The following is a 72,089-nucleotide window of genomic DNA, read 5'->3' as shown; positions in this document are numbered from 1 at the left end:
CATCCATAAATTAGCACTGGTAGAACGCATATATACTGTATTTGGCATCAATTACTTTACTTCAATTGTAACTCTAAATATTGTATTGTGGAATCTATTTTTTAAACAGTTGACAATTTTTGCAAATTATAAAGATGTTTCATAGAAACTAAAATGTAACCAAAAAAAACCCTAAACATTAACAGTACGAAAAATCACAGCACCCTCACCCCCAAACTCCTTTGTGCTGTGATTGTTTTGCACTGTTTGCCAACTTAGTAGTGAAGGCTAATGCCCAGCCTACAAGTGTGTTGTTCTCTTGTTTAAACCTTTTGTTGCTCGTGCTGTTTTGTTTGTTCCTGTTTGTTTTGGTTAATAAGGTGTTAATAAGGTGTGCAAAAGTGCTTTAAAACTGCAGCTTTCTGTCTCTGGGTCTAATTCCTGCAGGTAACCAGCCTGACCTTTGTGACCCAGAGCCTTTCATAATAATAAAAAAACAGAAAAGAAAAGAAAAAAGATCACAGCACAAACACCCCAACCCCCAATCTCCTCCCACAAACAGAATTTCTGCTTCCTTTTGTACTCACTCTCCAATTAGCAACAATTACCTAATTGGGGGATGGCCACGACTGTGATTGCTGGCAGAGAAAGATTTAACCCCATCCCTGCCAACCTTACTTTCCCACACATGCCCTATTTATAGCAGCAGGGCTTCAGCCCTGCCACTGGACCCTATTCACAAAGCTCAAGAGTTAATATAAATGGATGGATACAATCAGCTGATAAGGATCCCCTTTGTCTGAATGAGGTCCCTAAAACAGTCTTTAAAAATCTGAAATCTTTAAATAACACATGAACTTTAAATAACAAAGAATTATGAATAAGACCCAATGGGGTTGGTTTTAAACGTTTTTGGCTTCTATGCAGAAAAGTCCCTTTTTTTATCAATTTGTTTTTGGATTTTTCCTGTTTATCATCCTTTTGAGTCTTTAGGTTCTGGCATTGTTTGATGTTTGCGTAAGATGGCTGATCATTATCACTTCGACTTAAGAAGATTATTGTAGAATTTTTAAAGCAGCTTCATTTGCATCCTCTTATCTTCATAGATAGTTATCAAAATATTCATGGAAGAAAATAACTATTATTTTGTTTAATTTTTTTAGAACAACAGAGAAACATCGGAAGTCATCACAGAGGTTGTTATAAGATTGTGTTTAAAGAGCAACAGATCTGAAATATTATAGGTATATTAACACATGCATTATTTTTGTTTATAATTAATCACTTTCTTAACTCATCAATAGTTTATCTCTAAGCATGGGGGCGACCAGGAATTTCGTCCTGGACTCAGGCATGAATATGTCCCTCCTGTAGCACTCTGTCCTTAGTTTAGTAAGAAGCAGCACATCGATGTATTTCGTATATCCTCTGGGTTAAGGGCTACACTGTGGTGTACCAGCTGTACCTATGGAGTTTGAGAGCCCTGCTGAAGCCACAAGAGTTATAAAAAGTTACCAGAATCTGATTACTGAGGCAGAAAATGTTACATAAAGTGAATCGAAACAAGAAGACGACATCTCTGATGGTTCATACTCATATTAGTGAGTCTGTCTAAAAACCATCAAAAAGTGTTTAACCAAAAACTCCCACTGATTATTTCCCTCATGTAAAGGACTGCCTCATCATCTGTCTCCTAAGGAACTGTATCCTCTGTTTCCATTCTCTTCAGAATTCAGCCACAATTGAATACAAATACACGAAACTGATTTAGAGACTATCTGCTTTCACATCTGCAATGTCTGGTGTTTGAAGTTAATAAATTAGATTTGATTAGCCATGCAGTAATTCTACACAAATCAGTGCTTGTGTAGTCCACTGAACATCAATAGTTTTGTCATAGAAGCACCTACACTGTATTTATTGAATACCAGACATCGTAAATATCTATACTTTCATTGACTTAAACATATCTTTAAAAAGACTTAATGTTATCCATACAGTGTTATGTAATGTTTCTTTAATATTCTTATAACCAAAATTTAGAGCAAATGAGATCATTGTAAATTTAAATTGCTTCCATGCTGTAAAGTATTTAATTTTAAGTTTATTGATAGTTGCACAACGTGTTATAAAATCCCACCCCCCCACCCCACCAAAAAAAAAAAACCTAAATTTTGTATTTTATTAAATGTTAAATGTTTAAAGCATTATGTATTCAGTGATAACAGACCACAGTTAAACAATGATATGATGTCTAGGGTCTATTTCAATAGCTTGTTTTAAAAATATCCCTTCATTTAAGTTATACGTCCGCAATTAAAATGAAAATAAATGTAATTTAAGATTTTACTTGATAGAGCCAATACAGAAAAAAAAGATAATTCTGGATGACATGAAACTGAAAAAAGATTTTTATATATATATATATATATATATATATATATATATATATATATATATATATATATATATATATAGTTAGCGTCTTTATCCTAGACTATAATTTAAACTATGTTAAAGAACAGAGACTCTGACAGACTGCATTGCTCAGATGTCACTTATGATATAAAAAATAATACTGATAGCGTGCGCTGTCCTAAAAATATGCAATATACATGTGAGCACTGTGATCTTAGTGACCTCAGTGACACTGCTCACGGCTGACCTGACTGGCAGTGATCACTACAATGGCACACTAGTGTACACACAACCACGTTCTGTGGACAGCTCTGTATATCAGTATTTCCAAAGGTTCCCACAAGACCTTTGTTCTTCGGGCACAAAGAAGACCCTGAGACAGATGGGAGGAGTATGGGGGGGAGAGCCCTGAAGTGGGTAATTGAAAAGGAAAAACAAAGCAAGCTGCCTCAAAGTGCAGAGCTTGTTTCAGAAACAAAACAACCGAAAGGTGTCCGCCGAGATAGAACCTGATCCATCCGAGCACTGAGGTTGTGAGAGTCTCAGGGTGCTCCTAGGCTTGCAGGCTAACATTACCAGCCCGGATGGAGGGGAGGTTGCTAACTTTGGACCAGCTTTTTGTTTATTGAGCTATTCCACTAACATTCAGTTACATAATACATGCAGAATATAATTTACTGTAAAAATCGTTGTATAGGTCTCACTGGAATAAAAGTCACCCCCCCCCCCCCCCCCCCCCCCCCCCCTTTTTGAGACTTCAATTTTAGGAAAACCTTTTTTGTGTTTAAAATACTTGATTTACAATTGATTTTGTTCGTACATGTTCAATAATGATAAATAAAGAAAGATACACAGGGTTAGTTTTGAAATATCCCTTACTTGCAACATTTCATTACATTAATAATTACAGTGTTGCTTTTCATTTTTAGTTCAAGTAAATTTAAATGTAATTTTGAAATACATCAAAATATAGAGATATACAGTAGTAACAGTGTAAACCACTGACAAACGGTACTTGAATGGATTTAAAAAGTAATAAATAACAGAGCATAAAATCAAGCTATAGATCCCACATTGCATCTGTATTAACTTATTTTATTTTATCTTATCAAGTACCCAAACAAGTTGAAGAACATTTCTTTGCTTTAAACATTTTAGAGCCAGGAGGCGATAGAAACACAATGGCTATGGAAGCAATACTGCTCATGTTATGGAGGTACTGATACGGTATCATTGTTGACAATGGATTTCCAGTGTGTCCTGGTTCCTTGTACCACAGCTGTCCTCTTTTGACCATTGCAACCTAGTGCAGCAGATAGATTCGGTAAGGGCCGGGAGAGAGAAAGGGCAAAAGAGTGTGTCTCATTGTTTCTCATGTTGCTCATAAATATTGGCTAAGACTGCCATGTCTGTTCATATATCCCATTCACACTTTGGTTGCCTGGGACACCTGGGTTGAGCTTGAACCAGGCCCACTAACTTCTCTGCTCTGTGTATCCCACAGCTCTGCCCACTGTGTTGCCCCGTCCCCCCTTTTATAGTTGGATAGTCAGCCTGAAAGAATCAATCCAGTCGAAACAGTCGCTATGGAAAACGCCTGATTAAGACCCAGCCACACTTCACCTTTCTTTACAGTGCGAGAATACTACAGTCAGTTTAACAAAGCATTGCTGACATGTGCCACTGCCCAGTTTGTGATGTATATTCACTTCAGAGATATTCATCAGGCATTGCTCCATTAAAACCAGTCATACATAATTTCTTTTGCAATGTTTAAGTAATTCATTTCAGTAACTGAGAAGAGTTCTAGCCTGTGGCGTTTGCATAGGCAAGTCTCCATTTGGCTCAGTGATATTTACAAAAAATAAATAAGCAAATATGTAAGATACATAAATACTGCAAGACCCACCAGAATAGAAAAAAAACAAAGGAAAGGTCTTGTTTGTCTTCAAATAGCTGAACTTTTTAGAGGTTAAACTTTATTTATTTAATAATAATAGTAGTCATGATTCTTAATTTAATAGAACTCTAGACACCAGGCATTTGTTTCATCACAAGTTTTTGTTTCCTGGTTCCTGTGATATTGAGTCTTTTTAACTGTTTTGGCTCCACCTACTACCCTATACAACAAAGCAGTCCGTGGATGTCTCTAAACCCTGTAATTACCAATAACTAGTTGTTACAGCGTAATTTGCATCCTTTCACACTGAGTGCTGTTTTTTTGCTTCTGCTGTCATTTAAAATATGCAGATATTTCAGGGGCTAAAAGTAACTGCTTCCAGGTATGATATCATTTCTTGTGCTCTAGCTTAGATTCACTTCAATGATCCACAGTATCATGGTGACCACAGCTCCACAGTATCATGGTGAGCACAGCTCCACAGTATCATGGTGAGCACAGCCATCCACTAAGCTTTGCTAAAAGGAGTCATTTATCCAGTCCAGGACCCTGACAGTATTTAAAGCATTGCTGTTATTTACAAGGAAGGTGCTTAGAATGTAGCACTCTTCTGTGTTATTTTATGGTTTGTGTCAATACTTTGTAGCCTGAAAACAAACCCATATATCTTGTTTAAAAATTAAACAGACTATCTTAGACATTTGTACGGTCACAGTGACACGATCAACGGCTATTTGATAGCTTCAGTTATAGGAGGCTCTCTGTCTTTAATGTGGAGGTCATAGGAATATAAATGCACATAAATCTTGATAAAAATATTTACCATACACTATATAATGATGAAGGCTTTAAAGGCTTAATTCACCCATGTTTGACAAGCCAATGTCTGTTTTTGTTTTCTTTTTTTGCCCCCCTTTGAAGCAGTAGTGGTTCCTCTTCTGAATATTTGTACCCCCTTATTTTTTTTTATAACAATCCAATCTTTCTTTGCACATAAGTCTATATCCATGCATTTTCAACTAAAACATACATTAAGACTACTTTCTCTAACCCTAATCCTAACCCTAAACTTGTACCACCCAGACCCTCTGACAGGTCCAATCTCACCTACAATAAGATAACAGCCTGCCTTCATTGCTCACATTTACTGCGCCATATATACTGTAAATACTGTAAAGTATATCAATAATTCTTGCTGGAATCATGTATGGCTTGATCATCCTATAAGAAAAGTCGATTATTTCAACATGTTTTTATTTTGTTTGTTTTTATCTAGTTAGGGATATTCTTTATAGAAATTAGAGTCAAAGATATGGGGTATAAAGCTATTAAAAGTGGCACCAGGACACCTCTGTAGATGATCTTTAAGTTTGTTTTGTCACGGCCATTTGTATATTGATTATAAAAAAGGGGTCAACAGTAAAAGGTCTCTTGATGTGACTGAAAACAATTAAGAGTCAGTTCATTTGACCGTCTGCGCATTCACTGCCAATATAGCAACTGCACACAACAGGCAAGCAAGAATGCAGAATGATGGCAGTCGCCATTAGTAATGCGACAAGCTGCTATCATTGGTGTCATCACAGCATGTACCGATATGACAGCAGACGAGACCACACAACATATCGTGCACACATACATACAGACCATTCAAAAGAATTGGCTCAAAAACTAGGCGCCGAGTTTTCAGTTAATGAGCTGATAACGCCACTGTTTTATTGAATATGGGCAGTATTGTATCACGAGGAAATACTATCCGACATAGCTGTATGTTTTTGAAGTAAAATTTTAAAAAAGCCTTTGGATACTGACTTTTTTTTTTGAATTATTAATATATACGAGCATTTTTATATACACAATACATAGAAATGCGTTATGTTATTCATTCTACTCACCCTTTTGAACATCATGATTAAGCTCAGTTTGTAAGGTTTTGAGAGTCGCCGGAATGGATTTTTTTCGTTATGCCATTTTTTTTGTAAGAATAATAATTCATTCTAAGTACGCTCCTGAAATGTTAAGAAATGTTTGTCCCGCCTCAGCTAACTTATGATTGGACTGTTGCAGAGAAAATACAGGTCTTTGATTGGTTGATCATATCCCCGGTCTGGCTTTAGGAAAACGCTTTTGCCTTTCTGAGCAAGAGTGCCCTGATGGTGTTTGGCTCTCCGAACAGCATCTGCACCCGTAATGTGGAGCAACCTATGGAATAGCCAAATAAAGCAATGGGCCACAAGATGGGTGTGTGACATATTTATACAATTAATTTACAGATGTGTGACAACATACAGCAAAGATAACAGGCAGGACCCCCCCCCCTCTTCATCCTTACATGTTGGATACCGATATGCCTGTGGAGCCGTGCAGAACACATATAACTGTATATGTAAACACATTACCACTGTCCATCATATCAATACAGTGATAAAACACATAACTAATCTGCCTATCCGGTGTGTGCGGATGGGGGTGGGTAGGGGGGTTCTGTACTATTGTACATTTGTACTATTGTAACCAACTCCAGAGTGGACTGTTACTCTGACACTATTTGAGCCAGCGGTGCACAGTTATTGGAACTAGCGCATCGCAATTATCGCACAGATATTGGTATATTCAGACTTAATTAGGGCTTTCACCCAATTCAAATTTGATTGCATTATGTGCATATTGAATGTCCAGCTAGAATACATTTGCATCACATGTTTCTAATTACTGATGCATTACCATATGCTAATAGGGCTGAATTAAATGAACAGAAGGAAAGCAGTGTGCTGGACAGAGGTGAGGTTTCCACACTCAGCTGTTGGACATGGGAATACGTTATAAACATCACTATTATATGAACATGTTATATGTTATTATGGAAACAAGAAGAGGCTTATTTCTTGTATGTTTTTGCCGCAAATTGACTATGATGACTATGATGTTTGCAACTTTAGGTAAACTGAACTCGCTATATCATGCAGCATTGAGGTACAATACAAATACAAGATTTAATACTCATCATTGTATATTATACGATTTGGTAGGCTGGACTTCTTTGGCTTTACATAGGTTGAAGCACTGGTATATTCTGGTATATAAGGCTATTCAGTGTAAATTATATGAATATACTTATTTAATTGAAAACCTTATAGCTTCCCATAGTAAACATATCTCATTCCTTTTTTTGCATTTTAAAATCCCAAATGTGCGTACTGAAGCTGGTAAAGGATCCTTTGCTTATTATGCCCCATGGTCCTGGAATGAGTTCCAGTCCAAACTAAAGTTGCAGACCCAGATGTCTTTATTGCAATTTAAGAGTAAACTGCATGATTTCGTGACTGAATTGTTTTAAGTAGTTGACTACTTTTGTGTATTTTGTTTAAATGTGATATATTGTTTTAAATGTGATTTGCCTGTGTCTTAATTGTATTTTATTGTGTATTTCTTCTTGTTGTCCAATTGACTTGCTGCTACCTGCTTAGCTAGGTCTCACTCATAAAAGATGTTTTAATCTCAATGTGACTACCTAGTTAAATAAAGGATAATAAATAATTATATATATTTATATACAGCTCTGGAAAAAATTAAGAGACCACTGCAAAATTATCAGTTTCTCTGGTTTTATTATTTATAGGTATGTGTTTGGGTAAAATGAACATTTTTGTTTTATTCTATAAAATACTAACAACATTTCTCCCAAATTCGAAATAAAAATATTGTCATTTAGAGCATTCATTTGCAGAAAATGACAACTGATCAAAATAACAAAAAAGATGCAGTGTTGTCAGACCTCGAATAATGCAAAGAAAATAAGTTCAGATTCATTTTTAAACAACGCAATACTAATGTTTTAACTTAGGAAGAGTTCAGAAATCAATATTTGGTGGAATAACACTGATTTTAACAATCACAGCTTTCATGCGTCTTGGCATGCTCTCCACCAGTCTTTCACATTGATGTTGGGTGACTTTATGCCACTCCTGGAGCAAAAATTCAAGCAGCTCGGCTTTGTTTGATGGCTTATGACCATCCATCTTCCTCTTGATCACATTCCAGAGGTTTTCAATGGGGTTCAGGTCTGGAGATTGGTCTGGCCATGACAGGGTCTTGATCTGGTGGTCCTCCATCCACACCTTGATTGACCTGGCTGTGTGGCATGGAGCATTGTCCTGCAGGAAAAACCAATCCTCAGAGTTGGGGAACATTGTCAGAGCAGAAGGAAGCAAGTTTTCTTCCAGGACAACCTTGTACTTGGACAACCTTGATTCATGCGTCCTTCACAAAGACAAATCTGCCCGATTCCAGCCTTGCTGAAGCACCCCCAGATCATCACTGATCCTCCACCACATTTCACAGTAGGTGTGAGACATTGTGGCTTGTAGGCCTCTCCAGTTATACAATTAAACCAAACAGTTGCTAATGATCATCAGTTCAATATGTAGGTTGAAACACAATCATTAACTGAAACAAAAACAGCTATGAAGGAGGAATAAAACTGGGTGAGGAACAGCTAAATTCAGCTAACAAGGTGAGGTTGCTGAAGACAGTTTACTGTCAAAAGTCATACACCATGGCAAGACTGAGCACAGTATGGCTTTTTGGCTGAAAGTCTTCCATGAAGGCCACTTCTGACCAGACTTCTCCGGACAGTAGATGGGTGTACCAGGGTCCCACTGTTTTCTGCCAATTCTGAGCTGATTGCATTGCTGGACATCTTCCGATTGTGAAGGGAAGTAAGCATGATGTATCTTTCATCTGCTGCAGTAAGTTTCCTTGCCCGACCACTGCGTCTATGGTCCTCAACATTGCCTGTTTCTTTGTGCTTCTTCAAAAGCGCTTGGACAGCACATTTGGAAACCCCTGTCTGCCTTGAAATTTCTGCCTGGGAGAGACCTTGCTGATGCAGTATAACTACCTTGTGTCTTGTTGCTGTGCTCAGTCTTGCCATGGTGTATGACTTTTGACAGTAAACTGTCTTCAGCAACCTCACCTTGTTAGCTGAGTTTAACTGTTCCTCACCCAGTTTTATTCCTCCTTCACAGCTGTTTTTGTTTCAGTTAATGATTGTGTTTCAACCTACATATTGAACTGATGATCATTAGCACCTGTTTGGTATAATTGTTTAATCATACACCTGACTATATGCCTACAAAATCCTTGACTTTATGCAAGTGTACATAGAAGAATTGATGCTGTTTTGAAGGCAAAGGGTGGTCACACCAAATATGGATCTGATTTAGATTTTAATTCTGGTCACTTACTTTGCATTTTGTTAATTGATAAATATAATCTATTAACATGTCTATTTTTGAAAGCATTCTTACTTTACAGCATTTTTTCACACCTGCCTAAAACTTTTGCACAGTACTGTACTTTATATATATATATATATATATATATATATATATATATATATATATATATATATATATATATCTCCTGGTATTGACTGTTGATCTACTAAAAAACTTAAAAATGTTTCGTACCACATTTTCGGAATACTGGTATCCAGAATACGGATGGATTCATTCGGAATACCCTGTTTACATGGCAGGGAATAGCTATTCAAATTTCCCACTATTCTGAACACAACTGGAATCCTGATAGAACAGGAAAACAGGAACAGGTGTCAGGATAACAACATGGGTGCAGTCGATTGCACCTACCACGTTATGAACCTGTCCAGGTGGCGGGACACCGCTGACTGGATGATCCCCATTGTATCACCTGCTACCTTCTGGAAGGTCCTGGTAGCCAGGATACACATACAGACAGACACTATCAATTGCTCAGACAAGGCATGAATGTGCAGGTTTGTTTTGTTATAGATGAGTCAGCATGTCTCGGTCGAGATGATACCTGGACACGACTTGCTCATTGCTGAGCTCCTCATATGGGTGCTGAGGCCGGTACACCCTTTCAGCATATCTTCGCCTATGTCGGGGTTGCTGTTGCTGAGTGTGTCTTGCATCATTCACATCCACATGTCGACGGACACGCTGCATGCTACCCACGTTTCCCATTGTTGCCTGTTTGTAGTCAGTGCTGGAATGGTAGTGTGTGCGGAGTTAACGCAGTCCTTTTACAATCCTTATTCTGCACGTCACAAACCTGGTTTTGTGCTTGGCGCATACCTTCGAATATACCAGGATCACTCATGTTGTCGGCCACTCCGACCATATTGCATGATGCATACATTTTATTTCTGCACAGCACAGAATGGATTGTGACGCACAAAAGGACGTGTGGAATAGGGCAACTTGGCACAATTTCGGCACAACGACCATTTGTGACGCGCATACCCCTCTGCGCGGTGCGCAAACCTTTTGAATATCCAGCCCATGGTGTTCAACTACAATTCAATCACATTTGTTTTAAATATTACTGTATTATTATTATTATTATTATTATTATTATTATTATTATTATTATTATTATTATTATTATTATTTATTATTTTTTTGTTGTTGTTGTTGTTGTTGTTGTTGTTGTGTTGTTAATGTTTTTATCAGCTTATAAAAGTATTACTACATATCAAATAACTATTAACTGACAATGAGCAGCATTGCTTAACATATGAACAGTTATTGTTTAACAATTAATAAACTAAAAAAGGGCCAATTAAAAAAAAAAAAACTGCCCTAAAGATCTGAACCACATAAATAGTGTGTTCTAGACACAGTGCAACATGAGGTTAGACCACGTTTAATAAAGAAGGTTTTGAAGATCATTCGGTAAATAAAGCCAGATTGTTGAGTTAACCCACTTAACAGAGTCACTGTGCTGCAGTGAAGTCTTGAGCAATGTGTTTATACTCCAGTTAACCAGGACTTGAAAGTCAGTGGGTGGAATACACTGTACAGTGTATCAGATTAATGAGCATTCCTTGGCAATAAAACAACATGCAAATGTTATTGTCTTCATTACTCTTCCCTGTTTTGAAAAAGTCATTGTTATACATTGCAGTATTATGTGTGGTGTTGGAGAAATTATTTCTGCTTTCAAAAAGAGACCTTGTTTTTTTTATTTTTGCGTTTTTTTTGGAAATTTTCAGAAGTGGGTTGAAAAAACACATTTAAAAGATTATTAAACAAGATGCTGTTACTATATTTAGACAGAATGCAGAAATCAAGCAGAATGAACAGCGGAGGAAGTGGCTGTGACACTTTGCTACAAGCGCTTGTACATCGGATTAGGAAGACGGGTAAAGGAGTGTGATGCATCATGAATTGATCATGACTTCATTCGAATTGATGACATCTCTATATTTCAGAGCAGGTAGATTATACCTACATTCCCAGCACTTGTTGTACCTTTTCCTTTAAATGTTTTGGCTCAGCTACGAAACAATATCTGCATGTATTCCCAGTCATTGTGCAGCAATATATATATATATATATATATATATATATATATATATATATATATATATATATATATATATATATATATATATATATCCCTGGCGAAAAGAAATAGAGCAGAGGGAGATTCTTAATTGAGTGGAGCAGCCTCTCTCAGTTCCATCAGCACTAAACAGAGGAAGGCTGGTAAGCACTATTGCAGCAAAAGAGCAAGCAGCCTCCTTTCTTCAGATCCAGGTGTCTGACATAGATAATGTACCTGTAACTTAGACAGGATCAGCCCATGTCTTTAGAAAAGTAAAAACAAGCGCCATCTAGTGATCTGACTCTTTGGCTCAAGTTTCCTTTTGCTTTGCTGGTAATATATTTAGCTGTGCTCTAGATGGTGCTGGCACTTACTAATATAAAGATACTGGCTGATAAAACATATGTTATATGTGTCTAAGGCAGGCAACTAGGACTGAATAGCTGATTCAGAACTCGGGCACCCCAACACAGACTTTATGATGCCTGTAAGAACTCATTGGAATTATTGCATACATGTCATTTAAAACTACTTGCTCTTTCACTTAAAGCACATACATAAAAAGTTTAGCTTCTCAAGATGAGTAAAACAATTACAAATATGCTTTAAATGTACACCACTTTTTTTCATTACGCACCAGTGCAGTTATTCCTCTTTTTGGTTATTTCCCCAGTTTCTTGGAAACAAAGGGTTAACCAGCTTTTCTTTCAACAGAACCTTGGTGCTGAAATGTTGTTGAAAGAAAAACATGAAGAACACTTAAAAGCATTTAAATCCAGTTGAGAAAGTGCAGAAGTAGTGAAATTACAAGCATGGCATTTTAGTAATCCCACAACATGAAAGGCGGCTGGTATCCTGTTCTACAGGGTATGGGATTTTGACAGCTTAGCCTTGATTCAGTCGTAATGCATTTTTTGAATTGTACACCTTCAGCAGAGAGTGAGTGAGCATTAATTAGTGTATTAATGATGACATGCACGATCATTAATTGGATATCTATGAAAACATGTCTAGCAAGGCTAGTTTTTGCAGAGCCCACCCCTTAGCATCCTCTTCACTAAAGAAATGATGTGATCAAGTCATTCAGTTTGATTCAGAGGTGCTGCATGATTAAGGTGGCTGTTGCCTAACTGGCCACAGTGGAATGCTGCTTTATCTGAAGAGATAGTTGCAGATGTACAGGGTGTGGCACGTCCATCAAGAACTATTAGGAAATAATGTAAGAACGTCTTGGATTATCTTGTATATTAGACATGGAGAACTGTTAGTTAGTTGTCTATTAAATGCTTACAATGAAATACATTATGTCCTAGTTTTGAGCTTTGAGTTCTAGACTGGTCTGACCATCTGTATCCTAAATTGTAGTTTAACTAGGAAAGTTTAAGTGTCTTTAATTGGTCTATGAGCACTGACATAGGGTAAGCTATCCAGAATTGGAACATCAGTCAGCAGACAGTGAGGGTTTGTTCTACACTATAATGGGTAAATGTTCCATAACGCTAATGCCCTTTTTTTTTAACAAGCTTTCATTCACACGTGCTTTAATTATGCAGAGAACCATGATTAGAAGGCATTATCGTCTGCTAATCTGCTACCATACAAACCAGGTCAACTACCAAGGTAGTAAGGGTTTTATTATAATTGAAAACCTCCAAAAGGGCATTTATTGATATTATAAAGAATTATAATTTATAATTTATGTAGCTATTTACCTTTTCCATGGTTTGCTTGTCTTCTGTTTTTTAAAGGCAACAAGACAAGTAAATTAATCAGTACCAAACAGCTGCAATGATCAGATCTGGACCATCAAGCAGTTAAAAGGAAATTCATACAGATCTTTAATGATAGTACACATCCTCTCAATTCTTCATTTCAATTATTGCCATCAGGTCGACGAATCAAAGTTCCTCTTACACTTAAAAACTGTTACAGAAAAAGAATTTATTCCATCTGCAATTTCAATCCTTAATGAGGAAAAGATGTGGCAGACCTGAGAAGTGTGTGTACACTTTGTGTGTGCATGTGTGTAGGTGTGTGCATGTGTGTGGGTGTGTGCATGTGTGTGGGTGTGTTGCTGGTCAACAATGAGCTCCTGCTGTGGTATTTATGCGAGCATGGATTATTGTTTTATTATTGCTGGTTACTTATTGATGCTGTGTGTACATTATTGTATGTTTCTTTTGTACTGAGCCACAGTGTGAGCTGAAGACAAATTTCCATTTTATGCTCTTTTTAATGGACAATAAAGCTTTTTTGAATTTTGTATTTGAATTTGAATTTGAAAAGCTGTCATTCTTTCTATCAGAATGGTCATCTACTATGTGGAAGTGTCCTGTGAAAGAGCTTTCTGATTGATGGATGAACATTCTGAGGTCTCCCCTTATCAACCAGTCATGTTCTGAGTGTCATTTTCCATGAATGGTTCTTCCTGTCCATTAGATGTTCCTGGAAATGACTTCTGAATAGCTTGTGAACACAAGAGTTGGTATTGTTGGCTCAGACACATTGTGATCACCAAGATAATTAAAAAAGAATAGCTAATATAACACACTCATCTGTTGTGGTAAGCAACCACATTTATAAAGCATTAGTGCACTGCAAAGTACATCACAGTCCTATGCATTCACTAGTATGGTAGTACTTTATTCATTGACACACTTACTAAGGGCTGGAGTTTAAACCCAGCTTCCCTGTATCCCAATTATCAACACTCACTACTAGGCTATCTTAAATAAAAGAGTTTTGGTTTGTAAAACTCTGTTTGATGTGCATTTTTTACATCTTCACAGCTTACATGTTTTAAGATTTTTTGTTTCTTCACATCCAGCACTATCCCACTGTGACCAGTTGCACACGCCATGCTGGGTACGTTTAATGCAGCCATTATTGTAAAAAGTGCCGAGCTGTTTTATATGAAGCACACAATCTGTCTCATTCCAACTTGCATTTCTGGGTCGCTGGAGACATTTAAACAGCACTTATAATTAACAGTTATTTTTAAACAGAAAAAATGGAGCACTGGTGAGGTACAAAAGCATTAAAATTGCCCCAGATTCGCTGTTCAATAGGACACATCATGACAATATGCTGGGAGATCAAAGAAAGTGTAGAAAGAAGAGACAGAGCGATCAGTGGGGATAAATTGTTCCCATTATGTGTAAGAATGGGATTCTTTCGGTTGAAACAATTTAATAACTGCATTCATTATGCTGGTGTCCACTCACTTTTTATCTGAGGAGATTTTTTTTTTCTTTTAACTAGAGCAGCGCAGGTTCAATTGAGCTTATTTTCCCCTGAAATTAAGATGTGCAAGTTTTGACATTCAGAAATGAAACACTAATAGAAAGAGAAGCAGTTATCTGGAGATTCCCTCTGGACCCGACTCGATGTGCCTACCACTAATTATGTCAAATGCAAATGTGCTGTCTTAAAGCAAGTGCAGCAGGCTTGCCTTTTATTTTTGCACTCTTTTAATTTGTTCGCTTGAAGTGCATACCAGTGCCGAATGATGAACTGTGCAGTTTTATTATTTAGTTATGCATTTATTTATTTTTCTAGGAAGTGTTTACACATTGGAGGTAATTTATTAGGAACTACAAGGAAACAATTAAGCAGACAGAGTGGAGCTGCTTAACAAAATACCAATATATAAGGCCCTCAGCAGTTAGTTGGTTTGTTATAATTAGTTGACTGTAAAATAGGTTAATAGCTGGTATAGGCATGGACTATCAGAGTTTCTTAACTAATGTATTCTTCTTGTTGCTTTACTTTGTATCATTTGGTGTCAGGAGAGCTCTCAGAATCATGGCTAACCTCCATGTATATGTTACACAAGTGTGTAACTAAGTAAACTGCCCTCCCTGCAACACTCTAGTGAATGTACAAAATACACCACAAAGAAATACAATATAGAACAAATATGGTATATTTTAAATCCAGTAGTGTAACTAGAGACATGATTCTTAGAGCTCTATTTAGGCCACAGATGTGCTATTGAAACAGCAAATGATACAAAGTGATTCTAAACATGCTAACAATATAATAGTCACGATGACAGTGATGCATATGTGTTTATTTCACCAAGAGCTGAGGGTGTGCGCACTGAGGTTGTTAATAGCTATTTGTATTTTACAATTTAATGGTTCATTGACAAGGCACTCACAAATATTGACTAATAATATATATATATATATATATATATATATATATATATATATATATATATATATATATATATATATATATATATATATATATATATATCCTCCAAGAATTGAAACAGTACAGAACCACTCAATTTTTGTTTTGTTTTGTTTTATTACCAAGGTTATGAACCAATGTCACAGTTAGCCCCCTGGCTTAAGTGATTGCGATTATCTTAGCTTCTTCCTGCCTATATGTGTAATTTAACGGTGCTGTTCTGACATAAACTCCTTGTTTGTTGCCATAGCTACAGAGTCTCCTAGTTACCTAGTTTTGCTTGCCCCTTTCATGTCATTATTATGTAACCTCTGCTACAGAAAAAGGATGAGCACCCTTGTCTATTGCTTTTTCATACAGTGTGCTGCCTTTCCTCAGGCTGAGCTGCTTCCATTGTCTGTACTGTGTTAGGATTGCTCACCCAACTCCAATTAATATTGCTTTTATTAGTTCATCTGTCATAGACTTTATGGGATAATGGCAGTGGGTTGCATTATTATAACTACTATATTTGTACTAGGTTTTGTGGTCTGTTTCATTTTATTATTAGTTTGGTAAACACCTGGTATTAACGGTGCACTTCAACTAGCTTTGCCTCCTTTTCTAATACCTTAGGATTCAGAAAAGCATTTTATGATATTTAGTAAGAAGTAAGAAATACACCAAATGTATGTATTTTCTGGTATCTCTAACCATGTAATAACACAGTAAATTAAAAAAAATGGTTGTGTAGTTATTATGTAATAACATGCTTAATGACCAAGTGAAAATATTATTAGTTTCTAGTGTCTTTTGTAAAAACACTGTATGTGCACCTGTGGTTGTTCATTTAATTGCTAGGTTGCCACAGTTAGTGACTCTTTACTGTAAAGTCTTGACAGTGATGGACGATGTGGAAAATAGCACTTTTTTGCAACCCAGTGGTATGTCATACATTTTTTTTGTTCGTCTGCACCCCAACCTGCCACTTGTAAAAGCAAAGTGCACACAGACAGATCTGCTGGTTATCAATTTGGAGCTTTTTTTATAATTATAAAATTACAATAAAGGTACCAATGAGTGCACCAGACTGAGCCAGCTTTGGGGCCTGTTTTTGAAAACGTTCCCAAGGCTGGCTCACACAGGTTCAGGTACATCCACTCACACCTCTCCCCGGTCCTTGTTGGCCTCTTCATATGTTGCTACTGTAGCTCCGCATTTTAGACACTGTCAGCCAGCAACGGATGGTACTGCTTGTTCTATCTATTGTTACAAAAATGAGTAAAGAAAACAAATGGCATTCCCCCGAGGAAGCCTGCAGAGCTACAAGCTTAATGAAGTTAATAGCTCAACAAAATATTCTGTCAGCCCAGGTTTATTTCAGTAATCTGTAACACATAATACATTCTGCCAAGGGTTAAAGCTGACTTAGATACTTTCTAACATGCCCATTAATAAAGCCTTCGCTGTGTTTAATCCCTCTGCTCCTTGGAAACTAGAGACTGAAAAAAGATCGGACTCTTCTTCCTGTAGAAAAAACTAGATTTTTGGGGGATTTTTTATTTATTTTTTGCCCTGGTACACTGTAGGTTTAAATTAAAATAAAAAATAAAGAGCTACCAGAGTTTAATTAAAAACCATGAGATGAAAATAGGGACAAATCCATTGCTCTGACTTTTACACTCTCCTTTAAGAATTCAGTTGATACCTCTTAAGCTATTCGTGTATCTCACAAGTGAGAAATGTGTTAATAGTAAAATTGATTTAATTAACTTTTTCTTCTATGAAACATCTGTATTGACTTTTAAATCAGCCAAAGCCTTAATTTTTCATTTACAAGCTGGCCGTACAAACGAGATTGCAACACGTTAATAAGCGACTAATCTTTATCAAAACTGTAATGAAAAATTAAGTATTTTATGCTGGACACACTTTATTACAATCGTTATGTGCAACTGTATTTACATAAAGATGAGTCGCTTATGTTTTTAAATGAAAAAATATGACTTGTGATTTAAAAGCCTGTAAATTAAATCAATTTTACTATTAGCGCATTTCTCAGTTCTGACTGAGAAAAACAAGTGGCTTAACAGGTATCAAGTGAGTAGAAAAGTCGGAAGAAAACACCATAAATTAGAAGCCCTAATTATATTATATTAAACACCACACAACCCCTGAGGTCATCAGCAATGAATGCATTAGCTGAAGACATGCCCCGTAATCTTTTAGCATTCTCCATACTTACATTATGTTTTAGTGAGCTTTTACTACACCCATCTGTGATCTTCTTGCCTGTGCTTTTACCATGATTTACCTCTAAATTTGAATACAGCGTAAATTAAATAGCTTTATGTATTTCTGTCCTTTTAAAAGCTGCGTCACCCTATTGCAAACCTGTTTCAGTCATCTCAGAACGCTGATAGTAGACAAGGAACATTCTAAAAGCTACCTCTACTGGCCTTTCTGAAAGTGGTAACAGAGTATTCAGCTTGCAGACTCTCCTAGTCATAATAGCTCAGCAGATATTCTGATCATCTCCACAGGTGGCCAGGAATCTTGGATGCTGAAGAATTCATAAATCGGGATTAAATAAAAAAAAAAAACTTGCTATTTGGTCTCATTGATCTCGTCGATTTTTAACGCACAAGGCAACAGTGATATTCAGGTAGGGAGTTTTAAGACATGAATGCAAATCCGATAGTAAATGACAGTTAGCCCTTATCCGTGCATGCCTAGCAGTGAACAGAGCTGTCATTTTCATTATAATCTATGTTTCACTCCTCCATTGCAGTGTGGAAGCACAGGCGGCTCTGAAAAAGATGCCTGTCTCTCTTCTCCTACAAAGGAGGAAAATAAATAATTCTCAGTGGATAAACCCGGCGCTGCAGCAAGAAGAACTATCTAGACATTCCGCAAAATATTTCATTATTTCACTAATTCCCACAAGTGCACTCAGGGGTGCTCTAAGCTGAGGATTACCACACTGGACTCTGAAGGACTTTTTCTTTTCTTTTTTTGTCTTTTTTTTTTTTTTTTTTTAGCTCTTTTAAAGGAAGTGAACCGTTTTTCTATTTTCCTTCAATAATGCCCTTTAAAATGGGTTTTTAGGGGAGGGTATAATGACCCCTTAAGAGTCAGTTATGCTAAAGAGCTTCTCTTGATAGAAATGTTGTAAAACTCGTTAACTGCACTGTTCTCCATTCTGTGGGGCCTGATCGACAGGCGCTTAAGGCTGACGTAAGTGAATGACCACGGATTTCCAGGCAAGTAAATTGAAATAGTGTGTTGTGCCACATAGGCAGGCAGAGCACTCTAGCAGCTGAACAAAAAGGGAAAAGGATGAGATGGATACACCTATATTGTCACCTTAAAATTATTTGTTTTTTTCTTATTTACAATTAGTTTTTTTTTACTTAATTTTAATGCATTTACTGGCCAAAACATTCTGAAGAGGGCCCATCCTGTTACAGCTTCATACAGCAAGATTATTGTCTTACTAACTTAAGTAGGCCTTGTTGTTTACATGGCAATGGAACCAAAAAAAAAAAAAAAAAGTGGGATTGATTGACGCTTTATGAAAACTGGTCAAGTAGGCAAAGCAGGTTTCTAAACTGAGTGCTTTTCTCTTCCTATTCTGGGATCAGATGCACCTTCCCGCTAAAGGCCAAAAAGGTCACACATCTGCATGAGAAATGTGAACCCTTTGACATTCCTGGGCTGCCCCGAGCTGCTGAGGCCTTTTGTTAGCTAAAGCGCTGCTGTCAGGTCTAACAAGCAGGCAGTGGGGCCAGCATTGGACTCAGCAACAGCAGGCAATGGCAATAGCGGCACACAAAAAGACAGCAATAAATTGTTTTTTCCACGAGATGAAATTGTCACCCCAGCACAGGCTATAACAAATGATAGTTTGCAACAAAAATGTTGGTACGAGCTGGACCATTAAGGAGGTTTAACCAGTAGGCTGCTGCTGAGGGATTGCTGGGCCAAGTCTTTTTCATTCCTGAATTAAGTTCTAGACACAGACCGACTATTCATGCTGAGTGATGCACTTTGCACTGTCCTTTTTTTCTCTATTGGCAGGCAGCTGAAAGCAAAGGACTAAGAGAGACTAAGGCCCAAGGTTTGAATACAGCTCAGCCCCTTACTGTCTGACCGAGGGCGCTTACTTAACCTCCTCTCGTGCTTCACTGCCACCCCAGAGCTGGACACCTTCCTCATACACAGGTTTTTAGAAATACCTTGTTGAAAAGAATCAGGTTACAGCAATCTGAACAATCTGGCTAATGCTAAATCTGATCTGGATAAAGTGAATTGTGGTTGCCTGGCTCTCTTCAGGCAGGTAATCCAAATAAAGGCTTTCTATGGGTTGTGTAATTCGAGTCAGATCAGACTCATATAAAGGAGTTGTTGGTAGTTGTAATTTTATAATCTCCTACTGTTGAAAGTAAGACCAGGAGCATGTCAGTTTGGTTTACAGAGTAACACACAGAGGAATGGCGTGCTAGTTTCAAAGTTTAAGGTAATGCTTATAACAAGTCATGTTGCCAAACGTTTCAGCTAATGCTTCTGCCTCTGGATAATAGGAACAGAAAACACTGTAAAGAAAGACCGCTTTCTGATGAAGTGTGTATAAAGCTAAACTAGAATGGAAGTGGCAAACATTTAAAATGTAAACAGCTGAGAGTCTCTGCAGGCTTTCAGTTTAATCATTATTACAAATGCCCTGGCAAACAAACTCCTTTAGTAAAAAAAAACACATTTTATTACTGTCAGTGACTTCAAAACAGTCAAGGTGAAGAAAATTTTATACATATAAATATATATATATATATTATTATATATATATATATATATAATTATATATCGACATGTGTATATTATATATATGGGACTACTACTACTATGCTAATAATAATAATAATAATAATAATAATAATAATAATAATAATAATAATAATTGCAAAAAAAAGTAAGTTGCTAAAATTGATTGTGTTTTATTAATAAGGCACTAAGTGCAGTTGAACCTGTCTCTTATGATCTATTCACATGGTGTGCACAGACGGCACCCAACTTGTTCACCAGCAGATGTTCTTCCACTTGACTGGTAATTCATATTTCATTATGAAGAGTCAGACATATTCATTTACCAAACCAGTTTTCGTTTGAAATCAGTCTTATCGTTACCCCTCCTGTGCCTTCTCTTGGTAGAACAAGATGTACTGGAATCTTTGGAAACTGGACTGTGATTAGCAGAGATATTTTTTTTTTTTTTTAAGAATTCTTTATAATTGGTTCCCCAGTTATATTACAGTAAAGGGCACCTGCTGGGTATTGTTGCCGTATGTTTTTAGCTCAGTAGCCGCCCATACTGTGTCCCTTTCCGTGATACAGAAATTTAAAACCCTACCTGCAAAATCCACCTTCAAACACAAACACATTCAATGTAGTTTCAAATAGAGCCACAGCTCTGGCAAACTTTTAGGAGTTAAAACCCTAAGTATTTTCAGAATGTTGCACTTTGCTAGTGTCTCTAACTGCTGTATTGACGTGCATTATATATAGATGCTGTGAAGTATGATGTGTTGAGTTAACATACTTTATGTAACTGCTGCTGTGGTTCCAGGACCCCCTTGGAAACATGGTGTAGAATCCGACCCAAAAAAAAGCAACAATAGAGCGATCTTATCCCTCTTTAAACCACTGAGAACCTCTAGCATTCCTAATTGTTTGATTATACGGTCCTGATAAATGCCCCTATTTAAACTGGACCCAGCTGTGCTCCCATAGAGTCCCAGTGGGCTCTCTGTACAACCTTGTCTCTCTTTAACAGCATGGTAATCACAGGGAATACCTTGCTACTGTTCTGTACTGCAGGAGCACTTCTCATCCAGCACCAGTTAAAGTAATTTAATCTAATCTTTGTGACAGAATACATGGAAACCTCTCATTAAAGGGGAAGGACAGGTTGAATTCTCTATTTGGCAGAATAAAAGTGCTCTTTATTGTGGGAGTATGTAGTGCCACCTGACACTTGGAAAGTGGTAATTAAAGCATGAGTTGTCAGATGAAAAGAGAACTAATCCACTACATGTAGTATCACAAGCTCTCATGTGGTCACAATATAGAGTGTGACAAGTATTTTTGCTTTGGTAAAGAGTTGACACACAATTGTGTTAAATCTCTGTTTGTGCTGAGATTTGAAATTGAGATATGTTATTAATACTGGAGTGTTGAGGGAGTGGTTAGAACTAAAGCTTTTTGGATTGGTAGCTATTCTGTGTAGATGAATTTTCAGAAAGTTACATTTCATTAATATAATACGAAATGCATGTGACATACTGTAATGAAATGTAACATATCCAGCAATAGTGCCTGCTATTCCTGTATGACATAGACAACACACCCACACAGTGCTCCAGATAGGCTGCATAACATGTGACCAATACATTCGGGGGGGAAAAAACAAATAAAAGCGTACGGTTGAATCCGTTCACTTGCAATGGGTGTTTGTGACAGGTGGAAAAGTGACTGGATTCTGGATTTCTCTGTGCCGTCTTATTCCCCCTCAATCTATTCTACCAATTTTCCTATCTGTCAGACAAATTTTTGGAAGGCAAATATATATATATATATATATATATATATATATATATATATATATATATATATATATATATATATATATATATATATATAAAATGCAATATTCTGTATGGAGAGAGTCACGTTGCATTATGTTGCTTCAGCAAGGTGATCAATAAGCAATACAATATTATTGATTCTTTATAAATATACAGTATGTGCCACACATGCCTTTTATTAAGTATATTCCATCTGCAGCTTTGGAATAAAAAAAAAAAATCTGTTTCTGTGTTTATTTGCTTCACAGCCATATCGATTGTGGTGAATAAAGCAAATAAGAATAATTTTAGTTTTTATTGTAAACCAAGGCTTTGTACAGAAGTTCAAAGTAACATTACAGTTAAAATGTAAGATTGTAGTTAATTCATACCCTATAAGTTAACACTTATTTATGTAAAGTAGTTATTGAAAGTGCTCATGACTTCAAGGTAATGTTGCATTTTACTCACCCAAAATACATTTTACTCACAGTGTCAACATCCAAGAATAAATTACTCAATGACTCAAAACTTTATCTGGAGCTCTGCACCCTCACAACTGTAAAGAATTGCAATGTATTTATTCATTCATAACTGAATGGCAGAGGATGTAGTAAAAACTAAAGAAACTTTCAACTAGAAATCTTTCATTTAGTTTCCTTTTGTTTCACCAATTTTTTGTTTAGTGTTCAAATAAAGGTTAAAATAAAACCTTCAAAATGAAGCCACTGTACAATAGTAATAAAAAAAAAGAAAACAATTACTGTTGTAACCAAAAGTTTACTTTAGTTTCCACACTTACTCTAATGACATCACACTGAACGTTACAAATTTGCATTGTTGCAAATAATCAATGGAACACACCATTCTGACCATTCCTATGTATGTTACCAGCCCAAGTGCAAACCGTCAATATTGCACAGGGCTGACCAAATGTTTTAATTTAGTGATATTAAAAGCTGAACTAAAACAAATGAAAACATCTGTATTAACACCATTAACACAGGGTGTGAGACCTGTCAACAGCCAGACAGGTCATTGTTCTGTGGGGGTATATAATGTTTCCTCAATACTTACTGTCAGTTTTAAGGCTTTCAGAGGAAGAATGTAGCAAAGTCTGAGTAAGTCATGAGCCACTTTATTGAATTCTGATGTAAATGGGTTTCACTACCCATAACAAACTACATGCTTAAAATGAGTCCTGCCTGCCAGGTGAATCAAAAAAATAAAAATAATAACTTTTTTTAAAAGTCCCAGGTAATGGTTAAGGAATGATTTGGCAAATAAATCTGTTTTTAACATAGACTGAAGACAAGGCAAGGTTAGAGCACTTCTAATATCTCTTGGAAGAGCATTCCAACACAAGGGTACAAAGCAACCCAACCCCCCTCTGCTGCAGACTGTATGTAAAATGTATCCACAAAGGATAAAGTGGTGTGGACAGAAGATCCTGCCTTCCTTCTCCACCTGTGTGCTGTTTCATATGCTGTGTGAGAAATTCAGAGTTTACAGACGATCCTGCCACTCCTCCACCTGTGTGCTGATCAGAGGCTGTGTGAGAAATGCAGTTTAAGATGGGATAATTCAGTGGCTTGTTATATCATTAAACGTGAAGGCAGCCTACTAAGATGTTTCCCATAAAAAATGAATTCCTCTGGTAGCTAAAGAGCTGGGTTTTCTTTTATGATGTCCATAAAATGGAAGAGTGAGGCTTTACTTGAACAAATAATACGAGGGCTCACCGAGGGTGATTGATGATCTTTAAAAAGGCCCGAATTGGTTTCATCTTTCTATAGATTTTATCACTGACTTGTTTGCAGTCATGTGCAATCACTAAGGCCAAGAGAGGTAACAAGTGTTTGATGTATGAGACTTGAACCATTTATGTCAGAACTGCATTTATTTTAAGCCGGGGGTTCATGTTTGATACTTGTTTTTTTTTTTTTGTCTTTTTTTAACATGAATTGTGTTCTATTCTTACTGTTTATTTTTATTTCTGTTTCAGATGATGGGAACATGTACTCCTGGGGGACAGGGCAGGAGGTAAGCCAATACTTCTTCCAGCCAAAACAAATCAGAGAAAAAATAACACAAGGCACTATTTTTTATTTTTTTTTTTGCACTGGGACCATTTCCACTGGAGATTAAAAGTTTTTTTTTTTTAACTGGGAATGGGCCCATACCCCCCTTTGAGGACTTCTTATCCTTCATAGCTTGCCAAGGAAGCACATCTTTGTAAATCATATAAATCAGCTTTATGGGGTGTGCTGTTGGTCTGTTTTGACTCTTCTGTTCCACATGGGCCCAAGTCAGCTGTGGAAATCCTCCTTAAAATCGTTGAGATTCCTCATGTTATTCTACTGCTTTAAAAATAACCTTGTTTGTGTACACCCCCATTTTAAGATGCTCTGTCTTAGTTAAATGTAGGACACACATCTTAAAAGGGTGCATTTTAAAGGATATAATGACAAAGCCTTACATATGGGCTTGGTCATACTAGACTGGTGACAATTAAATGTCTAGTAACCATACTCTTTTTGCTCTACCATTTCCAAAGAAAATGCATATATTGGATCTATCTTTAAAGACACCTGTGTCGTCTACTTCATAATAGAAATCTATGATTGACGTGACCCATTATTTATCCCTATTAGTGTGACCAAACCCACCTAACAATAAAGCACAAGCTCTTCAATTAATCGAAACTCAGCAGACATCAGCTTCATCCAAACATATTATGCTTGATACTGTTTAAAAATGTGTACAGTATTTGCACTGGGTAGAAACAGGTACGTATGTATTTCATTGTAAATGTACCCAAACCTGTCACAGATCTTTATTTCATGCTGTTACCTTCATTTCGTCTTGATATCAATTCTTTAACAGTGTACGTTTCCCAGGCATTGTGGGGTTTTTTGCGAGGGACGGGTTGGATTTATGTATTTCCTTGTTTATTTAATAGTGCATTTATTTGATTCATCCCACATGAATGACAGTAACTAGCTGAAACATTTGTCCCCCCTCTCACCATTAGCTGTGAATACATGCTTGTTGTGTTATCCATTGAACTACATGGGACTTTTACAGTACTGTGAACAACCGACCCTGCCTATTGTGGCTATACAATCTTGTGCATTAATTCAATCAATTCTGTAGTCATCCTCCTAACCCTTTAAAAGAAGAGGCGGCCCCCACTGACTACGATGTTAAGTGGGAGGGCTTCACCCCCTAAAGAATCTGTAGTCTTATAAGATAACTGTTAGGTGAGTCACAGAGAATATATTGCTAAAGGTGAATTGGAGCCTTTTGTCCTTTAGCAACATGTATTTAAAGCAATTGTTTTTTTTAGATATTGATAAAAACCCAAACTACAGGTCCAGTGATGTGATTTTTCGGGTTTAACCCTAAATGAGGTCCTAAAATAGGGAATGGAAAATGGACAGGAGCACCCTCCCTGAAAAATTAGGACGACCCTCAAGCAGTGGATTGGATTAAGTGTTCTGGATGTAAGGACTCCGCAAATCATTCACATGCTACCTGTGTAGAGCACATGCTCTGGAAACAATATCACTCCTCACAGTGTATGTCATTTGGTCATTTCAATAACCTGGCACCTGGAATTGTGTCCCTCTTATACCTTTTTAGGTAAGAAAAAAATAGTAAAGACATTTTAATTAAAAATCAAAGTGTTACCAAATGATAATTATTTTGATTGCACATATAGAGCATTAGGATTGTGTTAGATTGATATACAGTCTTGTAATCTGTAATATACGGTATTTGTTTATTGCTTACAAGACAATCATTTTGTAAATCTTTTTTTCATGTTGGTGACATCAAGCAGGTCCTGTTTCCTTTCACCCAGTTTGAATCTCTTTAGTAAATATGTGTTGCAGTTGTAATTGCTTGGCGAGTGGTTCTTTGTGCAGTGACACAGAGGATACATTTCCACAGGCCAGCTGTCAGCCTACACAAGGGTCATTTCAAGACTCCTGCACACTGGTCTTGTGTGGGAACCTCCATCTATAGCATCAATACACTATTGACACCTGATACAAAAAAGCTAAAAGGCAGTTAATTAAACTCTGCTCTTTACTTTTATGGGATGGCTATTTACATACAGCTGTGTATTTAATGTATGCATGCTGATGTTACCTCATCATCTGTCCTGGGACAAATGCTGTAGTGTTATGATATGGCTTGCACTTATCTATAAAAGAGTGCATATAACTAAATACTAACTACTCAAAGTTAACTGGCAATATTTAAAAGACAATATTTGTTTAGTGTACTTTTTTAATTGAAGGCTTTATATAACCTGCACATGAACACTCAAACATGGCCACATGTTTTTGGATTTGGGTGCTTAATGGAGAGAGAGCATTTTAATTCTTAGGATACCATTGGACATTTTTTTATACAGCATGTAGTAATTGTAATGAATTGGTATCTCAGCCCATTGAACTGAATGGAAAGGCAAGGGCTGGATGCGAACCCCTAACCTCACAATTCAAAGAAGAACGTCTGACCATTAAACTAAAGAGTCAGCTCTGTAGTGAAGAGGTGTTCGCATGTCTTATTCTGATGTGAGTATTATTAATTCATCATCCGCTAGGAGGAGATGCATTACACAATGTATTAAGGTACACAAGGAGGGGGTGTATTTTCACTCCCTTTGGAAGTTAAGGGCGCCTCATGTGAGTGAACGAAGAGAAGATTCATTATACTACCACGGCATGTCAGTCCCTGCTCCCGAGCTACAATACTAATGAGAGCAATTGCATATTCATAACCCTGCATTCTTGGCTTCTTGCAGAACTGTTTTTTGTTTCCTGTCACCCAGGCTTTGTGGCAGAAGGAAGGTATCGCATGCTCTGTGTTGTGGCACTTCCGCCAGTCAGGGTGCACAGGCAAGATTGATTGTTTTGCAAAGCAGTCTGACAGGGAGCTTAAGAAACACTGCCCCTTGGGTCCGGAAAAGTGTAGTTTGATTAAGGGTCCCTGTGTAATCAGACAAACTGGAAGGGGGGGGGGGTTCATTTTAAAAGATAAAGCCTGGGCTGGGAGGAGAGAGCCTCGACATTTAGGATGTTTAAAGTAATTATGTGCCCGGAGCTTGGAACCAGTTCCTATCAATTGTGTCACAAAACGGAAAAAAAAACAACACATTTACACATAATAAACTTGTCCCCATGTTGCCAAGGTAAACCAGACATACACTAAACCTATTATATGGTAATAGCATTAACAAATATAAATCTTTCGGTTCACTGCTCTATTCTAGTCCAAAAAAAAAAAAAAAAATCATAACAGCTGAGTTTATATCACATGACTGTATGTAGAAGAATGCAGGTTATGTTTCATACCAGTTATGGCAATATAGATGTCCTGAACAGGCTCGTAAGTGTTATTTATTGAGGGTATGCATGCTGGTAATCTAAGCATATAGAGCAATCCTGGCAGGGGGAATGCTGCCAGTGGCGACGGTGGCAGTGGACATGCTGACAGTGACCATGCTGGCTCGTCCAGCCAAAGCAATTCTGGCAGCGGAAATGCTGACAGCGGCATGGCTGGCTCCTCCAGCCAAGGCAATGGTCCCCTCAGCGTGGGACACTCTGGCAGTGGCAGCGGCGCAAGTGAAACTGATACAAGTGGAGGTAGTATCCTCCACCCACCTTCTCTGTAGCCTGCGGCTCCCTTTTCTTGGGCTCTGGACCCACAATTTCCAGCAGCACTACTACTGCTGGTCGACATCACAAACCCCTGTGCAGTGGCGTGCAGCCATCCCCAGGAGGTGATGTGCAGGCATTGTTGGGAGGTGATGTGCAGGCATCCCCAGGAGGTGACTTGCAGGCATCCCCAGGAGGTGATGTGCAGGCATCCCCTGGCGGTGACGTGCAGGAATCCTCAGGCAGTGATGTGCAGGAATCCCCGGGAGGTGAAGTGCAGCCATCCCCGGGCACTGACGTGCAGGCATCCTCGGGAGGTGACGTGCAGGCATCCCCGGGAGGTGACGTGCAGGCATCCCCGGGAGGTGACGTGCAGGCATCCGCAGGAGGTGACGTGCAGGCATCCCCAGGAGGTGACTTGCAGGTATCCCCAGGAAGTCACATGCAGGCATCCCCAGGAGGTGACATGCAGGCATCCCCAGGTGGTGGTGTGCAGGCATCCCTGGGCAGTGATGTGCAGGCATTGTTGGGCGGGGACGTGCAGGCATCCGCAGGCGATGGCGAGCTGGCATCCCCAGGTGATGGCTACGGACATCCCCAGACAATGCAGGCTTTGCAGCCATAGGCAGTACAGGCTTGGCAGCCCTAGACAGTGCAGACCTAGGCTTTGCTGGACAGGGCAGAAGCAGACCCTGGGGAGGCGATGGCAGCAGCGGAACCTCGAGAGTTAGCTCCAGCTCCTCTAATGGTGCAAGCAGGAGTGGTAGATAGTCTCCCTCTGATGGTGGAGGCAGGAGCAGCAGGTAGTCTCTCTCTAGCGGTTAAAGCGGGAGCAACAAATAGTTTCCTTCTGTCTCTGGAGACTGATGCGGCTCTCCCTCGGTCACTGGAGACTAGTGTGGCTCTTCCTTGGTTACTGGAGACTTGGTATTTCCTTTCTTGAGCTCTGAACATACGGCCTTCCTCCTCTAAGGTGCTGGAGATGCGGGCTTACCCCTTCTGGGCTCTGGGAACTTGGGCTCCCCCCTTCTGGGCGCTGGACACTCAAGCTCATTCCTTCTGTGCACTGGACTCTCAGGCTCCCCCATAAAGGGAGCTGGACGCTCGGGCTCGTCCCACTCTGGTTATGGCTTTCTCAACAGCGCTTCCAGTGACTGTTGAGAAGGTCCATTGTAGCCCACCTCGGGCTCTTCCCTTTTTGGCTCCTTACAAATAACTTTCGTTCGGTTTCTACAAAGTCCCCAGTGCTGGTAAAACCCAGTCCCATTAAACTTTTGTCAGCCCACGAAGGGTGGGTGTATATGTTAAGGGTGAAACCCAATGGTCTAGAGAGTCTAGTTTTGCCCAGACCAACTTAGTTTCGCCAAGGTCTTCTGGGCGAATCCTGAAGTGACAGCATTTTTTCGGCATTCGCCCGCGTCCAATCAGGCAAATCAAGTTTGGCTCAGAACTTGAAAAAGACAACTAGTTGAATCCCATTTTTTCAACAGTTTTCACTGAATTTTGGGGCTCACCCGGGCGAGTGTAGTTTTGTCCAACTCTTCAAAATCGATATATTAGGGACGCAACGTATCCAGTATTCAGTTTCGGATTCAGCCCAAATACCTACTTTTTGAGCAGGGTTCGGATTCAGCCAAATACTCGATGAAAAACGACTTCGATGAACCGAATCCGAATCCTATATCCGCCCGGATGCACATCCATTTTAATACATCCCTCCAATGTGTGCAGTTCTTTAAATAAAAGACACAAATCCGGTATTGAATGTAACTGTTGTATTTAATAACAAGAACACATTTGAAGAACTCTGTCGTAGCTCTCAACTCCCTAAATTACTGGTGTCACACGCACTAAACACGTCACGCAGCTGCTGAATGCAAACATACCCCTGTATGCAACAGCACATTCACATCAAACGTGCAGGCATCCTCGGGAGGTGACGTGCAGGCATCCCCGGGAGGTGACGTGCAGGCATCCCCGGGAGGAGTAAAGTTATGCAGTAAAGTTATGCAGTAAACCGGTAATATATAGTAATGGCAAACTGTTATAGACTTTTGTGCTTTGTTGCTTTGTCTGTCAAACATGTTCTAGAGATAATACTGAGATCGGTGCACAGAAATATACATTTTTTATAACTTTACAAATGTCAGATGTGCAAGACGTTGTTGAACAATATTCTTTAGTAAATGAAATTATGTAATTGTAATGTGCCAGTACAAGTTGAACCACACGGTGCATTTAAATGAACGTGGGTTTTATTTCAAAATGAGATTCAGGTCACTCATCAAGGTAATTTTTTTCATATAGCTTTCAGATCCGGTGACACAGGTTAAAACGTCATTAAAGAAAATAGAGGGTTAGGTAAAGATGCAGCTCTCCTTTCTTGTAAAGGTAAACGGTTCTGAATTATGACGTTTCTGTTGCGGGGGGAGGGGGCCAGTGGTAACTTGTATATGTTTCAAAGAGAAATCTTATTCAGGGATATATTTCCATTCGGTAATAAAAAATACTATTAACTAAAAGGCACAAAACTATAGGCAGTGCGCGTCCCTTGTAAGTAGTTTCCAGCCTGTTGTCCTTCAATGTTCTTGACAGTTTTTGTAGATTTCTGTATTCGGTTTGGTATTCTGAATCTTTTGAGGTGGATTCGGTATTCGGCCAAATCCCAAAAACCTGGATCCTTAATATATATTATATATATATATATATATATATATATATATATATATATATATATATATATATATATATATATATATATATATGTACAACATATCAAAACATTGGGCAGCTGGCTCTTTCAGCTAAAACATATTATTGTGTTTTATACATAATATCAACCTACAAAGGAATATATATATACACACACACACACACACACACACACACACCCAATGGTGAAGGCTACATTTGCATCCTGAGCCATTCTAAAAAATGCATAATACCGCATTAGTGATGTCAAAAAGTAATAATTCCGCTAGACGAAAATATACTTGACCTTTCAACTCAAATACAAAATTTCTTGTTTTCAATCACTCGACAACACCCACAGTACAGAAATTTTCATTAATGATCAACAAATTGAGAATATGTTAAAAAGAAAAAGATGTAAAGCTGGTACATCCATATCTCAGAGAAACTGGAAATACAGATAATGACATAGCAATCTGCACAGCACTGAAACACTAAGTTTAAAAAAAGGAACTGTACTGCTGAACCTCGTCTTCTTTAATATTAGCATCACAAGGGTGTCCATGTATTATACAAAATAGATGGGCCTCTTTAGTGAGTTACAGGAAAACAATTCCATCTTGGGTCTCTGCGACAGTTTATGAATTACCCAACCTTCGGTCTCGTAATTTATGACGTCACAGAAACCCTAGATTAAATTATTTTCCTGTAACTCACTGAAGACCATCTATTATTATTTATATATATATATATATATATATATATATATATATATATATATATATATATATATATATATATATATATATAAAGAGTCAGCTGCCCAATGTTTCGATATGTTGTACATACCTTCCTCAATGGAGCATGTTTTTTAATTAAAACATTGGAGCTATTCATTAGTTTTTAACGGCAAGACAATGACTTGTTATTGTTCGTATTCAAATCCATGATTTATTCTTACACGATGTAATGGTGTTCTATATATTGTAACATAATTTTTACTTCTATCTTTAAATCTGTATTAATTCTAATTAAGGGATAGAGCCCGTCGATGTGACTCTACCGTGTGGTAGATGACCGCGACTGGAGTTATGCATCTCGAGCCGAAGGCGGGAGCACTAACGAAAGTCAAGGTCATCTACCACATGGTAGAGCCCACATCGAGAGGGCTCTATCGCTATTAGAAAACATCTTATTTCTTTATTTTCTTTTTTAAAAAAATTGAAACCTATATTTACCTTGAAATTCTGATATTTCGTCAGGTAACCTTCCTCTGAGGAAAATAGTCCCTAACATAATTAGAATAGAAAAACGACACACGTAGTGAAAATGTTATTATTATTATTAAAATGATTATTATTTGGAAAACATATTTATTCATTGGGGTCTTACTCTTTCTTATTATAATTTATCTAGTCATGTACAATTGTTGAATAGTTCATGTAGTACTGAATTGGACTCGAAACTTGTTGTTGGAGGCGGGGCATCTTTCAAGCTGGCAGGGAGTGGATTGGCTGGTGCGGAAAGAATTGAAACAGGGTTGGCAGTTTGACTGGCTGGTTTTGAGTGAGGGTGTTGTTTGGATCCAGATGATGGCATAATTGTGGACCAATCGTGTCTTTCCTGTTGATTTCCTCTCCAGTAGCTGCAAATTGAGCCTTCATTACAGTGTCATGTCACAGACATATGATTTTGCTTGTCTCAAGACCAGCAACAGAAAGTATGTTGTTCGATTAGTTGTAGATTAGAATGTCTTTATGTGCAGATTGATTTAAAATTTAATTCACAGTTAAGCACTTCAATGTTCCAGCGGGCATCTATGCAAAATAGAAGCCCGCTAGTTCTGGAAGCTGATTGGCTGTTCATACTCAATCTTTTTCTAATTAACATTAGTTTATATGAACTTATATTGATTGATTGATTTCGCCTCTTCAGCACATCAGCATGCACAATTTTTGAATGAATGTTTATATATTTATTTAAATGTTATACAGTGCCTATAGAAAGTCTACACCCCCTTTTGAAATGTTGACCTTTTCTTGTCTTTTGGTCGGAATTGAAATGCATTTATATATATATTCATTTATCTACACATCTTATCACACAACTTCCAAGGGAAAAAAATATTTTAAAATTAATTAAAAATAAAAACTGAAATAGCTTGGTTGGATAAATTAGCTCAGGTGTAACCAATCGCCTTCAAAATCAAACACCAAGTTAAGTGACCTCCACCTGTGTTCGAATTTGTAAAACCTATTCTGTCAATTATTCTTTTATGTTTACTGTGAATTAAAATATGACCCTAAATGTGACACTAAATGTACTATTGCACGTATTTGTAAAACGTATTCTGTCAATTATTCCTTTAGGTTTACTGTGAATTAAAATATATTAGCTTCTCTTTTGAATGCTGAATGATGTTGGGCCCATACACTCACACACACACTCAGAACCAGTCAAAAGTTTGAGAACACTTGTTTACCTTACCTAAATAACCTTTTGTCACCAATTATTGTTAACAGGTGAGGGTCCATGATTACTATAAATATAGGTAGCATAGGCACAAGTTTGTCATTCCTGAATGTAAGGGATCAGAAAACAGCAAAATACACTCAGTTAAACAAAGAAAAAATAATTACTTTAAGAAATGAAGGTTAATCTTTAAGACAAATTGAAAGAACTTTGCAAGTGTCTATAACTGCTGTGGCCAAGACCATCAAACAATTTGAAGAAACTGGCACTCATGAGGACTGTGAGGCGAGAGTGTATTAAATGGAATGTCCAGACAGTAATTTATGTGTACAGAAATAAAATAATTTATTTTTTATTATCTATACACAACAAAATAATGAAATAATAAAAGAAAACAAAATGGTGTGAGGGAAGGAGTGCAGGGGTGAAATCCAAAACAGATCGTGATAACTCATCTTTAATCGCCTTCATGGTACGCCATACATAAACAAAAAAAGACAAAAGAAATGTTAGTGTTTTTTTTTTTTAATCTCGCTGCACAAAACTTGTCTCTCCCTCCACCCATTACTCCTCCTATTTTACTTTTGGACCAACCCCGAACACAGTAGTACGTTCCCTTTAGTATGTAATGTCCCGCCTCTGTACTCAGTGGAACACCAATCCCCAACTGACAAGTGTCCTTATCCTTCACTTGACTCCAGTGGCTGGAATTTACATACTCGTACTTCCGCCCCTCACCAAGGTGCCGCCCCTCAAAAGATGACTTTTGCCATGGTCACAAGATCTTGGTAAGGGAAGTCCCGAGTTGGTTTGATGCCATCTACTGCCGGGAGGCTGAATCACAGACCGAAATCCCTTTGACTCATCACAAGGACAAGTTAATTTGAGTCACAAGTCTGCGAAACCATTGATTAACTGCCCTTGAAATACAAGCTCAGCTAAATGCTACTAGAAATACAGGTGTTTCAACATCAACTGTTTGGAGGAGATTGCATGAAGCTGGCCTAACTGGAAGAACTGCTGCAAAAAAAACATTGTTAAGAGTGCAGAATAAGAGGAAGAGACTTGCCTGGGCCAAAAAACACAGAAACTGGAATTTTGAGGCGTGGAAGTCGGTCTTATGGACCGATGAGTCAAAATTTGAAATATTTGAGAAATATTTGCTGGTGACAGAGTTGGTGAACTTTATCAAGTCCATGGGAAGCTCAACCAGCATGGCTATCAAAGCATACTTCAGAGGCATGCTAGTTGGGCAGCCCTTCATTCTTCAGCAAGATAATGACCAGAAACACACTCAAAGTTGTGCAAGAACTATCTGGCAAAGAAGGAAAGTGAAGGATAACTCAATCTAATGACCTGGCCTGCCCAGTCACCAGACCTCAATCCCATAGAACTTGTATGAGACGAACTGGACAGAAGAGTCAAAGGAAAGCTACCCACAAGTGCCCTACATCTCTGGAAATTGCTGCAGAAGTGCTGGGAACACACGTCGGGTGATTTCCTGCTAACACTTGTTAACCGAATGTCTTGTTTTTGTGAGGCTGTTATTAAGGCAAAGGGTGGCTATTTTGAGGAATCCAAGATTTAGAGACAATTTTCAGTTTTCTTGAACATTGCTTTGATACTCCTTATGTTTTGTTTTGTATATTATAACATGTGTTTTCATTTTCAAGTATTTACAGAAATGTATACGACGTAAAGCATTGTCAATTCTGAAAAAAACCTAGTTTCCAGCAAGTGTACTCAAACCTTTGACTGGTACTATATATATATATATATATATATATATATATATATATATATATATATATATATATATATATATATACACACACACACACACAAACATACACAATAATAAGATGACTAGAAAGTGGTTTAGCACCCGAGATCCACTGAGTGGCTAAGAAGCCCATTTGTGGCAAAGCCGCTGACGACCATCCTGTTTTGCTTTTACACTGTAAATATACATACATAGACATAGCTATCTGTGTGCATATCTTCAGCTCTTCTAGTTGAACACACATGTCTTCAGCACCACTGTTTTGGCAGCCAAGTTGTTTTAGTATCAGGCTGTCAGCAACCTATCCAAGTAGAGTTTCAACTCCAAGACAGTGTATGACAGATTCAGTTCAGTTGATTTATTTCACTCGGAAAGAACTCTTGAGAAAAAGTGTCTTCTTTTTAATGGGAGTCCCAGTGAGACTTCAGAAGAAGCTTTCTAGGCTGTGAAAATGAAAGGAGATAGAGGTAATTGCTCTTAACTCCACTCAAAACGGAAGAACTCTTCTGAATGATCGGAAACACTCGATACAGCAGACCAATGTCTAAACTAGCAGACCAATATGTCTATATGTGTTTAACAGGGGCATTCTGTTACTGTGTGGGTATCCGTTGAGTGACGAGAGAGACACACAGAGGGTTTGTATTTGAAAACTCTGCTATTATTTACACAGGCAATTGCAGTGCTTGGTTGCCGCCACTAGAGTACCAGCAAAGGTAGCCCTAGTGTGGTAGGATAAACACAAACGTGTTCATAATAACAGAAACACAAAACAAAACACAGTGGGTAAAACAGCTAAAAACAAAGGTTTGCCATCCAGTGGCTCAGCGCTGCTCCCATTAAATAAAATGGGGGATTTTATTTATTAAAATATCCTAAACGAATCCCTGTTCTGAACACTTGGATCCTTTTTAACATACAAAGTGATCGTACTGTAGCTTACCCTGGTTCCACACACAGTGGTGAGTCTTCTTCTTCTTCTTCTTCTTCTTCTTCTTCTTCTTCTTCTTCTTCTTCTTCTTCTTCTTCTTCACCAGGCTGGTCAAAAGCACCAAACAATAGAACAAGGGCCTGGGTCTCTAGCCCCTTTTTAAAGGCAGATGATTATCAGGGGCAGGCCTCAGCCCTGCCACAATGTGCCTGTGTTCATTTGTTTTTTCAGGATAAGGCACTGACCTGTTCAATTTTATATCACTGGATAGAGATAAAGGTATGATAAAGGATAGGTTGATTGACCTACAATTTCACTTCAACCGAAACAAACACACACATATTAATGGTGCTTTGGAGGAGTTCATTCAGCATAATTATATGGTAGCACAATATTAAAATAAACTAAATTCAGTGACAAATGTTTCATTGAATGTAGTTTCAACTACAATAGTCAAAACATGTTTCATTGAATAGAATTTTCACTAGTGTATATTAATACATAATTGACATTGAAGCTTCATGGAAAAGTGCTGGCACAGAATATGCAAACTGAGATGAACTCAAGTAAACTTCCAGCCTGTGTGTATGAGCCAGCTAAATGAACACTGTTTTTCAAAGGCTAATAGTCTTGTGAAAGACGTATTAAAAACCTAAGAGTACAAGAACAATGTAAATGAAGAGTGACAAGGACAAATAACACTCTATATAGGTTAGATGGCTTGTACAAAATTCCAAGTGAGAAAAAATATATCTAACAAATAAAAATCATTTGATTTTTTGGGGGGGAGGGAAGCAGGTTCTTTTAGCATAAATATGGTAGTTACTCCTAAGATACTTGATTATAGCATGATGTAACTTTTTAAAATTTATTTTGCCAGATAACTTGCACCTTTTGTTTTTTTTGTTTTTTTTTTAAATAAAAAATAAATAGATTTCAGAAAACCCACTGTATCAGATAAATGTATATTTCTACATTAAAAACAAATACTATGAGATGTCCATGGCAACCTGAGTAAATCTTTGGTGAATGCAATTACCTGTGGGTGCTGTAGCGTGATCCTTTCATGACAAATCAAAGAGCTGGAATGTTACTATTGAAAAATATAACCCCACAAGCACACAGAGCACTGCACAATTATACCACAATCTAAACAAAGCTCTTTCTGGGCAAAGAAGTGTCAGTGTGCAAGTGTAAGCTCTGAGTCTAGTGGAGCACAATCGGGTTTACAGAACTTTGAAAACCTTTTTATATTCAGAAGCCTAAAATAGATCACAAAATGTGCAATAAAGCTGTGCACTACAGTCTTTGGAGAAAAGGATTGTGAAATACCATGGAGCCCGACATGCGTTCTGGTGTGGAGGACGTTTCAGCTTTCCCAACACTTGTGTTGAAGTTTTGGGATTCCTTTACGTGATGTTACATCATATTATTAATGAATAATGGAGACGATATATAATTGAAATGTCTGGCCCTGATGTCTTGAAGGAAATGGCTTTGCACAAAGATGTCAGAAGGACTCGGGGGGGGGGGGGGGGGGGGGCCTGCGCGAAGGTATAATTAAATGGATTTGTCTGACAGTCCATACATCTTGAGGAGGCCATAAGAAGGATGAGTTCATTTCACCTTAGAAGACATGCATGACAATAATGGGATGTCTCCTCCAACTGAAGCAGTGCTCTGGGCTGTTTACTCTGGCCCATATCCCACATCTGAAGTGTCTGGGCTCAATTTGTGTATTGAACGCATTTAATTGGATCTAAGTGACCTGATATATGGGAAAACTAATGGCTTGCCACATGTAGCTTACCATTCATTGCTACCTCTTGACACTTTGAACATGTTTTTTTCTGGAGAAGACTATCTCTAGCCACAAGTTACAGGGTTACCCTCAACAATAACAGTGAGGAGGCTGTGGGCATGTGGTATTAGTGCTGGGAAATACATATGTCTTGTGAATCAAAGGCTAACATGCACAGACTGGTCCAGTGGAAATGTAATTGTATTACCTGTAGTGGCAAAAGGCCAGTGTGTCCAGGGAGAGTAATGTTCTTTGTACTTCCAGAAAGATGATTCTAAAACAATGCAGAGCATATTTCACATGAACAGCTTATTGTGCTGTCAGTGCCGTTTTAAACACACTCTCAATGTCATGTCATTGCCTCTGACCATCTTACTCTCTTTGCATCCCTAATTGTTTATATTGCAACCTGCTAAGGATCACAGGGAGGCCTCTTTTCAGTTTTCTAGAAACATACAAGAGGCAAAACTTGCAACACAGATATATACATATCTGAGCGTGCTACTTGCACATTCATCTTATTGAGCATTGAATGTTATCGCTACATATTCTTTGCAAATATGAACACTATTTTGGAGTAAAATGGAAGCTCTTGAATTGATAATGTATCACAGGCAGGCTGTGGCTTGCTGTGGTTCAGTTTCAAATGCCAGATCAGTCTGGATGGCTGTGGTCAGCCAACCCTATCTATTGCTATATAAATGACTTTTGAAATCACTGTTAGCATATGAGGTGCAAGCCTGAAGCCAGAATTGCAATAATATTATTATTATTATTATTATTATTATTATTATTATTATTATTATTATTATTATTATTATTATTATTATGAATCACCAGATTAAAAAGGTTATGAATCTCCAGTCTTTAAAAGTTGCTTTGATGTCATACAGCTTATTTTTTGTCTTGATCACTGCAGGGAAAAGAGAATATTAATTGTATGTATTAATTGTAGCTATATAAATTACAAGAAATATAATTGTATATAATTTATCAGAATTTTTTTTTTTTTTTTTGCTATTTTAATAATAAAAATAAATATATGTAAAAACTTTCCAGAATAGGGATATTAATAGATCAGAGGTGAAACATTTCCCAAGAGTTAAACAATTCCTCAACGTATATCCATTGTCAAAGGTATGCATGTCGAACATAGATGTCAGCTGTAGGGTTTATACAACAGGATATGTAAAGTGTAAGATTATTTATTCTATATTATATGTTACATATGTTGTACTGATGCAGTAAGGAGGGATTTTTGATATTCATGGACTGACATATTTGGTAGCTCATTAGCTGTGTGATCCATTGCAGCTACCAAGAATGGGAAGTGTATTCCTCTAAAGATTAATTTAAACATTACAAAGAAGATTAGATGATCTACTATCTGCACTGGCTCCATGCATGAGACTCCAGTATGCATAATTTCTCTAAGAAGATCTGTACATTTATTTTACTCACTTAAGTTGTCAGTCAGCAGGAGTCAATTTCAACAATGAGCCATGAAAAGTTTAGTAAGGATCCGGCTCGGATTCTGCTCCAGACGTCATCAGCACCCATCAGGAGGACGCACTTGGCTATTGCCAGTGGCGCAATGGTAAATTTTATAGTGCCGGAGCCCTGCCAAAACTTGTCAGACATGACGTCACCATCGAGGGAGAAATCTCGTATTCAAAACCTCATTTCCATTCTGTGAGTCCATTTTAAATAAAGGAAATATATGCAGCACTAATTACTCGAGACTACTTGCATCAGTAATAAACTGACTATGCACATTTAAACAACAGAAAACACACAACACAGCTTCTGTTAAATGAAGCAGCAAGGAAAATCCAAAAAACAAAGAAAGACCAACAAGGTACCAGATGTATACAATAGTTTTAGTCTCCTTCAGCTTTTGTGTATTTAAGATGCTAGAAGAGTATATTCAGATTCAGAAGTTCAGATTGTAGAACCACTTATTAAATTCACTGCATAACATTAAAAGAACTGTAATGATATCTTAAAAGTATACACTGAAACTATTGAAAATGATAGGCTGCTCACCGAAAAATGAAGCATCACAACATTTTCCACAGTGGGTCCGGTACGTCATTTACAGTAGGTGTAGCCACTCTTGTCCTTGTGTGTTCAGCTGAGCGGTGACTTCGCAATCAACTAGCAATGTAACTTGTGTTTAAAAGCCAGTGGATTCGAAGGCGCCTCATTTTCAGCTGAGGCCGTTGGATTCGAAGGCATCTGCGTCTCGTTTCCAGTTGAATTTAATCCAGAATTGCTGGTGGTAGTGTCTTTGTTGTCTGCTGTTCCAGGACATTTCTTCTTGAAAAAGGTAGTAATAGTTTTTGTTTAGCAGCAACTACTGTTTTTTTTTTTCTCTCCACCCACCACGATTCAACCGGCTCTATCAAAACCTTGACACAAACTGAAGGGTCACGCATTTGACCTGTTGCGTCCAGGGTGCGTTCAAAAGTGAATTTGAGGAACGTATTTTTGTGTTCTCTGACACAAAAATTTTATGCGTAAATTGAAGAACATTCTGGAAACTCAAGCAAAATCGTCCGACACCCTTAACTTTACAGCCACAGTAGCAGTGTCGTTTTTACTACAGTAAAACCATATCAATGATACCAATCACAGATTTGTTTTGTTTGTGTTGGTTTTGCCTTTTTTTTGTTTTGCTTTTTGTCACTCCAATTTTCAGATTATAGCATTGGCTATAATGTGAATCAAAGTGAAAATTATGGAAAACTGTTGTTCCTGTTAGTGAGAGGCAAGCACATTTTTAAAGCCTTGTTTATGACACCTTTAATTGCTAGAGTGATGTGTTGTGTTTTGGATGCTGTGTCTCCTCCCAAACATTTTAAAACTCCACTGCTATGTGGAGTGCGTCACTGCAGAAAGGGTATGACAATGGCCCATTTCTCACGGGCTCTTTAGTTGACTGCTGTGATGTCACTCCACAGGATGACAGTTCCTCCTCCCCTCCTGTTGGCCTGTTGAGAGCCAGGACCAGCATGACATTCTCCCAGTGTAATCTGGTGCTCTTGTTAGGGAAGCAAAAATGTTAGGGTCTGGGAATCAAGGTGCAAAGGTGCAAAATAATTCAAATAGAAGTATATAATGTCTGCTAAGATAGTTTTCATAAAAAATCATTCAGAACCATCTATAATATTAAGTAAAAAATAAAAAAAAAACATTGAGCATTACAGCCCTTGCAATTTCATATTGGGTCTGTGATCATGCTTATAACTTGCTTGAATCTTATGATTGATAGTACCCTCATGGCCCTTTGACATCATAGCGTCATATTAACCTGTTGCCCCCCCAAGGTAATAAAGCCATTACCAACTTCTATTTATTTACACTATTCCAGTTATCCTTGCTGCCCCAGATTCTCCCTATAGCTGATTTTTGTATTAGGGGAATTCCTATAAAGAAAAAATAACTATTTGATTTGTGGCATAGATCTATCTAAACCCACCGAAAGCGCCATCCAGCAAAATTTATGATTGATTGAGGTTATTTTTATTATCCACAGATATTTTAAATGATGAGACATTAAATTGTCAGTTTGACTGTAGTAAAACATTGACTTTTGTCTAGTTATTGAAATTTATTTTTCCCAAAATGACAATATTTAAGTAGAAACCAGGCAGCCTGCCAGCCCCGCGTGTCATACTTTACAGGTTGCAAACACAGCACATATTTTAAAATGTTTTAAAGGTTCACTGTACACATAGATCTTTTGGAATCATTCAGTAATAAATAGGGTTAATCAGAATTTCCAATCAACTATTTCAGGAGTATCAATACATACTTATTAAGAGAAGGCACTGTTTGATAGCTATATGTTTGAAGGCGCGGTATGATAATGAACTCCACCAGCAGACTAAGCTGAGTAATATACAACACTATCTGTCAGCTCCACAAGTAGAGCCTGACTCGTTTAGCGCTGCAGACAGTATGTGCGTCCCTGAACCTAGGGGGTTCGATCCTCAGCTGCTGCCTCTATATTATGTGTGAGAGCTTCACCTGTAAAGGCATGAACCCGTGGTATACAGGGTAGATCTCTATTGACTCGTAGACTGCTGAAGAAGAGTTTGAACTGCAAACCCTTTACAGCTCTATTTAAATGCATCCACCCCTGCCTCCCTAGGTTCAACCAGACGCAGATATGGTTTGTAGCAGCTATTAAAAGGTTAACTAGATAATATTAAGAAACAGTATTAGGTGGCGGTTCAGACTTGTCTTTCATTGCAGGGGCAGCTGGGACATGGAGAAAACACAACGTTTCTGTCTAAACCTCAGCTCCTCTGCTCTGAACTTCTTAAAGGAGCCATCTGCCAGATCGAGGCTGGAGACTGCTACAGCGCTGCGCTCACAAGTAAGCTACAGTTTAGAAATCTGCTTGAGTTTTGTAAAGCAGTCTGCATTAGATATCTGCCAGATTGATGCTGGGGATTGCTACAGCGCTGCGCTCACAGGTAAGCTATAGCATATAAATCTGCTTGAGTTTTGTAAAGCAGTCTGCATTAAATAACTGCCAGATTGATGTTGGGGATTGATACAGCGCTGCGCTCACAGGTAAGCTATAGCTTATAAATCTGCTTGAGTTTTGTAAAGCAGTCTGCATTAAATAACTGCCAGATTGATGCTGGGGATTGATACAGCGCTGCGCTCACAGGTAAGCTATAGTTTTGAAATCTGCTTGAGCTTTGTAAAGCAGTCTGCATTAAATAACTGCCAGATTGATGCTGGGGATTGATACAGCGCTGCGCTCACAGGTAAGCTATAGTTTTGAAATCTGCTTGAGCTTTGTAAAGCAGCCTGCATTAAATCCCAAGCTTGGTACACTCATTGGATTTTGACCAAAAACACATCAAAAACTTCATGTAAGAAAGAGTTAATGTTTTATATATTTAAACATGTATTTATTGGAAAAGCATGATGTGCTGCTGCCGCTTGGTTACCTAAGCGTCATATAAACTAAACCCCAAACTGGTCTGACCCCCTTTGGATTTAACTTCTAGAAGATTTGTCAAGTCTTTTTTTTTTCTTTTGCATGAGTCTGGGGGATATCTTTCTCCAGTCTTCACAGTAGATCAATTTTAGTTACTCGGTACATTGTCTTTTTTACCAACTTCTTCTACTCGATCCAGCAATACAAATTTAAGACATTTAATCAAAATCAATATGTATTGCATGCTGCTTAGAGGAATAACATTGCAATTAACAGAGGTGGTCAAGGCTTGTGGGCACTATTGTGTAGTGTAATATATACTTCATATAATTACAAAACATTCTGATTTCAGATTTAAGGCACAATATATGGCATACTGTATATCGCTGGCATTTCACTCTGGGCCTATTGGTTTCCCCACATGGGCTTTCTTTATGAATGAGCTTTTCTAAGCTACCGCAGCAGCGATTATGTCTTCAGGTGATCTATAAATTGTTATTATTTAAACAAGCTTTGTATGGATTGCGTATCAAGCGGATTTAGTAGATGATTGATTTGACCTTTCATAGCTGGCCATTCTGAAGAGAAAACATGATCTTTACCCTTTTTTGGGGAATTCAACAATCAATCTTTGAAAAAGAATAATGAGAGAGCTCAGCTCTGTGTTCTTTCTGACGCATCATTTGTAACTCAATACCTACACTGTGGTTCATTGTATAATCCCTGCTTTCTTTTTATGGTACACTTTTGTACCATGTAAAATATCTTTACATACATAGGTAAATGTGGTTTCCTTTTTCTAACGGAGTGTTTTACAGTAGTATATTAAAGCAACAGAATATTTAGAACTTTCTATTGATATAGTGTGTGTGATTACTGCTTCAAAACCAAAAGGGACATGGTGTTGAAAAGCACTATTCCAGTGTTTAAATGTTTTAATGAATTATAAAAAAAAAACTTGTAATAGTGTCATTAGCATGCAGTATCTGAAAAGGTAAAAAAAAAAAAAAAAGTGTATAAAAGGACTGGGTAATGAACGTTTGGTGAAGATTAGTTTAAAATCAAGGCTGCTGTTGTGTTAACAGTGTAGAGTGGAACAGACAGGTTGACCAAAGGCATTGATCAGCACATAAAGGTCCTTATTTCTTGATTGAGGACCCTAAAACTGTCCAAATATATCAATGGATGTCTTATCCAAGGTAGCTTTTTTGTTCTGGTTAAAATATTTTCAGTTTAGCAAAAGCAATAGGCAAAGGTCAATGGGACATCTTTCTAGTCAATTAAAATTGTTATCTCTCGAAACTTTCTGTTTCCACTTAGAAACTATATAAACAATCCCACTTTTAAACCAAATGCTGGTATATGGATTTCTAAACCAGTTTAGAGTGACTAAAGGTACTGGAAAGTATGCTGGCATCTAAGCTTGTGGCCTTTGCTTAATAAGCCATTTCAAACTCACTCAGAGGATTTATGGAGGCAGTAAGTGTCAGGCTGCTGTCTGCCCATTCGATCCTCATTGTTTTAGCAACTCAGTGCTGTTTTTGTTGGGTGCAATAAACCACTGTGAGGGTGGTTATAAAATCCCAGTCTATTTGAATTCCAGACAAATAGACTGGGATTTAATAATAATAATAATAATAATAATAATAATAATAATAAATAATAATAATAATAATAATAATAACACATTAAAACACATTATTAACCTAATGTAGGAGATGACTTGCTTTCCAACTATGGTTTCTTGTCTGTCTCTATGTGGCTTATGAAAATAAAACAATATTAGTCTAATTGTAGTTATATGAGGGATCAGACAACAATTGAACAATAAAAAAATCAGTTTGTTGCAGATCATCTCTTTTTGGCATAAACAGTGTTTAGAGCTGTTTAAGAAATAATGTGCATGTAAAAATTACTTATTTCCTCCAGAGTCCTGTTTTAAAATGTACTGTAAACCAGATTAAAGGCTCTTATAGGAAGCAGCTATACATTGATTTGACCCAAATTTGAATAGATAGGTCTTACTAAAATGTATTTGATATCTTGATGGAGTAAAGCCTGGTTTTCACAGGCTTGGAGTTAAAGCAAAGCAGACTCTAAATAAGAAAACTCTGTTCTGAATTAACTCGTTTGATGACAGTCTCTGTGAAATGGTTCTTATTAGGGTCAGTGCATCTTTTTAATTAAAAGGAAATGATCAATATACTAATGTGCCCTAGCAACTTAATCTAGTTTAAATTGCAAATAAAGTAATGCTATATTGTAGCTTTCCTGTTCTGGCTACTGAGATGTTGCACCTGACTTATACCTGTGTTATTCTTGAGAGAAAAGAGTTCAGTTGTTTTTAAATCAGACAGTGCAAACAGAAGCTCAGGTAATATGACCTCCGGTCCGGGAGTTCAAAACATAATGGTAAGCAATGCTAAAAGAACGCCTTGGCATTATGAGATGTTGCCATATACTGTGGCTACAATTCCACTGGAACAATACACTGATGTGCACCATTCCGATTACAGTTAAACGCTAGCATTGGTGAGTAACAGCTTGTTTACTAAGATGTGGCCTAGTTAGATAAAATGTTCAAATAACACACAGCGACTTACTCCTTTTTTTGTAAATATATTGATTAACTAATACAGTAGTAATATCATATTAATGGAATAATAAATGATTTATCTCCAATTTTAGTGTAAAAATAAGTGATTTATGCCAATTTTGTACGATTGAATTAATTATTGTAGTGATTTTTTTTCTTGTCTTTCTTTAATTTATATTTTTCATGTAAAAAAGTTATGTTTTTAAAAGTTGAAATTCAGATCACATATTGTATCCAGAAATACTTTCAATACAAAGCTTAAAAAACAGACCGCTTATACAAGAGTCAAGGGACTTGGGTTCTATTCCCAGTGATGCCTAATGTGAGTCTCTGAAAAATGCTTTGGGATGTCTAGTTGATGTACAAAACCTTTCAATGGAGCACTGAATTTTATTCAGATTTCAGCAAAAATATATTCTGCTTGATCTGAGATTAAACATATCACTTAATTCATTTAATTCTTGTGTTTGCTCCCTGGGTTTTGAAGACTATCATTTGATAGCAGTCCCCTGTTGCTGTTTACAGCCCTCTAAAATGAAGACAGTTTGTGAAGCTATACCTTCTAGGTGGAACACTTTGTCTTGCTGAGAAATCTCTTGACTGCTCTAAATTCACCACGTCGCTTAAGCAGATCCATTTTGTCATATATTGTAAAGGTGTAGTTTTGCTCATCAAATTTAAGATAAACTGCAGCAGACACTTACATCTGTTTTAATGCATCGCTCTCTCTGATTAAAAAGAGAGAAGTGTGGCGTAAAAAAAAAACATCTATTTCAAATAAGCTTTGCAGTCCAATACAGGTTGTTTATTTCAAGGTTTGTTACATCATTTTTTTATTTTTTTTTTCACAAATATGCAAACTTGTCACATGAGAAAATGCTTGGGCAATGGTCAACGGGTGCACAAAGAATACATTTTTTGGTAAAAAAAAAATGCATAGGACTGCAATGCAATGATATGTAATTGCTTTGTGAATATGCTTATTTTTTTCTCAGATGAAATTATCTCGAGATGAAAAGGGTATCGATTATCATTTCTTGATCGCCATGGTTTTAATTTGCAAACCTCAATTAAACATTCATCGATCAATTACTCATGCTTGTGCCTGGCTTTTAGCCTCACATAGGTAGGTACTCAGTACTAGACTCAAGCTCTTCTGGTTGTATTTGTTTAGTGATGATGTATTACAATATGCATCTGATTGTTGGTCATTATCAACTATCCGACAGTGAGTAATGCCCAACATGTGATAAGAATGTTGTGTTGAGGTAATATTCCCTAGCCATAAAAACTTGCTGTAAAGTTGTGCAAAGTTACCTACAATACACGTTTTCCTGCAAAAGCAGACTTAAAAAAAAGAAAGTATTTCTTTTTAGAGATCTACAGCAGAGCGGAGCCTCGGACCTTTCTTCATCGCAACAAAGCAAAGCTAAGAGATACCATCTGTTCACAACTGTCCTTGCAGGCTATCCTGGTCAGCTGTCACATTGTTGGCACATTGGAAATTCAAGATTGATTCATAGCTGGTCATTATAGCTGCAGCAGTACAGACGGGCAAAAATGGTATAGAGGAATGGCATTAACACAGTAAATAAAAGACTCAATAAAATACACCAATAACAAAACAAAAAATGCTGCATGTGTGCTTTTTTATTTTTTAAATATGGTTACATCCAAAGTTGTCAATGAATGAATGATAGGATTAAAATGATTTAAGTATTATACATACAGTGCTGTATGTTACCCATTCTATTATGATAAAGAGTTATTGAGAGAAAAGGTTCTTTAAATCAAACGCTTTGCGAGTTTGTTTTCAGTAATGTATCCCAGTTGTGTTTCCCGCTGGCTAAATGGACCAATTATTTAGGCTGTGATTCTGTTTGTTTATTTTCTGCACAGCTAATGGAGAGTTGTTTATGTGGGGGAGAAACTGCCATGTAATTGATGGAAACCAACCAGCGTCCCATAAATTCTGGAGCCCGCAGAAGGCTGATGTCAGTAACCAGGCTGTGTGTGATGTCAGCTGTGGGTCGTGGCACACCATGATCCTCACAGGAATTCCTAAAGGTACTAGATTCACATTTATGCTTTTCTAAATGGGTTTCTCTTGTGTTGCATAAATACATTTCATGTTACAATATTATTATTACTGGGAATATTTTGGTTTTTCTTTTGTTTTTTGGTAATCCTGGTTATTCAAATCTTTTAAACACATTGTGACTGATTTTCAAAGCCAGGCCATAGAGTAAACGAATCATTGAAATAATAAACACAGCAGGTAAGTAAGTTAGATTGCAGCTAGACTATTGGAGTGAGATTGAACTGCAACACAGAAAGTGATTAGGTACAAGAAAGCACAAAATATATACTGAACTAAAAAATACAAGTAGAGAACTTTCAACAGAAGAAAAGGGGGACTGGTGATGCTACTGTAAAGCATTGTGTGATAGTATGAATTTACAGTATTGAGCTGTTTCTGTTTTTAATTTAACTACCAGGGAAAATATATACTTTTTTTTTTCAGGGATTTGTAAGCAATACAAGGGTGAACCATTCCATAAACTAACCAACTTAATAACAGATGCTTGCAGAGCGGGACTACTACATATCAGTCTACTCTACGCACCTCAATTCAGGCATAATCATTCTCATTTCTGACGCACGACTCCAGTTCTTCCTGAACACTTCTATCTGCCCACAGAGAAACTAGAGCCTGCACTTCCTCAGCATCCCAAGGCTGTACTTTTCTCCCATCACACTCGCTGCCCGCCATGTTGTTTGTTGTTTGTCTTTCTGGAGTTTACTGACTGATGCAACGTAATGACGATAATCCTTAATCCCGCCCCTGGCCCGGCTTGGCTCCTAGCAGATTCAGATGTCTTCACGGTTTTCGCTGGGTTCAACAAATAGCCAGTGGAGAACCATCCATATCCATTCCATACCAAGCCCTCACGGGTCGGATGTGCCAGTGGAGGAGGGGCATAAGAGACCCTAAGCTTAAACCAGACCTTCACATCAACTTGAATTCTAAACCTTAATTCTAAGCCTACCCAAATCCCTAGTGGTTGACATAGATCATACCTAACCCTAACCAAGGCATTTAGCAGCTGCCTGTTGGGATGATCTCTAGAGCCTCTTTTTTTTAGACTGCTCATTAATGCTACACAAAAACCTTAACAGTTCACATGAAACAAAAGATTATAATGAAGTGATTGAGAAAGTTACTGGCACACAAGCAGATTTGTTTTAATGATTAAAGATGCTTACATTGTTATGTGTTCATAACTTTAAAAAAAAAAAAAAAAAAACATTTTACATGATATATATAATTACTGTGTATTTCCATGTACACTTAACCTGTAAGTCTTTTTGCACAATATATATCAGAAAGGGGATAGGTTAGTATTAGGGTTAGGTGTACTTACACATAACTACAATGTTATTGTGCAATTACAATGTATTAATGTGTAATTTTTTTTTGCATCACATAACCCTGTATTTACTAAGTAACTGCTATTTAAATACACAATACTTAGAGACACCTAATGTAAAGTGTTACCAAAAACACTTCTACAGTTTTGCTTTCTAACATTCTGAATAAAAAACAGACTTTTCTTTTTTAAAGCACAGCTGTTTATAATCGAGTTGGATTGTCCAAACGTCATGCATGGCCACCCCACACACATTCCTGTCTTTTTCAGGATTATTAATAAAGACAGATCATCCACAATGTAAACCTTTAAGGTTTGATCTCTTTCAGAAAGAGCTGCCAACAAAAATGGTACAAGGGTCCAGGAAGCCATTGAGAAAGAATAACTAAATAGCTGTTTCCGCAGTCCAACATTATTGTTATAATAACGTGTCAGGGTTTTTTTTTTTTTTTTTAATATAGGATAACATTAACCTCAGCATTAAGCTTTGAAATCTAAAAAGAACATGAGGTTGAATCAAAGTTATTGGATAATATATATTAAAAAAAGCAGTATTCTTTTTTTTTTTTTTTTAGTATTTATTAAGTTCCACGGCCACAATAAATGAGCCAATAGGTTGGTTTTACACTGCATGGGCTCGCAGGCAACAGAAATGCAAAAGGATTTACTTGGTTGGCAAATGGAGGTTTTATTAATGTGTGTGTGTGTGTGTGTCTGTGTGTGTGTGTGTGTGTGTGTGTGTGTGAGTGTGAGGGACAGTTAGAGAGAGTCAGCATGTTTGTTTAAATTAGTGTGGGAAAGGTGAGCCTTCCCAGCACTGTGATTAAATCCTTTCAGCCGTGGGTACTAAGTGTGAGGTGTACTCAGCTGTCAATCTCTCAGTTAGCCGCTTTGCAGGTTGTGAGAGGAAACACGCGCTGCCTCGGATCACTGTGCGGGGAGCTTTCTCCTCAAGAAGCATGTGTTTGTAAATAAGAATGGATGGAAAATCGAACCCAGGCTTCTCTGTTTATCAAACAGCAGCTCCTTCACTCAGCCGGGAAACAGGCTGCAAATTAGTGACAGCTGAGAGCCCCACTGCTGCCGTGAGCTGGGAGAGCTGCAGTTCATTTTTATTACCTGAGCCAGAAAGAGACGCTGCTTAATGTTGCACAATCTTCTTTCTCTGCCCAGTGGATGGCAGCTATTTAGGTGACAGAGGCCACTATTACCTATAAGAAACAGCTTCACAGTACCGGTATCACTTTAAACCTACAGCTTTAATGAGCCCTTTACTGCCCAGTGTCCAATATACTTGACATTAAGAAAATAGCCATGTAATAGGTATGGGCACACACCCAGGGCAGTAAAGGGTTAACTACATCATGAGTGTGTTGAGAAACCCCCAATTCCATTCAGAAGTGATGGAATATCTACGATTGACTTGGCACAGCACAACGAACCACAGCCCAGAGCATGTTGACTTTCTAGATGACTATTGAAAATGGATCTGCGTGAATATGCACAGTATGTGTGTGCAGCTGTTGTCCTGATGCTGTTTAGAGCCCAACAGACCTGTTGCCTTTGAAATTGTTTAGTCTTTCAACCAGTTTCACATTTAACACTCAATTGTAATTTGAAATGAATCAGGTTTCGTTTGTTGATTTGCCTTGTATTGATTTAGTAGTGCTTTATGAATTTTTTCGTACATTTTAAAATTCAAAACCTTTGCTGCTTTTTACCTTGGGAGTATTTTGGGTTTTTTACATCAGCTGTGACTTCCAAATTGAAATGCGTTTTGTTGTTGTTTTACGGTAGATTTACAGCAGTTGTTTCTCTTCATATTGGAGGGATTTCAAATGCTGTTGTACTACGAGAATAGATCATGGTACAGTGAAACAAAGAGTCCATAACGACAGCAGGCTGACTCTGTTGAAGTTACAGTCAGAGTAGAATCATCACACAACTTTCTTACTCAAAGCTATTACCTTAAAAAAGAAAATACCAAAACACAGTTATAACAAATGGGCTCATCTCCTCAGCTGTTATCTCCTCATGCACTCGACGTACCCTGTAATTATGTAATAACATCATGACAGATACATTGAATCTTTTTTTAACAGAATGTCATCACAGTTCTGATCACACCCACCTTTCTTCCTGTCTATATGATGTTAAGTAAAAGAGATGAAGTTGTTTGTCGATACTCACATGCATTGATCTGATCCAGGAAGACACCTGAGACTTGCACTTACTGTTGCAGCCTCACGTACTTTGCATTACTGAAAATTTAATATTAAACACAGTAGCATGTTTTTGTACTGTATATATGTATGTGTTAACTGCTGCTACCAAAGCCCTTTCACTGTGCACGGCACAAACTGTCTGAAGACAACACCTCCACCAGTTTCTGCATACAAAATCTCCCCTCAGCCATTGCTGTCGGTAAAACAGAGGAAACAGCAACATGTTGAAGGGGGCTTTTTTTGCACAGACCCTTATAAATGTTTCCAGTTCAACAGTTGTCTGTGAAAACAGTTTATGTGGTGGGCAGTAAAATGCCTGTGGTAACTGCCCCTCTGTTAATTAATGATCCAAGACATAACAAAACAATTGTAATCCCATATCAAAAGAGAATATGTTTTTAATATATTTTTTATACATGGCGTATAGGAGTCATTCATTTAAAATATATCCTCTAACTTATGTGTGGTAAACCTGTATTTTAAATCCATGATCCATTATCCATTACAACTTGAAATTATATTTTTCAGATATGCATACATATATATATATATATATATATATATATATATATATATATATATATATATATATATATATATATATATATATATATATATATATATGTTTTTAACTCTCTCTCTCTCTCTATATATATATATTTTTTTCTATTTGGGAATTGTGATTAGTAACCAGAACATTGATTGAAAGCTACAAAGCATTACCTTATAAATAGCCACTTTTGTTATGTTACATTGTTTACTTGGAAACTAACTGGTCTCAGAAAGAATACTGGAAGTTTCAGACTAGTCCGGAGAGTGTCATGGAAGGGAGTGCTGTAAGGCTGAGGGTTAAGGAGTGCAAATAGTAAAAAGGCGAGCACTCCAGCACTTCTTGGTAACTCTTTAAAGTACTCTGCAGCTGCTGATCTATGTTTGTGCTGGCATTGCAGAGAGGAGCCCTGGGAATAAGGAATCGGATTTCAGAGAAACTGGAGCTAGCTTCAAAGACGACAGCAACTATCCCCAACTGATAGTACTTCTACCAGAAGAAAATAGCAGCAGAGTAAGAAGCACACTCCAGCACTATCGTCTCTTACCAGAGCACACTCCTTTTGAGAACGATGCTGGGAAATATAGGGCCTTGTTTCAAAGCATGCTTCTTTTGATCATTTCATCTCCCCCTCCCTTCATTTCATTTAATTGTTTGTTTGCATTCCTGTCATTTTTTAGGACATAAAAAACATTATTTCAGTATATGGTTATATCTTTATTCTATTATTAAACAGTAAATTATTTAAAATAAATCCTGCCCTACTTTACTGATGTTAATTAAGCTGTTGACAAGCAAGCATGCTAAATAATTTACATTGAAAATTCCACTTAATTGGTGTAAGATTTCTAAATGGGGTCAAATGATGAGGAGCAGTTTTGCATGTGTTTCTGTTCCCCCTACTTTGAATATTACAGCTTGTAATGCTTCTGTTTACCCTTATTGGTGGCTTTTGAAGTCCCAGCCAGCCATCCATGGTGAGTGCCACAGCCTAATGATATAGTAAACCCACATTGTCATCCACCTGCTTCAGAAAATCATTACTTGGCCAGTGTGTTACTGTTAAAGAACACTTGCTGGGCTGGTATTGTATTTAAACCCCTGAGACAGTAATTCATGTAGGTCTTAGAACTTAAGGCTACATGAGCATGTTTGATGTATCGGTGTGTTGCTGTATATGATACATTTTCATTTTTTGTCCTATGGGTTTTAAGTGTAGCTTTCAAAAAATCACTTGTCAATCAGTTAGTTTTGGACATTAATGACGATTAAACATCCTTCAAATAATGGATTTTGGTGGCTGTGAATGGAGATGGGTTTTGACAGCTTTGTGATGTAAAGAAACTCCAAACATTTCTAAAGACGAGTGTATTTGGTTACAGTCACGTTCCAGAGGGAAGAGTTAACGTTCATTCCAAATAAATATCAGCGCCTCACGGAGGTGAAGTTACCTGTCCTCACGGCCATGTCATGAGCCAGAGCCTGAGTTGGGATTTGAACCCAGGATCCCCAGGCTATAACCACGAAATACACTCTCAAATGCAATATCCTTGCAATGGCCAAAATGCTGGGAATTGCTACCTCTAATGTTTCATAGCAGCAAACCCCTGTTTCCTTTCATTTATTAGGAAACCATTAACAACTTCTGGGGTTTTCTTTCCAAAGCTGTAAATGTGTCTGCCGTAAAAGGGGTTAGAACAGAATTTTATAATATCAAGATGCTTTCTTAGAAACAAAGGAATATACAGAACCAGCCATGCACGTTGAGGGTGTGCAGACATCCTTGGAAGCCGACCTTGTCTGTCCTTACATTCCAGACACTGTCAACTACCAGACAGTAATGTCCTGGATCAGGGCTCTATTGCTTAATGTATGGTGACCTTTTGTCTGCATGCATGCATTTACATTGTGGGCCTATATTCTGTATTATAAATACACCACCACTGGAAAGGATTTATCAAAATCCCAGTTCATCTTAAATATCAATATACTGGAATGTGGTGCCATTCCTTGCTTAGGAAATATGCCATATTTCTAACGTTAACTAAATAACACTTGATATATGTGTTAGTAGTTCATGAGTACAGTTCAGCTTCCTTTTTTAGGATTTATATAATAACTTCTTATGAAGTGTGGGGGGTGTCTCTTACTACAATTTGATCAGCCAGTTTCGCTTTGTGGTGCTTTCACCTAAACTGCACAGGATGAAATCTCTTACCACAGTAAGAGACACCCTTTAAAGTATTAACTTGTATAAAAAAAATACTATGCATCAAGAAGAATGCAGAATGTTGCATTTTGTATCCTTGCTTTCAGACATTAGCTGGTGAATAAGCATTGACGTTAAATGTTTGTCTACTCTTTGGCTGGTTGATGTTAAAGGCCCCTTTCACAGTTAGACTTGTTGAAGAGATCAGAGCAAGGTACAGAGCAGGAAATAAAGCGTGAAAAACACCCAAGAATGTTAATGCTTGTAGCATTCAACTCTGTACATGATCCTGCTATTTCAGAAGCACTCCGGTGATCTCCAGGCCCCTCCGAACCAAGCAGACATTTTGATACATTCCCATTCCTCTCAACCTTCCAGCCAGCCTAAGAACTCTCCATTTGATGGCATGGATCAAACAAACCTTAACAAAAAGAATCATTCAGATGGTACAACAGTTCAAGATGCAAGTGCTCTGTCTGCGAAGGAAAAACAAGGAAATAGCTGCTCATCAATCAAACTACAAGAGGAGAATGGCAGAGTCCTTATTCCGAGGGGAAAACGGTTCAGAAATAAGCAAGCCTTCAGCTGTCTACACTCACCTTTGATTCCAGATTGCTTGTGCAGCGGAGATGCAGATTACCCCAGCACATTGCCTGAGATGAGGAGAAAGCCCAAATGCAGATCTAGACCCCAAACTGCTGGTAGCCCTGTAAGTACAATCAGTCTTCATCAGCAGAGTTAGGGAGAGTGGTCTTTTACTGCACATTGTGAACTTGAGTGCAATCTAATGAAAGTGTACAGTAAGTGATTAAATTATGTGTGCCATTTTCTTATATATGTATTTCATGTCCAGCAATAAAAATTAGGAGAAAGATGCACTAATATATCTCATTTATATAATCGCTATATAGAATATTGTATAGGGTGTTGTTCCATACAAGCGGCTACCATGAGCTAGCTTACTGACCATTCTGGAGAAATTAACTTGTATCCAAGACAGCATCCAAAAATATATTTTTTGTAATATATAGGTGAAAAAGAATAAACAGTCTAGCTAATTATTATTGTGAAGTCATTTCCATCTGATACAAGTTAACTGATACAAGCCATCTGATGCAAACTATCGGCTACAATCTGATATAAAGATATTGCGATCGGGTTGATATGGCTGCATCCAAGTCAGGTTGTACTATATTTTGCATATATTATATATTCCCTAAGCGTACGCACTCTTCCTGAATATTTGTGACATTGCACGAGACAGACAGGACTGTACTTGGTATAGCCAGTCCAGCCAGGGCTTTCTCCATCCACCGCCACCCCACCCCCCACAGTGTTCTTTGTTTGTCTGTTTATCTTTGCTCAACATCTCTGCATGTGAAGAGACCTCCCCCATACAAACATGGATGCTGATGCAGATTTAATAAAAAGTAATAAAACGAAGAATTATCTTAAAGCACAAGATTTGTGTCAGCTAGCTGGACGGCATTGTTTCACACTTTTTTGGTCCAATGATTATATGGGGGGAGGGGTGGTGTATGGGGAATTTGAAGACATTGAAGACTTCAGAGTTTGTTTACATTCCCCACAGGCAGTTATAGCTACAAGGACACAACCCCCTTCCCTCCCCCACCCCCTTTAAAGTTGTTGGACACTGTCAATCTGTGAGCCAAGCAGGCACATTCCTACAGCTCCCTTCAGCCACAGGAGGTTGTGAATAATAACATCTACAAGCTTTGGCATGTTACACTGCTAAAGTTTAATATGTATAATGTTTAATTTGTGGTTCCCCAGAGTATAAACTTTACAAAAGTATATTTAGACCTCTACTATGTAATTCATGGTCATCTATTCAACCACTTTTCATCTATTCAACTGCAAGAGCTTCAGGCATACCCATACAGTAAACTTATTTTGACCAGCTCCATATGCAGAACATCATTAAGACCACTCTCGTTAGTCCCTTTCAAATTGGAAACAGTGAGACCAGCTCTCTATTAAGACCAGTTTAATCAATTTCTTTTTTTGTCATAATAGATGGATTTCAATGTATTACATCCACATTAATATGTACCTGTGTGCTAAAGTAAATGGACCTTATTTTCCTCTGTGGGCAAATTGCACATGTCTTACATGGATTGCAATCAGCTCACAGTGAAAAATACAGACCCATGTCTCCTGCTTATAAAACAGAAATGTTTATTTGTGTGTGTTTCAGTGGGCCAGCAGCAGACAGCCTGGGAACGGGGACAGTTCCTCCAGCACAAACTTAAGTAAAGCGAGTCACCAGAGTGGAAGAATCCCTGGCAGGGAGCCCGGTTGTGCACTGCATCCAAGAGTGAGACCTGAAGGGCAGGAGTCAGGGCCTTGCCACGGGAGCAGGCCCAGAACGGCTCATCTTCACCTTTCACCTTTGGTTTCCCACTCTGCCGCCTCCTCCTCCCTCATTGTAACCCTAAACCCTTCAGAGAGGCTCACTGGCAGGCCTGTTTACCAACAAGCAATTTACTCCTCGGGAACAGCTTGGAAGGACATATCCAGGTCACCTGACCCTGTGTTGTCACAGAAGCGTCCAGCCTCAGAAACCATCCAACAGTCAAGCCAAAAATAGTGACCTTTGACACTGGTGGATTTAAGCATTTTTACTTGGTATTAAACTTGCTTTCAGGCTTAAAGCTGTTGAAGTGAAATAAGAGAAAGGAAGAATTTTATTGTTGAATTATTTACAGCCCAGTTTTACTGAAACATGGCTTTATGTGTGGAAATGTATAATGAACATGGGTAGACAGAAGTAAAGGAGTGGTCATGCTCTGGCTGTTTGGACAAACATTGATAATAATCAATTCAAGCATCTATTTTATCTGCTTGTAACTGAACCGAATAATTAGCAGCAGTGTTAGATTGGTTGCAACAGCACCATTTAAACACGTTTTAAAACTGCATCAGGTGTCTCCTTGATGTTGTAACAGGGAAGAGAAGCATGATTTGAAAAGAAGCTTATTTTTTATCTGATCTTACGCATAACTGTGTATCTGGATAAATCACAAACACCTCATATGACGTGAAAGTGCATTTTTTACATCCATATACTCCCTGTTGGTCTGTTAAATGACCATGAAAGTATTTCATTTCTGATAATTGTGTGTTTTTTGCAGAAATTGTCATTTTAAGAAATAGTTTTTTTTTTTTTTCTTTAAATAAATGGAATGATTGAGTGGAACATAGAACAGAGCCTTCAGAATTAGTTTTCTCCAAAATGCATGTCTTAATAGATAACTTGTACACCCTATACTACAGTACATACTGTATATAGACTACTCATACAGTTTAAAGGGATGTTTGTATAGTCTATGTTTACCTGAATGATCCATTTTGAAAGTAAAATAATAATAATAATAATAATAATAATAATAATAATAATAATAATAAAAGGCTGCAAACATTGTAATAAAAAAAAAACCTTGTATTATTTATTTTAGAAGTAGGTCAGTATATAGTAACTATATAATATAATAACAAGCCAAACCATTTATTACACAAAAAAGGCACCCCTTAAAATAAAGCATGAGCTTTTTCAGTTTTCTATGAGCCACCTCTGCTACTCCTCTGCAGCAGATCTGTAGATAACTCAGCACCTGTTAACCTCATGATGTAGGGTAAGAGAAGAATGGGAATTAGAGATGTGCTCATATTTCTGAGCCATGCTATAGTGGCTGAATGCAGCTATCATGCAGAAATATTGGACTGTACTGAAACTGCAGTATTCACAATGTTTTATAGTGCCTGGAAAGTGTGCTGCAGAATTAGATATCTCTTCAGAAGGTGACGTAGTTTTGGCCCATAAATAAACCACAAATCTTCCCGTTGTCTGCATCAGCTGCTCTAACAGAGTTTGATTTCTGACAGCGTTTAATTTCTGACAGATTTATAATAAACGACAGGTTATTATTAACTCTTCCCACTTTGACATGTGTTTTGATTTACCACCAATGGGAAGAGTTATTGCAAAGAACGAGTATCTGCTGGGCTCGAAAGAGCTGCTTTCATAATTCATTTGGAGAATGTCTAGTTAGTCAATCACATGGTTTGTAATCACAAATGCTGCCAGAAATTACATGAATGATGAACTGTAATAAAAGCAGTTACTTTTGTATTTCATGTGTTAACTGTTCTTGGCAATGTTCTTTCTCCAGGGAGACCATGTCAGTGAAACAGAGCCCCAGTATAAAGGTGTCGTGTAATATTCACTTAGACTTTATATAGACAGATAAAAAATAATGGGCATGATAATTATTACTGGGCAACAGTTTAGATTCTATGCCTCTAACTACACTGTAATAATGCAGTGATTACGAATATGCTTGTGCTTTCACAATGCAACAAAATGCTTCACTGCATAATTATTAGTTGGCAGTTGCTAGCATCTAAGACTATTTGCACACGTGGATAGTTGTGCAATTACTCTGTAATTACTTAGTAACCACAGTTGCAATTACAGTGTAATTACCGTTTAGTTAGATACACATGTAAAGTGTTATCTATTATTGTAATCATTATTATTTGTATTACTGTGATTGCTACTGGTGTAACTATTGAGTTGTATAGGGGTTGTGAAATGCATTGAACTCTCAGTTGACATTAAAAATGGATTTGAATCAAGTGCTTGTTAAAAGGTGCCTCTCATGAATCTTGAAACCTGTCTAAGCCTTAGAAGACATAAAGGATCCCACAGTACTTGTCGGGGGGTGGGGTGGATTTTGACACAGAACACTATAGAATAAGAAATGGGAATGAACACATGGTATTTTAAACCAATAAGTCATTTGGCAAGTCAATGAGGTGTTAGTATAATGGTAAATAACTGAGTTACAGCATGTGGAATAACTTACTGCGTTCTCAAGATGCCTTAAAAAATGTAAGTGTGACATGCAGACGGGTGGATGTACAGACAGAGACACCTCCATATAGCCTCAAAATATGATGCTCCCAACAAATTAATAGTGAATGATAATAATCCGAGGGTGTCTGATGAGTGGAGAGGCCACCTTGCATGGAATCTGCGACCCATCCAACTGCCTGCTTTTCTACTAGGGTGCAGTGTTTATCAATCACCTTGCGTATGCTTGAGAAGAATATCTAGTTAGTAACTGAACCACACATACCCTGCAACATGGATTACAAGGATAAGCAGTCAACCACATGCCCTGGAACCACTGGTCACTGAATGAAGGCTGTAACTCCTCAATATGATACATCTTCAGCAGTTTTTTTACCATTTGAATCACTTGCTGGGTTTGAACATGACAGTTTTATTGATACAAGCGGCTATAATAATTACATGATGTCAAACTTGCAGTATTGATCAGCGTATTGATAACATCATATTTCAAAGCAAAGATTTGTTGATTCAACGTGTACATGTTATTTTGAAAATGTTTTACTGGTGTGGATGATGAAAGCATCCTTTTCAGTCTCTATGATGAATCTTTAAAGAAAAAGTGGTTTGGATAAGAAACCTCCTTTGATGAAGTGGTAGAAGAAATACATAATGATCCATGCACCGCAGTTATTGTATCTAACACAAGACAGACACTACGCTCGTACAGCTCAGTTAAATAGTTCAATCTGCAACATTGCAAAGTCTAAATGACCTGTTCTGTGAATGTTTGCATTCTTCACAGAAGCATAATGATCTTACTTGATCTTTGACTTTTGTGTAATGTCAGGCTGCAGATTGGATTGTAGATTGTAGATGGCTGATGGAACCAGATGCCATCTTAGTTTGACAACGTAATGAGATAAGATTGAGTTCACAGACTGGTCTCATGGTGCAGATGGAATTGATGGTAGAATTTGGGATGAGTCAATAAACTGGGGTCCTGTTGTAAGTGGCTGCAGTGAAGCTCTGTTTAGTGTTCTTCATTACAGCACAACACCCCGCTTCTTTACACACATTAATGCCATTACACCGTTATTGTAATCAGTCTTAATTGCTTTGCAATACAAAAGGTATGACAAAGCTTTGCAGTTAGTTACCACTATTTTAACCACTGACAATCAAGATAAGCAAGGCTACAGCTATGGCCAAACATAGCTGAGACATCATTTTATAAATACATATCTATCTATCTATCTATCTATCTATCTATCTATCTATCTATCTATCTATCTATCTATCTATATATATATATATATATATATATATATATATATATATATATATATATAGATAGATAGATAGATATAGATAGATAGATAGATAGATATACTTTCGTGCAAAGTTATACAACTGCATTGTAATAGGTTGTCCAAAGGTTTCATTCGAAATACTTGAAAAAATGTGTTAATTCTATAGGGTGATGCAAAATGTTTGGCTATTGTATAAAGCTATCTACCTCACTGCCATTGCAATTACAGAGGCCTTTTCTGTGAAGTTATGTTGTATACAGAATAGCATTAACTAAACTAATAAAGGGGGGGGGGTTGGTAATGTACTTTCTACTTTGTGCCTTATTATAATGCTTTGATCCTCTTATGGAAAAACATAAGAGAAAGGGAAAGGTGAAATGTATTACCATTAGAGTAAAGAAAAATATCCCTTAATGGTGGTGTGGGCACTAGACCATGTTTCCTTTTGGAACAGCGTTCAAACATTTTGCTGGAAGCCTGTAACCACATGGGTGCTGTAACAACAGGGACCAAGCAGAATGGTTTAACCACATGGGTGCTGTAACAACAGGGACCAAGCAGAATGGTTTTTGACTTTAAGATGTACTCATCAATGTCGAAAAGGAGTTTAAAGAACAAGGTCTGACAGGTGCATCTGAGAACCAAGAAGAATTATGTCAGGTACAATGCTTTGGGCAACTGTCCATATTCCCAGAGAGAAAAGTGATAATTTAAGCAGGGAGGAGATAAGTGTTCGGCACGTAATTACCTAATCTTCTTCTACAAACTTATTTACAGCACTGCCTCTTCCATCCAGCTAAAGAAAGACTAGTAGTCCAAAATGTCTTGTAGTCCAATTTTTTTTACCCTATATATATATATATATATATATTATATATATATATATATATTATATATATATATATATATATATATATATATATATATTTTTGTTCCTTGTGGTACACTGCAGCTTTCTTTGTTTAAATATATATATAGAACCAAAAGAACAAAAAAGCCTAATGATTATTCAAATCTAACATGTTATAATTTGTATACAATGTTGATTTGAGTGTTACATTTTTTTGCCCCCAAAAAAGCATCATTTATTATAAAACCTCCTGGATCCTTTAGCCAGATCTCAATACTGACATTGTGTGTATCACTCTGTGAACAAAGGCTTTGAAAAGCACCTTTAAGTGTGCACAAAGTCTCTTCTGTGTGTTTCTCTCTTTTAAAGTATTTAAAAGACCAGGGGGCAATATGTAAGAGATCCTTTACATTATCAGATATACTGTACACTGTCATGATACCTGATATTTACCATGCTTACTAACTGTTATAGATAACCTGGCCCACAGGGTATGTTTCTGAAGAGATTCCAAGTGAGTAAATAGCTGATATTTGTCCAAAGACCTTGGCTATACATGCACAGGTAAGACAGTGATTGTGAGAATGTGTGTGTGTGCGTGTGCATGTGTGTGTGCGAGTGTTTGTGTGTGTGTGTGTGTGTGTATATCCATACAATAGAAAGTCTTATCTTTCAGATGTAGTAGCGCAAAGCCTTTTAATCTCCTCCAAAAGCAAATCGTGCTGATTCAATATGACACGTTGATTGATATGAATAAATGTTGAGTTTACAGAAGCTGAAGGGATTTGAAAGCTAAAGTGTTTCCCTTGCCTTCCATGGTATTATCAACACTCATAAATCATAGACGATAGGATGCAGCAACTGGTCGTGTTCCACCTTACACCAAAGCATAACTCATTCCACTTTGACCTTTAAATTCGGCTTCGGTCACTTATATTAAAGGCACATCGTGACCTGTATGACCTTGGCCATTCATATTTATTCACCACTAAAGGCACATAGCACTTCAGCCACACTTTGGTAGGGTGACATGAAACCCTTCACATTTATCATGTGGAATTGTAAAACAAGCAGGTTGCTCATGCTCTTCATCTAGAACATGGTTTAATTGTAAGATCAATGGAGGTGAGTAGATCAGAAGCATGCCCAGCACTGAAATGAGATACTGCATGTGTATGAGGGTTTCTTTCAGTTCACAGATCGGTAGATTATTATATCGAGCCACACACAAATAAAATGCCACTTGATACCACCAAGTCTTAACCTTCGACTTTTTGTACACCCTACTCATGGCCTTTTATGTGTCTCAAGTTTGCTTTCTTAAATTGTCATCAGGGGGACTTTATTACAAAAAGAAATACCAAGTAACCTTTTGACGCTGGTCACCTCTGCTACTAGGCGAATCCTGAGGATATCTGTGCATTCATGGAATTCCATACTGTATCAGGAAGAATGGCAGCCTTATTGATGGCCACGGAAAAATGGTATATGCCATCTGTGACCTTTGACATAGGTCATTACAGTCAACACTGTGCAAACATAAACATGATCATTTAACCTGTACATTGCAAAAACAGCACCATTTGACATATCTTTACTGTGCAGTCGGCTATATAATACAGGTATCATTTAACTGCACACTTTACTTTAGCAACTTGACATTAATCCAGATGCACCTGTTGTAAATATTTTGCACAGTAAGTGTTCTAGTCATTATCATTCTCTCTGAGAAATAACATATAGAATCAAAGCACAGTATAATTTATTTAATTGCATATGTATGTATGTATATATGTATGTATAAGAACATAAGAACATAAGAATATAAGAAAGTTTACAAACGAGAGGAGGCCATTCGGCCCATCTTGCTCGTTTGGTTGTTAGTAGCTTATTGATCCCAAAATCTCATCGAGCAGCGTCTTGAAGGATCCCAGTGTCAGCTTCAACAACATTACTGGGGAGGGTTCCAGACTCCCACAATTCTCTGTAAAAAAAATGCCTCCTATTTTCTGTTCTGAATGCCCCTTTGTCTAATCTCCATTTGTGACCCCTGGTCCTTGTTTCTTTTTTCAGGTTAAAAAGTCCCTTGGGTCGACATTGTCAGTACCTTTTAGAATTTTGAATGCTTGATTCAGATCACCGTGTAGTCTTCTTTGTTAAAGACTGAATAGATTCAATTCTTTAAGCCTGTCTGCATATGCCATGCCTTTTAAACCAGGAATAATTCTGGTTGCTCTTCTTTGCACTCTTTCTAGAGCAGCAATATCCTTTTTGTAGCGAGGTGACCAGAACTGAACACAATATTCTAGATGAAGTCTTACTAATCCATTGTAAAGTTTTAACATTACTTTCCTTGATTTAAATTCTACTCTTTTCATTATATATCCGAGCATCTTGTTGGCCTTTTTTATAGCTTCCCCCCATTGTCTAGATGAAGACATTTCTGAGTCAAAATAAACTCCTAGGTCTTTTTCATTGATTCCTTCTTCAATGTATGTATGTATGTATGTTTGTGTAAATGGCGACATACTAGTATTATTTTGTTTTAGTTTAAATAATAAAATAAAGAAAAAATTCCCTAAAAAATCCTTCAGTAAATTTCCTTTGGGATTGCCTACGATTCATTAAATAAAATATTCCCCACTTTATATTAGGCAACTAATTTAAAGCATGCCAGGAATTCAGTGGGAACTTACTGTAAATATGAAGCTATGGAAGCTTACATTGAAGGGTTCTCTTTGGTGGTAAAAGAAGCAGCTGGTCTGCCAAGCATTATCTGCTGCAATATCATGATCTGAGGGTTTGTTGCTAATATTATAGTATGTCATAAAACAACAGTATTTTAAGAAAATAATATGAACCATACATGTCACCACATGCCATCAGAACACATTTGTGGCTTAGAATCCTGCCATACAATGGTAAAACTATGTATAAGCACCTGTTTCTAGTGTAAACATTTGCACTCTGGGATGAATTATAGGCACCAGAGAGCTAAAACAGTAAAGCCTTTAGTAAGCACTTTAAACACTGTTCTGGTAAATAAGGATCTCAAACAGCAAAGTGCACAAATTAGCACAGTCCCATTAAACCACATGTGATTGGAAGCTTGTACAGAATCACTACTTGATTACCTACCTAGCAGTACTCTGGTGTAAATCAGAGTAAATCACCTCAAATAAAAAGCGTGTGTTAGAGATTAAATAGATAGACAACAGATGTACTGGACAGTGTTGTCTGATACACCTTTGCTGCAGATTCTGTCCCCAGTCAGTGAGATAAGATGAGGTAAAAAAATCTCTATACCCACAAATGCAGACAAGCCCGGCTCTTTTGCCATGTGTTTCAGGCGCTCGCTTGCGGTGCACAGGGCCAGTGATTCGCGCCCAGCCTCCGCCCTGCTACACAGACATTAACACTTTCCTTCCCATACATCACTACACTGTGAAGCAATACTGTTTTTCTTTAGAATGTTTCATTTATTGAGTGCAGGACTGAGGTTTTGGACTGAACAAATCATCAATGTCCTCTATTTTGACTGTACTTGTTTCTAGCTAAGACTACTGGTGCAATACTGTGAAGCTCATATTGTGAAGCTCAATGAGCCAAATGTGAATTTGATTATATTAATCCAGACTATTGGCCAGCTGGAGAAAGGGACATGGTATTGGGTGTCCTCCTAGTCGCAACACATGTATACCAGCCTTCAAATGCAACTGGACCAGAACACATCTTTAAGGAATAAAACACCATTAACACTTGATTTTGTTTATATACCTTATTTGGAATATGTAGATATTTCAAAGACAACGCTATACATAAATAAAATGTGTGCTGCTTCCTGGTTCCAAATCACTCCCTGTGTTGTAATTCAAATTTACTCCACAGGCCTACTTTTAATCAACCGATGAGATATACAGCACAGGTTCCACAATGCAGTAATGTATATATATAGGGATGCATTTGAAATGTTTACATATCTTGAACAAGGTAAAAACAAAAAAACTAATAAAAAAAACAATAGATTATCTGATTCTCATTCACGGTAAGCAAGACATGTACCCCCTACTGTAGAGAATTGTGATGATTGATGTCAAACTTGCATGCTCTCAGCATTGTTCACCCCAGCCACTCATTCAGGCGCCATTCAATACAGCTGATCAGAAAAGAGCAATACGAAAATAAATCAATACATTAAGTGGCAAAGCCTCTGAAACATGTCGCACAATTAGCAAGTTTTATGCTGTTTCAGTGAAGAACCCGAGCCTTATTCAAACAAATATGTGGCACTGATTTATTATAGTGTTAGGCACTCGTAAGCAATATACACTGCAGAATTCAAGCCCCGCACTGAGAGCAGGTGGGGAGCAAGCTGCAGAAGTGAGATGGCTGCATGACCATGTTTAAGTCTAGGTCTACATTTTATTTATGAGTGCTGTCGTGGTTGTGGGAATAAAGGCAGCATCTTCGAGTGTTCACGAGAGCAGGGGTTATTTGGTGCTATTTTTACAAGAAGGGGCTGATTTGTCTTAGGCTATTACCGTCTATTACAGCTGGAAGTCTCCTGGAAAGGTGGGAAGCAGCGAATGCTGGAATTCTGCCTAAAGAGAAATCAATGAAACAAATTAATCCTTCGCAGGCTGCAATGACACAGTAATCCATCATTCAGAGCTGCTTTTATATACCAAATCAGGGAGCCGGCAGAGAGAAAGAGCCCTGGGGGACAGAACAGACAACAACGTACACCAACGCTGGGGAAATACTGGGGGATCAGTCGATTTGGAGAGGATATATTACAGCTGATTGTCTTATTTCTTGAAAAAAAAAGCTTTCTATGCTTTCATGTGTATCATATGCTAATTACACACAACTATTTTTTTTTTCTTGTTGAGCAAGATTATTATTATTATTATTATTATTATTATTATTATTATTATTATTATTATTATTATTATTATTATATTGAGACTGAACTTTGAGTCTTCCAATCTACATCAATCATCTCCAGTTCGCCAGTGTAGAACATTTGTAGAACATTGTTTTATTGTACTATCCATTTGATTTGCAACTCAGGTCATTTAACCTTTTAGGTGAGAAAAGTTCAGTGGTTGTGTCTTTTTGAACTGTGCCTTGTGTCTCGTAAGCTTTTCTTCAATCCAGTCGAGGTATCCACTATCAAGGAAAGTTATCCTCCTACTGCATTTATGGCACGTACAGCAGAATCATTGATAGTATTGATGTACTGTATATTAGGACAAGCTATGGTCAATTGTAAGAGCAGTAGAAGACAGATTTACAACAAACATCATGGGACATTTATTACACATATCAAACAAATGTATTAAATTAATTATACCCTTTAGAGCCAAACTTTGTGTCCTGTCATCAGCTTTCTGTTGTTAAAATAAATAATAATAATAATAATCATACATACATACATGCATATATACATACATGCATGCATGCATGCATACATACATACATACATACGTACATACATACATATATACATATATATATACAGAGCATCAAAAGAAAAAATAAATGATGGACATTGACGAAATGTATTTGGTTTCTTTTTAATCACTCGATCATTCATCCTTGACCATGACACGCTTGAGTGACAGTGACTGAAGCATATGCACTTAATCATCTAATTAGTGAGACAGTTGATTGGACACTGGATATGGAGTGATTTCAGCTGTTGAATTGCAAGCTTGAATAAAAGCAATAAAGAAAATCACAGAAAAAACAATATGCCAGCATGTTGGAGGCTGGACTGGGGCAGCGTACTGTGGTTTGCCATCTTGGGAGCTCACAGCCAGCAAATTCAAACCTGGCGAGACAGTATAACCAGATACACTCTGTCAATGACAGGCCATGAACTGAGAGACCAAGAGTCACAACACCTGTCAAAGATCGACAGATCATTTTGCAGTGTCTTTGTGATGTCAATTGTTAATCATCACAATAAAAAGTCACTGCACCTGCTCTAAAAAACAGTTTGTCATTTTTTGATCAGTGAATTTTATACAAATATAAGTGTCTTTTGATGCTCAAATATAAGTGATAAGTTTCTTTTGATGTTCAGTATACATACATAACAGATTGGAATGTCTTGCCACATTTAGGCATAATTGGGTTGGTTTTAGCGTTCAATAGGTAAAAGACAGGAGGTACAAAACCAAACAAGGAAAACGACCTTGTATACTGCAATGGCACATATTATAGTACAAATGTAGCTGACCTTGTATACTGCAATGGCACAAACTATAGTACAAATATAGCTGGATAACTCCTGCATTCATCATTTAAACCGACAATAATATAAATTCCTTCTGGGGCAGTATTGATGAAAGAGGGTACCCCAGCCCTGTTCCTCGAATACTTGTTTTGCGAGAGGCATTTATAAGAACAAATAAAATAAAAAAGCTGAATAATATATCCCCTTAGGCCCTGGGGTCACAAATGTGGTCAAAAATTTTTAATGGCGATTATATATCTATATATATATCTATATCTATATATATATATATCTATATAGAGAGAGAGAGAGAGAGAGAGAGAGAGAGAGAGAGAGAGAGAGAGAGAGAGAGAGAGATGTCGTGTTTGGTATTTAGTTTGTATATTTAAAGATCATAGGCTTCGTGGAATGACATTCATTATTCAAAGTTTAAAAGATACTTATGTTTAGATGGTCTGTCCAGGAAACCCCAGAAACAACTATTTCAGAAAATAAATTGCTTTTTTTTTTACCCTTCAGCAAATGTAAGAAAGGAATTTGAAGCCCAACAAGAAACATGTGACGTGTACTTTAGTGTAAGAGCTTTTTTTATTATTGTTCAGAGAACCGTTTGTCAGTTTCTATATCTTCAACAAGCCACCAGACTATTGTTTGCCCGAGGTGGATACATGTGTTTTTAAAAAAGTTAATGAACAGACCATCCAGCCCAGGGAGTGAGATCATTACATGGAAAACAATACATAACTAATGCCTAACTGCAGACTAACAGTAATGAGATCTGTCTTGTTATTGTAATGGGGGATGCCGGTCACTTTCACTGGATGTCTTATTCAGAAGAATGTACAGCAGCAGCTCCTGGACCATTGTTACCTGTCCATGTGTATTATTACATTAGCGCACCGAGTACTCGGAACTCCATTTGTTGTATATTAGAACCCTCACACCTTTCACCAAACAGGATGCTCCATTACAGGGTACTACCACATGGTAGTTCACCGGGGGACAGATAGAACTATAAAAAAGAGAAACAGAAGGAAAGAGAATCAGTTTTTAAACAACCATGATAATATTTGATACCCCAGGAGTGTTTTACTAAAACTATTATTGTTTGAGGATCTTCCCAGCCCTCTTGGGACAGCATATCATATTTCCAAAAGGCCCAGCTTACACTCAGATGAGTTGCTGTGTTACTTGAAATCAGAAATTGTTATAGTAGAAGTGCTACACAACTGAGTACAATGTAAATATCTCTGAATGTTTCTATTTCAAATTTTTAAAGTGGATTTTTTTCCACTTATCTACACACCATACTCCACACTGTAAAGGGGAAAAAAAGTTTTTATTGAGAATATATATATATATATATATATATATATATATATATATATATATATATATATATATATATATATATATATATATATATATAAATAAATACAAAACTGAAAGATCATAATTGGATAAGTCTCCACCCCCCTGAGTTAATACTTGGTGGAAGCACCTTTGGCAGCAATTACAGCTGTGAGTCTGTTGGGATAGGTCTCTACCAACTTTGCACACCTAGATTTGACAATATTTGACCATTCTTCTTCACAAAACTGTTCAAGCTCTGTCAATTTCCTTGGGGAGCATTGATGGACAGCAATCTTCAAGTTATGTCACAAATTTTTGATTGGATTTAGGTCGGGGTTCTGACTGGGCCACTCAAGGACATTTACCTTTTTGTTCCTTAGCCACTCCAGTGTAGCTTTGGCTGAGTGCTTTGGGTCGTTGTCATGCTGAAAGGTGAACTTCTGACCCAGTTTCAGCTTTCTTGCAGAGGGCAGCAGGTTTTCCTCAAGGACTTCTCTGTATTTTGCTCCATTTATTTTCCCTTCTATTCTGACAAGTGGCCCAGTCCCTGTCGATGAGAAACATCCCCATAACATGACAGTAGGGATGGTGTTCTTTGGGTGATGCTCTGTATTGGGTTTGCGCCAACTATAACGCTTTGCATTTAGGCCAAAAAGTTTGATTTTAGTTTAGTCAGACCACAAAACTTTTTTCTCATATGGCTACAGAATCTCCTGAGTGTTTTTTTGCATACTTAAAAAGGGATTCAAGGTGGGATTTCTTGAGTAATGGCTTCCTTCTTGCCACCCTACCATACAGGCCAGATTTGTGGAGTGCTTGGGATATTGCTGTCACATGCACATTTTGACCAGTCTTGGCCATAAAAGTAGCTCTTGCAAAGTTGCCATTGTCCTCTTGGTAGCCTCTCTGATCAGTGTCATTCTTGCCAGTAGTCTGGCAGACCGGCTTGGATCCGTAGATTCCGCCTTATACCATATACCTTCCACTTCTTAATAATCGCCTTGAACGTGCTCCAAGGGATATTCAAGGCCTGTGAAATTTTTTTATACCTATCCTCTGATCTGTGCCGTTCAAAATCTTTGTCCTGGAGTTCTTTTGAAAGCGCCTTGATGCTTGTAGTTGAGTCTTTGCTTCGAAATGCACTACCCAGCAGACAGAACCTACAGGAACTGCTACATTTATCCTGAAATCATGTGAATCACTACAACTTAACACAGGTGGAGGCCACTTAACTTGGTGTGTGATTTTGAAGGCGATCGGCACCTGAGCTAATTTAGGATTGCAATTACAAGGGGGGTAGACACTTATCCAGCATAGCTATTTCAGTTTTTATTTTTAATTAATTTTCTACAAATTTCTAGAATAGCTTTTTCACTTGGAAGTTGTGGGGTAGGATGTGTAGATAAATGAAAAAAATATATATTTGAATGCATTTTAATTCCAGGCTATAAGGCAACAAAAGGTGAAAAATTTAAAAGGGGGTGTAGACTTTCTATAGGCACTGTGTGTATATATATATATATATATATATATATATATATATATATTATATATATATATATATATATATATATCCTACCATTCTTTCTATGCAAGTCTTACTGCCTATAAGGTTCTCACATCTGAGAAATACACCATTGCAATTGGTACTTATTGATATATTGATTGGCATCTCCTCAGAGAGGGCCTGGGCTCTGCTGGCATTCTGTTAAAAACATCTTGTCTCCCCCAGAGCTTGTTCTCTCCAGGTAAAGAGTGAGACACATTAGTTGAGGTGACTCAGTGGATAAACAGAGGCTTTGATCCTCCAGTGCTCTCAATCCAGCACTTTCATGAGAATTACGGTATATTCATCACAAAGCAGGGCTAGTCCTTTAAATAAGAACATTTACTATACAATAAATAAACAAAATAAGATTCATATTAGGAAAAAACTTCTATGAGCTTTGAAAATGTATCCTTTTCTAGACAGAATCAAAAATAGACATGACTTATTTTAGAAAGTAATGTGAGTAGTGAAACATTGGGATAAGTATAAAGTAACTGCTAACTAGAATTCACTGTCTTGTTGAATGTGTGGGCCTTTGCTTAGTGCTGGAGCTGGAGCATAGGACACCACCGCCAAAGAGGGAGCATCACAGCACAGCTTGTGAGGAGGGCTCAGTAGTGACAGCTACGCAGAGCTATGGAGAGACATAGCTGGGGTTTAAATAGTTGGACTGATTGTGTGTGTGTGTGTGTGTGTGTGTGTGTGTGTGTGTGTGTGTGTGTGTGTGTGTGTGTTAACCCTTCATCAGTATTGTGACCGTATACTAACAGCTTAGATTTATTAGTTATGGACTTAGCCCAATACATGTTGACGTGTGCGGTTACATTCACTGCACATCCATGCAATCACCCCGGTAATAATTAGTAGATTTGTACATCTACAAAAAAAGTAATTTCTAATAGGATGGTGTACGATTTCTGCAGTAATTGCATAAGAAATATGCTGGCTCCTTTTGCCTTTTCCTACACTTTTAATTTAGCATTCAAAAATTGTATTCTTATACCCTAGATTACTGTGAATCTTTAATAGGAAACTCCGAAGAAAGTCTTAATTTTTCTGGTATTAGTGTCAAATGTAGTACTTCTGTCAGTAATTCAAAATATGTAGGGCCTTACTGCAAAGTTAAACAAAGTTTGCTTGTTGTTGTTTTTTGTGTTGCTGTTTTGTTATACAGTATTTCACAAATTAATAAGCAACTTACAAGTGTAGGGTCAGAAAATGGCACAGCATCAGAATTTGGTATCCGTACCCATTTAGTGCCATAAAATGGTGGATGCAGTGATTAACTACTGAACAAATCACTGCAAACAAGACAAACTGTAGTTCACCCACAAAATCGTATATGTTTACAATTTTAGAAAACCCAGTTTTTTGCTCACCAGTTAGACACATACAGTTGCTAAATTGGGGAAAAAAAATGATATGAAAAAGAACTTTAACGGCCAAACTCAGTACATCGTGCCCCTTTCAAATGGGAGCCTCGGTGTTTTGTAAGCTGAAATAATTTGTTCATGCCCGGGCAAGCGCAGTACACTGTGTACCGCGTTTTAACACTTACCATAAAATAACATCACACCAGCAGATTGACAATATGACTAAAGAGAGAGGATGCAAATATACATTATTTCAATGGAAAGTACAGTATACAACACATATAATGTTTATGGGCCATTATATCATTGCACAGCAAGCTGTCTCATTTGAACGTTGTGCCAATTCTTGTCTTTTGTGTAGGCCTGCCTGAGTGATACAGAGAATATCGGTTCCTGAATTAAAAAAAAAAATTAGTGACCATGTAATGTCCAAGCATTTTTTAATGGGAAAAGCTTCTTTGTTTATGAAACTAGATTGTATTTCTTCAAAACAAATGTTCTTGTCTTTCCGGCAACACATAATGTACTGCATATGAAAAAGTGTCTTGTAAAAAATAATAATATAGAGGGCTGACTAGGCATTGTAGCATGAGTATACAGAAATGGGCATTACAGGGTTAATGGTATTGTTTGTATTTGCTATTATAGGCCTATGGTGGGTTGAAGGCCTCCTTTAAGTTTTCCTTAAAGTGAAAGCTAATATTGTCTGTGGAAATGGTTTAAGTTTCACTTAAATTGATGAT

General features: G+C 37.4%; 1 protein-coding gene across 1 annotated transcript; it reads left to right on the top strand.

Annotated features, from left to right (window-relative positions):
* The first annotated feature begins 39,312 nt into the window (after positions 1-39,312).
* Positions 39,313-57,140, top strand: LOC121327361. Its single transcript, XM_041271339.1, has 6 exons — positions 39,313-39,414; positions 42,078-42,201; positions 47,273-47,440; positions 51,980-52,092; positions 54,090-54,497; positions 56,007-57,140. Exons 1-6 carry the CDS (start codon positions 39,313-39,315, stop codon positions 56,397-56,399), a joined length of 1,308 nt encoding a protein of 435 aa, XP_041127273.1. The 3' UTR covers positions 56,400-57,140.
* Positions 57,141-72,089: the final 14,949 nt, after the last annotated feature.

This window comes from Polyodon spathula, chromosome 2 (genome assembly GCF_017654505.1).
Source record: "Polyodon spathula isolate WHYD16114869_AA chromosome 2, ASM1765450v1, whole genome shotgun sequence".
In the NCBI taxonomy this organism is placed as follows: Eukaryota; Metazoa; Chordata; class Actinopteri; order Acipenseriformes; family Polyodontidae; genus Polyodon; species Polyodon spathula.
This window is presented reverse-complemented; position numbering and strand designations above follow the sequence as displayed.

Coding starts and splice junctions, on each gene's coding strand:
- LOC121327361 (XM_041271339.1), top strand. CDS start 39,313: ATGAGCCATGAAAAGTTTAGTAAGGATCCGGCTCGGATTCTGCTCCAG. Junction 52,093..54,089: donor CAGAAGAAAATAGCAGCAGA/GTAAGAAGCACA, acceptor CTGCTATTTCAG/AAGCACTCCGGTGATCTCCA. Junction 54,498..56,006: donor CCCAAACTGCTGGTAGCCCT/GTAAGTACAATC, acceptor TGTGTGTTTCAG/TGGGCCAGCAGCAGACAGCC.